Raw genomic sequence first — 72,089 nt, 5'->3', positions numbered from 1 at the left:
TCACAGAGTGTTTGTGTTCATTGGCTGGTAGGATGATTTCTGGGGATTTGGATGCCGGGATTGATTAAGTCAGTGCCAAAGCTTTAGTCATAGACAATCTGGACTGGGACTACTGTTTCCCCAAGGGCTGCTCCTCAGCGTTAGATATGTGAATTCAAAGGAAAACAACAGTTCCTGTTGATCAATAGACAATAGATAGAATCAAATACAGCTGAATGGCAGCCTCTGGGACCAATCACGGTGAAATTTTGCTTAGATAACTCTAACTAGCTCCCTCTTCTCTACAAACTCCGCTTGCCAAAATCTCTGACCTGGATACAAATCTCCTTGAAGCTCAGAATCAAGGAAGGGAGATTAAAAGACCAATGTTATAGGCTGTGTTTCTTAAAGTTCAGTCTGTTGACCACCTGCTTTAGATTCACTGAGGCATATTTATTAAATATTCAGATTCCTGGGCCTTACTTAAAACCAATTAAACTCTCTGAAGCAGGCACCAAAAACACATTTTAACAAGTTCCTCCCAGTCTAAAATCCTCACCTAGACAATTTTAGTTTTAATTCAGTAGTCTTAATAATTCTTCATTATTTCTCAATAGGAGAAGTTCTGTTAAATGGTTCAAAAGTCATTGATTGTTTACTATAAATGCAATATGAGTCCTCACATTACAGAAATCCTTCCTGAATAAAAATCTGCTGTTGGATCCTTGGCCCATTGTGCAGTGATCTATTTCTATGTATTAAAGAACAATGAATAATTACATAGGATAAAAATATGGATTTCTGATATCAATCTGATATCTTTGTGTGAATGATCAAATGTTTTAATATATGAGAATTCAGAAACTTTTTAACAAATCTCCTAGGGTGATCCTTTGGTTGAGCTGCCTATTAGTTCAGGAAGAATTTTGGTCAGAGTACACTATTGCATTGTAAGTCTTAGTTATTTAGGAGTTAGTTGTTCAGCTTTGGAGGGCCACTACATGAGACTAGCAGGATCCTGAGAGAATAATTGAAAGAGAGAAAAATAGACCAATCTTCTTGTTCAAGGCATGTTTTAGCTCTTTGAGCTAAACTGAACAAACCCAGGTGTTCTACTTGCATTATTATTTAACAAAAATATGCACTACTACAAAGAAAAATAAATTAAAATAGACAAAGTAAAAAGAAAATGAGTTAAAACAAAATTTAAGCAATATAAAAAGTTAATTCACTGAGATAACTTCATAATGCTAAGAGAAAGATAATACAATATAAAAAAATCAAAAACAGAAATGACTAAAATAGAGGAATAAGATAAAGAAGATAAAACCATTTACAAATACCTAAAATAAATTGAAATGGAGCTTTTAAAAAGGACCAGAAATTTAAAGGATAAAATAACAAAATATACAGGAACACAAGAACTACTTATAAGAATATGGACTAAAAGAAAAATCTCAACAGTGTATACGGAAAGTCTAAAGGTTAATATCCATGAGGAGAACTAAAAATAGTTTTCTAGGATGAAGTGGTTGCAAATATCCAGAAATTCTTCTCTTTTGTTGGCCTTCCTTGGTTTAGAGCTCCCCAGGAATATTCCCCTGAGCTTCAGACTTGAATGGAAGAGAAAGAATCCTTGGAAACTCCCTCTAAATTTTATCTCATGTTGGGGGACAAAAGGGATAGTGTTCCCCATCCTCTGAACACGGCAACATAAGTCTTTTCCACCTGCTCTGCCCCCAGGATCCTTATATTCGTGCAAACGTCTTTTACTTCATTAAGCAGCCTATTTCCAACAATAGACCCAAAATGAAAACTGTTGAAGAATTTTTTGCAGTATTAGTATAGTAGCTATTTCTCAGAATTATTTGAAATAGTCTTTGATTTTATTGCTTATTGAACTACAACTACATATGAGGCAACTATATAACCAAGATTTTTTTGGCACAGCCACTATTTCAAGTATTGTACCATTTGTCAGATATGAGTCAGATGCTGTTCCCCGATTCGGGGTTATAAAACATGAATACCATAACCACATACTAAAAAATAAAAAAATTCAGCACTAATGTGCCATTTATTTTATTTAAATACACTAAGATTAGACCTCAAAACAACTCTACGAGATACATATTATTATTTCCCTTGGATATATGAAGATATAAAGAGGCTAATTAACATGTCTAAGATAACACACCTAGAAAACACTGGTGAGCAAATTTGCCTTTATGTCTCTAGGACCCCAAACCCATGCTCTTTCCTCAATGACACATGCTTGCACATGCTTCCTAGGCTTGTAAATGAGGGCACCCCTGCCACTAAGCATTTACAATTTCCTTCTCCATAGAGCATTTCCTAAATTCCCTTCCTTCTTAGCTACATAAGGCATGTAATCTGATACAATTGAGAATAATGAATATAGGAGTATGAATGAAATGTAATTATATTAAAAAAATCAACTCCTGTTAGGGTATTTTCAAATTTTCCTACTGTACAAAACTGAAGTTACCTTATATGACAAATCTAAATGTCATACTTTGCTCAAATTGGATTTTAGAGCATGTAGAAAAGAACCTTGGGTTTTAAACTAAGTAAATTTTGTTTTATTTTATCAAAACTATGTGAATATAGACAGATAATCGTTAAATAATAAAGAAATCTCCATTGTCCATTTTATACTAAGCCTTACACATATGTGGGAGTTGTTTTATGTTCTGCAGTATTACATGGTTGGTTTATTAAAACATATTGCTCAAATACCACAATTATTGATGTCATTCTAGCCAATTTAAAATAGTCTACTTTTGATAGACTTCATTCACATTGGGAAAATATAAAATTATTGCCACATTTTCAGATAAAGTCTCAGGCATTATTTCAGGTAGTTCATTAGTGCTCAATACACAAAGCGATATTTGTTTTCCTCCTAAGAGAGGTTCATATTGCCTTGCCTCTTTCTGTACTTGCACTTTTTGTTGTATATTTTAAGAACTAGTAGTAAGCTGTATGGCAAGTTAATTAATCAAGTCTTGTACAGTAAAATATAAGGTCATATTTTTGGATGTTTACTAGTTACTGAAATGTGTTAGTGGTACATAATTGCATTTCACCTTATGGCAGACTTCAGGCTCTTAAATGAGGAAATATCACCCTCCTAAAGACATAAGGGCCATTTCTTCTTAAAGGGAAGTTTGATGCACAAGTTTTTCTTCCAAAAAAATTTCACCAGAAAATATAGTATACTGAGATGGGCAAAATACAGCTTTTTTGCTCCCTCTATATGCATCATTAATGTCAGCTGTTTAAAAATGGATGTCTCTGAGCCAGTTTGCAGCGTGTTTTATGGCTGCAAAAGTGTTTAGTGTGGGTATAAGTCAGAATATGATTTGCTCCTGACACCAGGTGCTGCCTGTGACGTTTTGTGGGAAGAGAATAATGAAGGGAAGCTGCTGCATAGATTCTGTTCATTAGGCTTTTCATTTTAATCAGCTCACAGTTTTAGGGACGTTTTGACAGGGCAGTGCCACTCCTGTACTGATCCAAAGTTTATCGTGTTTGATGGACAGTGAGTATTCCACCTCAGCATCCTTTGGGCTGATGTGTTCAGTTTACAGTTTGCTAATGCAGCATGTGTCTTTATATTAGAATATGAGAAGGGTGGAAGTGTTCGCTGAGCAATTTGCTTTTGGAGATTAATTCAATACGAGGAGAACACTCAAAGTTTTCCTGTCACTTGTCAATCCATCTATTAACAAGAAGAGAGAATTAATATATTTCAAAGTGAACACGTTCAACGTTAAGTTTGAAGACTTCTATTTAAATAACTGCTAAAAGAGCAGGAGATTTCTGATTTGAAAGCCAGTGTAACATGATCAAAAGGGAAGAGTTGAGATCAACTACAAAACCTGGTGGGGATTAAGGATAACAATAGTTTATAGCTAGAAATTTGTATACAGCTAAGAAGGAGTTACTTCTTTTGAACACATTGCCGTCAAATTCAAACCTTCCACTCAACACCTTAAGACTCACCTGCTTTATGAGGGCGGCCACTCCTGATTACAGCTTCACTCTGCCTGAACAGGAAAATCCACCTATCCTAATCAGTTTGAGACTCATTTTCTCCACTCAGTTACAAGATTACATTGTCATCTTTCATTGGCTCTATCTAAATACCTCACCAAAATGTATTTGTTATATGTGCATGTCGATGTTTCCTCTATTTTTTTCCTGTTTATTTCTGCTATTGTTTTCTGTTAGATTATTTAATGTTATCACAAATCTATTCTCTACTTTCTTAGACCTGCAATTGGTGAACTTGATTCAAAATGGTACTAGCCACAAAAATTATGTCAAATTAATAGTGGATATAAATATTATAGCTAAAATTATAAAATGCTTAGAAGAAAATCTAGGAGTAAATCTTTGTTACTTTGTGTTAGGCAATCGTTTCTTAGATATGATACCAAAAGCACAAATGAAAGAAGGAAAAAATGGATAAATTGGATTTTATCAAAATTAAAGACTTTGATGCTGCAATTGATGCCAATAAAAAAGTACAAAGGCAACCCAAGGAATGGGAGAAAATATTTGTAAATCATATATATGATGAGAGATTTGTACTCAGAATATGTAAATAACTCTTATAATTCAGTAATAATAAGACAGATGATCCATTTAATAAATGGGCTATGCATCTGAGTAGCCATTTCTCCAAGGATATACAAATGGCCAGGGAGTACATGAAAACATGTTTAGCATATTTAATCATTAGAAAAATGCAAATCAAAACCACAATGGTATACAGTTCTACATCCACTAGGATGGCTATAATCAAAGAGACAGACAATAATAAGATTTTGGCAAAAATGTGGAGAAACTGAAACCCTCATACGTTATTGATGAGAATGTAAAAGGTGCAGCCACTTTGGAAAACAGTCTGACAGTTGCTCAAAATGTTAAACAGAATTACTATATGACCCAGTGATTCCAATCCTAGGTAGATACCCAAGAGAAATAACATATGTTCACACACACACAAAAAACATGTACATGATTGCTCATAGCCACATTATTCCTAATAGCCCCAAACTGAAAACAACCCAATTGTCTATCAACTGATGAATGCATAAACAAAATGTGATATATCTATACAATGAAATATTACTCAGGAATTAAAAAGAATGAAGCATGGATACATGCAAAGACATGGTTAAAACTTGAAAACACTATTCTACATGAAAAAAGCCAGTTACAAAAGACCGTACGTTGTTTAATTCCATTTATACGTAATGTCCAAAAGAGACCAAATGATAGAGGCAGAAACCAAATTAGTGCTTACCCAGGCTTGATGCGAGGAAAAGAGATTAGATGGGGAGTGAGTGTTAATGGGTACAGGATTCCTTTTGGGAATGATGAAAATGTTATAAAATTAAATTGTGGTGATGGTTGCACAACTTAGAGAATATACTAAAAATCACTGAATTATACACTTTAAATGAGTGAGTTTTGTGGCATGTGAATTATATTCCAAAAATACTGTTTAAAAAAGAGTGCTAGCAACAAAGGAGAATATTTGCTTTGCTGCTTAAAAATAGCTAGAAGTTCATGAATCAATCTACATCATTTGCTTGCAATCCATTGTTCAGTCACAGCATCAATTTAGTTGGTTAAGTCTGCCAGCATCTTTTTAAACTGAAAGAATAGAATAAATTAGAATGGAATGGAATAGAGTAGAGCAGAGCAGAATAGAATAGAATAAGAAAGGGAAAGAAAGTAGAGGGAAAGGAAGAAGAAGAATGAAATGGAAAGGAAACAAATATTAGAATAGATTAGTGGGCTTATGTACAATAAATTATATTTTTCTGTGGCTGGGGACCAGAAAAGTGTGAAAAATGCTGATCTTTATATTCAGTATTAATCTTCTGCCAGTTGCCCTCCCAGTCTAGGCAGGTAGATGAGAATATTGGGCAAGTAGGTGAAACTATTTCATCTTCACAGAAAATAACAGACTGAGTTTAAATGACCATTTATCCTTTCCATTTGCTCTTTGTCATCAGTGAATAGGATTCCAAATTTCTAAAACACTAGAGGAGTTTGGGAGAGAAAGCATTATACAGCACTATTGTTTACAGAAAAAAAAAAGGTGGATTTTAATCAATGTTTACATGAATGACAGCAGTGGCTTAGACTATACCTCTTTGGCAGGAGAATTAATTGTACTTGTTTTTGTTTGTCTGCTGTTTTTTTTGGTTTTGGTGTTCCTTAAGGTGTGATACCTTTTTAACCAAAATGATGCAGCTTCATATGTGGCTGTGCCATTATTGCTTACCACTTAGCACGTGTGCAATTGTTTCAACAGCAGTCTACTATATCCAAGGGATATTTTATTCTAATACAGAAGTATCTTCAATCAAAAGAAGCAGAATAGGGGCCAGCCCAGTGGCGTAACGGTTAAGTGTACATGCTCTGCTGCGGCAGCCTGGGATTTAGATCCCGGGCACGCACCAACGCACTGCTTTTCAAGCCATGCTGTGGCAGCGTCCATATAAAGTAGAGGAAGATGGGCAGAGATATTAGCCCAGGGCCAGTCTTCTTCAGCAAAAAGAGGAAGATTGGTGACAGATGTTAGCTCAGGGCTAATCTTCCTCACAAAAAAAAGAAAAAAAAGAAGAAGCAAACTAAAATGATCATCTTTGCCCCCGTATTCCAGGGAGCACGCAGCCAGCAAAAGACACAAAAATAAATCAATGAAGGTACTCAAGTTAGATACAGAGGTACCCAGAATTGCAACCCTACACACCTATTCTCATTAATTCATAAAGCAGGCAGGGTTTGATAGAGTATATTTGAAGGAAAAGAAACATGTTCCCCATAGATCTGTTAATGACAAGGTTTTACATAAGATTAGACTTTGCACAAGGGCATCAGCAAAGCCTCCAGCCTCCCTGGGACTGGTTGTGAAGCTCTCAAGCACAACCTGGACACTTCATTAGCTGCAGATGGTGTAAGGAGGAGTCAGCCTGGAGACACATACAAGGAACCTGAGATCCACGAGAGGAAACTAAGGCAGGCAAGACACTCACAGACTGTGTCTCACCTCCATCACCCCAGACCATCATTCTTTCATAAGAAAAATTGAGTAGACCAATGTCATAATCCAAAGCAGATCTGTGGTTCCTTTTGTGTTCATTTCAGCTTATTAGCTTTATTTTAAAAATAATAATCAAATTTAGACTAACAAAAGCTCAGTTACTCTCAAGACTATTTTTTTCCCTCTGCATTAGAATGTCCGAAACTGGAAAACAAAAATTCCACTCTGGTCATGTTATATACGGATCCCTGGGTCACATGATTCTTCAGACCGTCACTATGAATATCAAATCAAGAGTCAAGTAATTTATCTATCTTTTAAAAGGCTGTCTTCCTGAGGCTTACTTTTCCTTCGATGGTCTACTAAAAATTGCTCAGTCCCTTGAGATAAAGAGCATTCTCCAGGCTTTCCAGGTACCAGTCCATATTGCGTTATTCCTCCCAAGGTCAGAACAGAGCAACCCCTACCATAAACAAAAATCTTAGTTGTGACACAGTAAAATGAAATCTTTTCACTCAACAGCTTGATGCTTTCTATTAGCCCGTCTCTATTGTTTTATGCAGGCTGTGAAGTGGTGGGTGAAGGTATGGGATCATGGATCTGAGTTCAAATCCTCTCGGGCAAATCACTTAAATTCTCTGTCTCCTCTTCAGCATAATGAGAATAATACCACCTGGTAGGCTTTGTCGAATCAACACGGAGTGTTAAAATATGATAATTTAGGTAAATCTCAATATTTAATGAATTTCAATTGAATTTATTACTTGGGAGTTACAGTAGGTTTAATTGTCTCTATCATTGTATCTTGCTGATTTTCCCTTTCAGATCTTATTGTGATCTTTCAACCACTGACAGAAAAGTAGTCTGGTTTTTCTGTCTAACATAACAGAGAATATACAGAAATTGAATTTAAACCAAACACAAAATAAGTTCTTGGTAGTAAAATATACAGAAAGAGAAGAAAAAATAAGTATATTGCTGCTCCAAAACTCTGGCTCTTGTATAAGTCTAGGCTAGAGTTTCTGAAATTTAGCATACTATTGACATTTCAGGCTAGATGATTTGTTACTGTGGGGGACTGTCCCGCATATTATAGAATGTTTAGCAGCATTCTTGGCCTCTATCAGTAAATGTAAGTAGCACCTCCTCTCTCCCTCCATATGGCAACCAGCTTACTCATTGCCCCAACTTCAGCCGTGAGAGAGTCTCCAGACTGCAGGACAAGGAGGGGATTCCAGGCAGAGCCCAGTGGAATTCATGAGTTGAGGAGATGGAGGTGAGATTCCGAGGAGACTAAAGTATTTAGAGTTTTCATAATAGAATACCTGAGAAGAGAGACCTGCAAGAAACAGGAGAATACACAGAAATCTGTGAGTTAATCAAGTCAGTGAACTCAATAGATTAGAGTTCTGAGCAAAAGCCATGGAGTAAAGCAAGCAGATAGAGGAAGACAGTGAGCAAAGTGAGAACACAGTCACTTGAAAGCAAATCAGAGATGTAGATCAAAAACCCGTTAAAGAAAGGTCCAGAATTTTATAAAACTGTGAAAGTAGGGTAAGGCAAGAAAGCCAGCATCTAGGCAAGTAGCTGGAGCAGCAGCCTTGAGACACGAGCTTCAGGGTACTATGAAAATTAGACCACCATTTGAAACTCATAAGCAGTCAGATGGTCTTCCCGTTATTCTAGAAGTGAATTTGAGAGCCTGAAGTGGGAGCAAATGAATAAGCTGATGGGACGGTAAGCATCTGAAGAATATGGTAGATCTCCACAGTTGGCCAATCACAGTATACAGAATTGTTGGTGATCAAGATACATGGTATTTCTATATCACACATAATGGAGTGATAATATTAAAGGAGTCAAGCCAGCTCTTAGATCCTTCTCTCATTAACATGCTTGAAACTCAATTTTTTCTCTGAATCTCTGGAATGTTTTCTTTTTGTAGACCTTGAGCTTTACCTTAGTGCTTTGTAAGTGTTCCTGTCAATATGTCTTGCTTCCTTAACTAAACTCTATGTCCCTTAAGGTCAGGAATTTCATCTTCTTTGCATTTCCCATGCTGCCTTGAAAAATGCTAAATATTTAGAAGATGCTTTGCTAACCTATCTAGAATGAATAATGAATATTACTACTCCTCAAGTGTGACCATCTGTTTTAGAAAATGACATGAGAGAATTGAGGAGTTTAGGAACACATCTGATGGCATTGTGGGTGTGGGGGTCATTGTTATGGCACTAGAAATGATATTAGGTTGGTCACCTGGGTCTAATTTATTATGTAAATCTTAATGAATATAAAATGATATTAAATTAAACAATGAATTTCAATGAGGAGATTTAATGAGAAGTTTCCATCTGCACATTTCATCTGGGCCACTGTTTCCCAAACTCTGTATTAGGATACTCAAATGTGTGGAGAAGATAGATGAACTATAACATTCTGGACTTCCCCAAGCAACTTAGCTTTTGTAAGATGACAGAAAAGAACAAATGAGAGTCAGTCACACACACACATAAAAAAGGTGGAAGATGTTGAGGAAGGAGAAGTAAGGAGTGTGTGCTTGCAGGTGTGTGTGCACCCATGTGAAGTCCTGTATGATTTCTCATATATTTAGGAACTAAATCTATTTCTCTAGTAATTTACCAAGAGGTTTCCAAGAATAACGCATATATGTTCTCTCAGGCAAACACAAAAACCTGTGCTCAAGCCTACCTTATATAACGTATCTTATAGTTGGACAGGGTATATGTTGAAAATGGTTGGGGGAAAAAACTGACTTTAGGCTAGGAATTTTAAGCTTTCATGGGAATAGAGAGTGAAATTGATAGGAAGGTCGAACAGTCATTCTCACTAGATCAAAGTTTCAGTGTTAGTCATTGCTCTCTGAGAAACCAGAGGAAACCAATTATAACCACAATGTTGGTCCAAAAATTGGATTAAAGATGTTTCATTGAGTAAAACTGTTTTTAAACAACAAAAAATCCCAGAACTTTGCTGATGACTTAGCTCTTTTTTCTCCTCTAACAATGTTGCTTCTCTTATTAAATATGTGTTAAAAAGGAATTTAAAATATGTGAAAAATGTACAGAATTGTGAAACGTTTTATAATGTAGTGGAAAATGTTGAATTGTCAAATGGTACATAGGATTATAATGATATGAAATTTTATAGGCAAATGAACAAAATATTGACAAGAAAACTTTAAAATAGTTATGTTAGCTTGGTAGAGTTTATAGGTGACTTAAAATGTGCTAATAGGGGCCGGTCCCGTGGCGTAGTGGTTAAGTGCACTCACTCCACTGCTGGCGGCCCAGGGTCGGATCCCAAGTGCACACCAATGCACCGCTTGTTGGGCCATGCTGTGGCGGTGTCCCACGTAAAGTGCAGGAAGATGGGCACGGATGTTAGCTCAGGGCCAGTCATCCTCAGCAAAAAGAGGAGGATTGGCATGGATGTTATCTCAGGGCTGATCTTTCTCAACAAAAAAGAAAAAAAGAAAAAGGTGCTAATAGGGGCCAACCCGGTGGTATACTGGTTAAGTTTGTGCATTCTGCTTTGGCAGCCCAGGGTTCACAGGTGGTTCAGATCCTGGGTGCAGACCTACACATCAGTGCTCATCAAGCCATGCTGTGGCGGCATCCTATATACAAAATAGAGGAAGATTGGCACAGATGTTAGCTCAGGGCCAATCTTCCTCACCAAAAAAAAAAAAAAATGTGCTAACAATGTTAAGTTACAGTTTTCCTTTTTTAAAAGTACAAGTAAATGTTAAAAAAAAAAAATTACATCAACACCTTTTCTAAACAGAGACCATTACAGTTTTAATAGAATTCCAAAGACAAGCACATTAATCAAAGAAAATGCTCATCACACATCTTTGGTGCCATTGCTTTATCTTTTTATTTGCTTATATAAAAGGTAAAAGATCTGTTTAAAATTGTGCCATGCCCTTTGATAAATACATTTATATGGGAACATTTAACTCTTGATTTTTTTCACCAAAAGAAGTAGCTGATAAAAAATGATCCATTTTTCACAGTGCAAGCTCTATCACTTTGAGCTTGTTGATGCGTTTAAGTGCAATGACATTAATTACACTGGCAAAACCTCCAAAAGAGCACTTTCTTTTATAGCAAAATGCCTTTTAAATGAAACATTTTTAAACCTGGCAAAAAAAGTGAGTAGGGGATAAGCCTCATTATTACTTATGAGTATTATAAATATTAAACCCTTTTATGTCATAAATTGTAGATCCTTAAAAATGAATTACCAGCTTCAAGCTAAATACTAAAATAATTTTACTTCATAGAAATATAGCTCAAAGCAATGTGTGCGTAATTATAACTTCTGGTATATCATTAGAGTTAAATTTTGATTTGAGGAATTTCCAAAAAATATCTTTATATATTTTGTCAATTTAGTTTAAGATTCTTCCATTTTCTTAAAAAAACTGATTGCATATTCCATCATAGTAGCCGTGATTCGGGAGGCAATAATTCCTGGTCTTTAGTAAAGAGAGTCTTGTCAAAGGATGAGTAGAAACCTGTCACAAACTATAAACTTATGAAAATGCTAACTGATATAATGAGGACAATTTTATTTCAGAGAGTAAATAGGCCTAACATGTTTATACCCTTCTTCTTCCCACTACACCAACTCTATAAAGGGGAAGGTCAATTAAGCTTCTATCTGCTTTCAAAATGAGAAGAAAAAAAGTGTTCACAAAAATATTGTTGGGTGTATGAGAGTTAAAGATTGGAATTTACCTACAGGAATACATATCCTCCCCCTCCCAATACAATAAAGCATGTCTCTCTACTCTACTTCCCAAACTGGTTAAGGAATTACCATGCACTAAGGGCCCAAGCTACCTCTGTAGCAGAGAGGTTTTGACATCAGCTCTGCAGAGAGATAAACCGCAGTCCTTTTTGGAGGTTTGGCATTTACAAGCAACGTGTACTGGAACAATTTGCTTAAACTCTCTTAGATTCAGGATCTTCCTTTGTAAAATGAGGATAATAATATCTATTGCTTAAAGTTGTTCTAAGGATTAAGAAATAATCCTTAAGTAGGTAATCAATCACATTTATCTGAACTCTGATTTATCCTGTCTCTTCATCCCTAATATCCAAGCAGCAAACAAATCATGCGTGTTCTAACTTAAAGAAATGTGTCTCATACTTAAAACTTCCTTTTATTGCCAACTGTCTCATCATCTCCCATCTCTTCCTCATTCTATTCATCCTCTGCAATATTGTTAGTGTTCTTTCTGTCTCAAAATCTATCTGGTCATGTCACTCCTATGCTTAATGATATTCTGTTAATTCCATGTTGTTTATATTCTAAAAGTCAAACTTTGCAGGCCATTCAGAGCTAATCCCTGTCTGGTCTCATCCTATATCTTGGGTCTTATTTTAGCCACACCATGGTCAGTGTTCAACAGACACTCACGTATTTCCTCTACACAAATTCTTTTACCTAAAATACCATTCGCCAATGTCTCATTCTTTATGTCCCAGACCAAAGTCATCACTGTTAAAGCCTTCCTCATTTGTGCTTCTATAGTACGCGTTTCTAGCATGAACTTTTTCACGATATATTGTGAATGTATAAAACATTTCCACAAAATTATGAACTACTTGAAGTCCAACACTCCCTCACTCTGCATAGTAAATAGAAAATATTGGCACATAGAAGTTTTTAGCTAAATAAATAAAAATAGCTGTAGAAATACTTGATAAAAGAAGAGAAATGTTTTGGGCATTTGATTGCACTTAAATATTTGTAGGTTACATAATATTTTCAAGGAACTACCATATACAAAATATAACTAAAATGTAAAATTTCACAAGGTCATATATTAGCATTATTTAAGAAAACATATCCTTTGTAGAGCTGTATAGCCATCTGCTGTCCAACTTTTACTCTAGGAATAAATTCAATGTCTTGATGTTTTCAAATCACCATTCAGACTCACTACTGGAAGATCTACTAGGAAAGACTCTTTCACCTTGAACAACTTGGACATAAAAAAGGGATGCTTTAAATTTCAATATGCAGTGGATCTTTCAATTGAATTTATAAGCTGCACAAATATTTATTTTCTTGGTTTAATTTATAGAAGGAAACGTCAATTAAGTCCAAGAATTTTGGAAATTAATTATGAACTAAAAATATTGGAAAAATAAAAATATAAACGACATGAAGAATAAAATCAAATATCAATTCTCACAATAATTGTGAATGGGTTAATATGACTCTTAAAAGTCAAAGACAAAAAAGATAAAGTCCAGTTGCATTTACGTACAGGATGAGCATCAAAGAAGTATCAATGTATCAAGTAAATACACATAAAGCAGAAATTTAGAACAAAACTATCAGATTGACAAAAATTATTTCTTGATCATGAAGCAACAAACAATTAAAATCAAATATAATTATATACCAAGCAGTAAAATGCATAAGACAAAATTCTTAGAAATACAAAGAAATTTTGAGAAAGCCACAATCAATCATAGTGAGGGGTATTAACATATTTCTCTGGAATTTGAGAGATCAAGAAGATATAAAGTGAGTTAGTATAAAAACAATATGAACGACATAACATATTCTATAATTTTTTTTTTTTTGGTGAGGAAGATTGGCCCTGAGCTAACATCTGTTGCCAATCTTCCTCTTTTTGCTTGAGGAAGATTGTCCCTAAGCTAACATCTGTGCCTATTCCTCTATTTTTTTGTATGTGGGATGCCACCACAGCATGGCTTAATGAGCAGTGTGTAGGTCGGTGGCCAAGATCCAAACTCGCAAACCCCAGGCCACCAGGGCAGAGTGCACAAACTTAACCACTATGCCGCTGGGCTGGTCCATTTACATTTTTTTTATTTGCAATAAATTTTTAAAAATAATTTTATGCTTGCGCATGAAGAGAATGTAAATAATTTCTAAATAGTAAAGGTGCTTTTGGCTGCATTCTCTGGCCAAATGTAATAATTTAAAAATTAACAATAAAAAGATAAATTACAACAAAGAGACATAAAAATAAAATTTTAAACATTTTTTTAAATACTTAAAATACATGTTAAAATTGATATTAGACAAAAATCTAAACTGAAATTACAAGTAATTAAGAAAATAATGGAAATTATTAAACTCAAAGATATAGGAATTTTATTGTAGTTAACCATTATGTTTTTTAATACAACTTTCTGTTGTTTGTCATCTAAGATTCCAAAGCAGAAGTTCTTAACTGAGTCCCAGACATCTCTCTTAACAACATCCAGGTTGTTCAAGGAACACACATTGAGAAAGATCTTTCATTGACAATCAGCTAGTCTATACACAGAGGAAAATTGATAGTTTTTATTTTTTTAAACAAATTTTGACAAAAAATAAATTATGCACTCAGGTTAATGCGTTTGATAAAAGACACACAAAATGAAATTGAAAAGAACATAATAGAAAAAAGTAAGGATCAAAGCAAAAGTTAAAAGAACAGAAAATAAAAAGCATCAAAATTAATAAATAAAATAAACTCCAATGCTTCTAAAGGATTAATAAAACACACATAGCTGACAAATTTGTCTAAGAAAAAAAGAAAATGAATATATGATGGCATTCAGAGTAAAGGACAATGAATGAGTTTAAGTAATGATAAAAAGGATATTTGAGGGCCAGCCCCGGTGGCCTAGTGGTTAAGTTCAGCACGCTCCACTTCGGCAGCCCAGATTTAGCTCCTGGGCACAGACCTACACCACTCGTCTGTCAGTGGCCATGCTGCGGTGGCAGCGCACACACAAAAAGAGGAAGATTGGCAATAGATGTTAGCTCAGGGCAAATCTTCCTCAGCAAAAAAAAAAAAAAAAAAAGATATTCGATACAATTTCATAACGATTAATTTGAAAACTTAGTTAAATTTTAAAATACATATTATTAAAATACATGTTTGAAACACATGTATTATTAAAATACATAATCTACTCAAGAAGCTAAACTGACAACCACAGAATGTACAGAAAATCCCATCACAAATCAATCAACATATTAGGAGTCAAATAGTCTTATAGGCAATTCTTCCTTTACTTTCTAAGTTATATAACCATTCAGGAACCCTAAAAAAATATGAAAAGTTTCCCAATTCATTTAATAAATACTAAGGATAGTTAAAATAATTTGTTATAATATCTTATTAATTTCATTTATATTAAAAATTATAAACTAATACATTATTTAATATCTATAGAGTGCTGTCTACATACTCTGCTCTTTATTTGGATTATTGGATTTAATTCTCATTAAAAAACTTGTAGGTAGCATTTTTATGCCCATATTAGAAACAGGAAGGCTGAAATTGAAACAGGTTAAATGTCTTGCTCAGAATATATATAAGAGGAAAGGTAGAAGTAAGTATATGGGGGGCCAGCCCTGTGGCTTAGAGGTTAAGTGCCCACGCTCCGCTACTGGCAGCCCGGGTTCAGATCCCAGGCGCACACTGACGCACCGCTTGTCCAGCCATGCTGAGGCGGTGTCCCACATACAGCAACTAGAAGAATGTGCAACTATGACATACAACTATCTACTGGGGCTTTGGGGGAAAAAGGGAAAAAAAGGAGGAGGAATGGCATGGATGTTAGCTCAGGGCTGATCTTCCTCACAAAAAAAAAAAAAGAAGAAGTAAGTATATGCAGCCTGGTTACAGAACCTATATTACTAATCTTTATGCTATGTAGCTTTTAAGTGAAAAGGCATGACAGCGTACTCCAAGAAGAAGAAAGAAGAGAAAGAAGGAATGAGAGAAGAGAGGGGAAGGGAGAAAGGGAAGAGAGGAAGAAGAAAGAGAAAAGACACTTTGTCTCACTTAAAAATATACTTTATGTCTCAGAGGAAAGGAAAAACATTATTATTTTACTTCAAATTGCCTTCCCATGAAGAAATCTTTTGATAGCTCATAAATTTCTTTCTGCATACTGTTTTGGAGAAAGAAAAGAAAGGTAAATTTGAGTGGAATCAGATTGTCAGAATTATTTTGACCACTTATAAGATTCCCTGAATCCCCAGCAGCCCAAGAAGAAGCAGTGAGACACAAAGGACAACTATCCTGGTGATGGTCTCTTCCCAGAAGACAGTGAGATGCTTTCAACACTGGAATTCAGGGGTGAAATCTGTTTGGAGAAGAGGAAAATAGTTCCTTGTGAGAAAAAGCTAGACCACTACCATATGCTGAAAATGTCTCATTCTTCTTAGGGTTAAATTTTATACAGTAAGATGGGTCTCAAGAGACAGAATTGAACCCGACATATGAACCTGATCATGTCCGGTGTTACCTCAGTGCTCAGGTGTTGAAAATCTACATGCAGAAGGAAATTGACCCAAGGGTAATAAATAGATCAAAACTTTCCAGCAACATCAGATCACTATCAAGAGCTGCTTCAGAATGATCACACTCCTGGCTCAGCGTTGCCTCCTATTTCAGGACTCATTTTCTGACTGTGTACAATCCCTCTTCTGCTTTGCGAGTACATCGTGAGCTCAAGATGGGCCTTGAAACTCAGTTTACCGGCTTCAAAATTGCCTTTCTTTATGACCTACTGTTGGAGTCCAGTCTCATTACTGCCTGTGTTCACACTTGTCAGAATCAGATTACTAAAGCAAAAATGATTTTATAAAGAAGGATGAGCAGGCAGGGTGGAGGATCAGGACAAGAAGGTTAGCCTCTTCAAGAGAGCTCATTTGAGAAAGAAGTATCACCAAAGCTGTGTCAAAGTGAACAGAGCTTGCCTCTGCAACACAATCTCAAAGAAATTCACTTGGGATTTTTCTTTTTAATAGTCCAAGCACAAAGCTAATTTTTCTAGGATGTTTATCTTATTTTCTTTCTTTAAGTTGCATGTTTGTAACACAGCTGCAGACTTTGTACAATTTTAAGAAAATCACGTTCTGTCAAAATTCATCCATGAGTCTATTTTCTTTTATAACTGCTGTGGTTAAATATATATATATTTTAAATATATTTATATTATATTTATTATTAGTATCATATATTTATTAATGAATATATTATATATATTATATAAATGTAAATTTATGTAAATATGTTATACATATAATATACAAATATATTTATATGTACACGATTCTCAGAATTTGCAACTATTTCACTTAAATTGCAGATTTACACAAATTTTGCTATTACTGTGAAAAAATTTTCTGTTTTACAGGTACTTGGTGAAAGAAAACATCTCTTTTAAATTGTAGTCAAATATAGAATCTAAATTTGTATCAGGTGTTTCTGTACTTCCATTAGAAATGCAAAAATGTGACCAAAAACATTTAATTCCAGCAATTCAAGGGTGAGTTAATATGAGAACACAAATAAACATTTATCATCATAAGAATACTCAACAGAAAAAGGATAGTATCTTTAATAAACAGTGTTGGGAAAACTGTGTATCCACATGCAGAAAAATGAAATTGGACCCCCATTTCACTACACTCACAAAAATGAACTCGAAATGGACTAGACACTTAAACTTAAGACCTAAAATTACAAAACTCCTAGAAGAAAACATAGGGTAAAGCCTCCTTGACATGGATCTTGGCAGCAGTTTCCCGGATGTGACACCAAGAGCACAAGCAAAAATACATAAGTGGGACTACATCAAACTAAAAAGTTTCTGAACAGCAAAAGAAACAATTAACAAAACACACAGGCAACCTCTGGAATGGGATAAAATATTTGCAAATCATATATTTGATAAGAGGTTAATATCCAAAATATATAAAAGACTCATACAACTCAATAGCCAAAAAACCCAAACAACTTAATTTAAAAATGGGCAGAGGAATTGAATAGACAGTTTTCCAAAGAAGACACAAGTGGCCAACAGGTGCATGAATAGATGCTCATTAATGAATAGATGCTTGACATCACTAATCATCAGGGAAATGCAAATCAAAACCACAGTGAGATATCACCTCACACTTGTTAGAACAGCTGTCATCAAAAAGACGAGAGATAAAAAGTTTTGGTGAGGGTGTGGAGAAAAGGAACCCTTGTGCACTGCTGCTGGGAATGTAAATTGGTACAGCCACTATGGAAAACAGTATGGAGGTTTCTCAAAAAATTAAAAATAGAACTACTATATGATCCAGCAATCCCATGTCTGGGTATTTATCCAAAAGAAATGAAATCAGCATCTCAAAGAGATATCTGTACCTCAATGTTCATAGCAACATTATTGACAATAGTCAAGATATGGAAAAGCCTAAGGATCCATCAACGGATGATTGGATAAAGAAAATGTGGTATGTTTATACAATAAAATATTATTCAAACTTAGAGAAAAGGAAATCCTTCCATTTGTGACAACATGGATGGACCTTGAGGGCATTTTGCTAAGTGAAAAAAGTAGACAGAAAAAGATAAATACTGTATGATCTCACTTATAGGTGGAATCTAATAAAGCTAAACTCAGAGAAACAGAGAGTCGCATGATGGTTACCAGGGGCTGGAGGGTGGAAGAAATGGGGAGATATTGGTCAAAGGGTACAAACTTCCACTTATAAGATTAACAAGTTCTGGGAGTATAAAGTAAAGCAGGGTGATTATAGCCAATAATACGGTAGTATATATTTGAAAGTTGCTAAGAGAGTCAATCTTAAATGTTCTTACCACAAAAAAGAAATGGTAATTATGTGGCATGATGGAGGTGTTATCTAATGCTATGGTGATAATCATTTTGGAATATATAAATGTATCAAATCAACAGTTTGTATACCATAAACTTACACAATTTTACATGTCAATTATACCTCAATATAGCTGGAAAAAAAGAAAAGAAACAAAATATTCATCATCATGTTAGCAAATAAAAGGAAGAAACTATGAGTATATAATAGACATTAAAAAAAGCATTTGACCAAATACAGCCAATATTTTTGATAAAATTACAAAAAATATTGGAATAAATAGAAATTTTTAATTTTTTGTTTATTGCAGTAACATTGGTTTATAACATTGTATAAATTTCAGGTGTACATCATTATACTTCTATTTCTGCATAGATTACATCATGTTCACCACCCAAATACTAATTACAACCCATCACCACACACGTGTCAAATTATCCCTTTCCCCCTCCTCCCTTCCCCCTTCCCCTCTGGTAACCACTAATCCAATTTCTGTCTCTATGTGTTTGTTTATTGTTGTTATTATCTACTACTTAATGAAGGAAATCACACGGTATTTGACCTTCTCCTTCTGACTTATTTCACTTTGAATAATACCCTCAATGTCCATCCATGTTGTCACAAATGGCTGGATTTCACCGTTTCTTATGGCTGAGTAGTATTCCATTGTGTATATATACCACAGCTTCTTTATCCATTCGTCCCTTGATGGGCACTTAGGTTGCTTCCAAGTCTTGGCTATTGTGAATAACACTGCAGTGAACACAGGGGTGCATGTATCTTTATGCATTGGTGTTTTCAAGTTCTTTGGATAAATACCCAGCAGTGGAATAGCTGGATCATATGGTAGGTCTATCCTTGATTTTCTGAGGAATCTCCATACTGTTTTCCATAGTGGCTGCACCAGTTTACACTCCCACCAGCAGTGTATGAGAGTTCCCTTCTCTCCACATCCTCTCCAACACATGTTGTTTCCTGTCTTGTTAATTATAGCCATTCTGACGGGCATGAGGTGATATCTCATTGTAGTTTTGACTTGCATTTCCCTGATAGTTAATGATTTTGAACATCTTTTCATGTGTCTGTTGGCCATCTGTATATCTTCTTTGGAGAAATGTCTGTTCTGGTCTTTTGCCCGTTTTTTAATTGGGTTGTTAGTTTTTTTTGTTGTTGAGATGCATGAATTCTTTATATATTTTGGAGATTAACCCCTTATCAGATGTATGGTTTGCTAATATCTTCTCTCAATTGTGAGGTTGTCTTTTCGTTTTGTTGATGGTTTCCTTTGCTGTGCAGAAGCTTTTTAGTTTGATGTAGTCCCGTTTGTTTATTTTTTCTATTGTTTCTCTTGCTCGGTCAGACATGGTGCTTGAAAATATGTTGCTAAGACCGATGTCGAAGAGCGTACTGCCTATGTTTTCTTCTAGAAGTTTCATAGTTTCAGGTCTTACATTCAAGTCATTAATCCATTTGGAGTTAATTTTTGTGTGTGGTGTAAGGTAAGGGTCTACTTTCATTTTTTTGCATGCGGCTATCCAGTTTTCCCAACACCATTTGTTCAAGAGACTTTCTTTTCTCCATTGTATGTTCTTGGCTCCTTTGTCAAAGATTAGCTGTCCATAGATGTGTGGGTTTTTTCCTAGGCTTTCGATTCTATTCCATTGATCTGTGTGTCTGTTTTTGTGCCAGTACCATGCTGTTTTGGTTACTATAGCTTTGTAGTACATTTTGAAATGAGGGAGTGTGATACCTCCAGCTTTGTTCTTTTTTCTCAGGATTCCTTTAGCTATTCGGGGTCTTTTGTTGTTCCATATAAATTGTAGGATTCTTTGTTCTATTTCTGTGAAAAATGGTGTTGGAACTTTGACAGGGATTGCATTGAATCTATAGATTGCTTTAGGAAGTATGGACATCTTAACTATGTTAATTCTTCCAATCCAAGAGCACGGAATATTTTTCTATTTCTTTGTGTCTTCTTCAATTTCTTTCAGCAATGTTTTGTAGTTTTCGGTGTACAGATCTTTCACCTCTTTGGTTAAGTTTATTCCTAGGTATTTTATTCTTTTTGTTGCAATTGTAAATGGGATTGTATTCTTAATTTCTCTTTCTGCTACTTCGTCGTTGGTGTATAGAAATGCAACTGATTTTTGTATGTTGATTTTGTATCCTGCAACTTTACCATATTCGTTTATTACTTCTAAAAGTTTTCTGGTGGATTCTTTAGGGTTTTCTATATATAAAATCATGTCATCTGCAAAAAATCATTCACTTCTTCCTTTCCAATTTGGATCCCTTTTATTTCTTTTTCTTGCCTGACTGCTCTGGCTAGGACTTCCAGTACTATGTTAAATAGGAGTGGTGACAGTGGGCATCCTTGTCTGGTTCCTGTTCTTAGAGGGATAGCTTTCAGTTTTTCACCATTGAGGATGATATTAGCTGTGGGTTTGTCATATATGGCCTTTATTATGTTGAGGTACTTTCCTTCTATACCCATTTTATTCAGAGTTTTTATCATAAATGGATGCTGTATCTTGTCAAATGCTTTCTCTGCATCTATTGAGATGATCATGTGATTCTTTTTCTTTATTTTATTAATGTGGTGTATTACGTTGATTGATTTGCGAATGTTGAACCATCCCTGCATACCTGGAATAAATCCCACTTCATCATGCTATATAATCTTTTTAATGTATTGTTGTATGCGATTTGCTAGTATTTTGTTGGGGATTTTTGCATCGATGTTCATCAGTGATATTGGCCTGTAATTTTCTTTTTTTTCTGTTGTCCTTGTCTGGTTTTGGTATCAGGGTAATGTCGCCTTCATAAAATGAGTTAGGGAGCTTCCCCCACTCCTCAATTTTTTGGAAGAGTTTGAGAAGGATAGGTATTAAGTCTTCTTTGAATGTTTGGTAGAATTCACCAGGGAAGCCATCTGGTCCCAGACTTTTATTTTTGGGGAGGTTTTTGATTACTGTTTCGATCTCCTTACTGGTGATTGGTCTATTCAAATTCTCTACTTCTTCTTGATCCAGTTTTGGAAGGTTGTATGATTCTAAGAATTTATCCATTTCTTCCAGATTGTCGAATTGGTTGGCATATAGTTTTTCATAGTATTCTCTTATAATCTTTTGTATTTCTGAGGTGTCTGTTGTAATTTCTCCTCTTTCATTTCTGATTTTACTTATTTGTGCCTTCTCTCTTTTTTTCTTGGTGAGTCTAGCTAAAGGTTTGTCAATTTTGTTGATCATTTCAAAGAACCAGCTCTTGGTTTTATTAATTTTTTCTATTGTTTTTTTGGTCTCTATTTCATTTATTTCTGCTCTGATTTTTATTATTTCCCTTCTTCTACTGATTTTGGGCTTTGTTTGTTCTTCTTTTTCCAGTTCCTTTAGGTGCATTGTTAAATTGTTTATTTGAGATTTTTCTTGTTTGTTGAGATAGGCCTGTATTGCTATAAACTTCATTCTTAGAACCGCTTTTGCTGTATCCCATAAATTCTGGCATGTCGTATTTTCATTTTCATTTGTCTCCAGGTATTTTTTGATTTCTTGTTTGATTTCTTCATTGATCCAGTCGTTGTTCAGTAGAATTTTGTTTAATCTCCACATATTTGTGGCTTTTCTGATTTTATTCCTATCGTTGATTTCCAGTTTCATACCGTTGTGGTCAGAAAAGATGCTTGGTATTATTTCAATCTTCTTAAATTTATGGAGACTCGTTTTGTGGCCTAATATGTGATCAATCCTGGAGAATGTTCCATGTGCATTTGAAAGGAACGTGTATTCTTCAGTTTTTCGATAGAATGCTCTGTATATATCTACTAGGTCCATCTGTTCTAGTGTGTCGTTTAAGGCCAATGTTTCCTTATTGATCTTCTGGTTGGATGATCTATCCGTTGGTGTAAGTGGAGTGTTAAAGTCCCCTACTATTATTGTGTTATTGTCTATTTCTCTTTTTATGTCTGTTGATAACTGCTTTATATATTTAGGTGCACCTACATTGGGTGCGTAGATATTTACAAGTGTTATATTACCTTGTTGGATTGTCCCCTTGATCAGTTTGTAAGGCCCTTCTTTGTCTCTTTTTACAGTTTTTGTTTTAAAGTCTATTTTGTCTGATATGAGTATTGCTACCTTAACTTTCTTTTCATTGCCATTCGCGTGGAGTATCTTTTTCCATCCCTTCACTTTCAGTTTGTGAGTGTCTTTAGGTCTGAAGTATGTCTCTTGTATGCAGCATATATATGGATCTTGGTGTTTTATCCAATCAGCCACTCTATGCCTTTTAATTGGGGCGTTTTGTCCATTGACGTTTAAAGTAGCTATTGATAAGCATGTACTTACTGCCATTTTTTAACTTTTTTTCTCAGTGTTTTAGTAGTCCTTCTCTGTTCCTTTCTTCTTCTATACAGAATTGATGGTCTCTTTAGTTTGACCTCTGTCTGAAAGCTCTACTCTTTAACTCCCCTCCTCCCTCATTTTATGTTTTTGATATCATATCTAACCTCTTTTTTGTGCATTTGTATCCATTACCCTCTTATCATGGAAATAGATAATTTTTCCTATTTTTGGTCTTCTCTTTTCCCCTTAAATCAGTCCCTTTAACATTTCTTGTAGGAGTGGTTTCTTGGTGACAAACTCCTTTAATTTTTGCTTGTCTGGGAAATTTTTGATCTCTCCTTCCATTTTGAATGATAATCTTGCTGGGTAGAGTATTCTTGGCTGTAAGTTTTTTCCTTTTAACCCTTTAAATATATCGTGCCACTCTCTTCTAGCCTGTAAGGTTTCTGCTGAGAAGTCAGTTGATAGCCTTATGGGGTTTCCTTTGTATGTAACTTGTCTTTCTCTGGCAGCTTTTAGGATTTTCTCTTTATCTTTAATTCTGGACATTTTGATTATGATGTGTCTTGGTGTGGGCCTCTTTGGGTTTATCTTGTTTGGGGCTCTCTGTGCTTCCTGTACCTGGATGTCTGCTTCCTTCCTTATGTTAGGGAAGTTTTTATATATTATTTCTTGAAATAGATTCTCTGCCCCTTTGTCTTGCTCTTCTCCTTCTGGGACACATATAACACAGATGTTAGTGCGCTTGATGTTGTCCCAGAGGTCCCTTAGACTGTCCTCACTCTTTTTAATTCTTTTCTCTTTTACCTTTTCAGCTTGGGTAATTTCTTCTAGTCTTTCATCCAGCTCGCAGATCCATTCTTCTGTATCCTCTACTCTGCTTTTGAGTCCCTCTAGCGAATTTTTCCTTTCCAGTATTGTATTCTTCATTTCTGATTGGTTCCTTTTTATATCTTCCTTTTCTTTGTTGACATTCTCACTGAGTTCATGTAGTCTTCTCCCCAGATCAGTGAGCATCCTTAACACTCTTAGTTTGAACTCTCTGTTGGGTAGGTTGCTCATTTCTGTTTCACTTAGTTCCTTTTCTGGAGTTTTGTCCTGTTCCCTTACTTGGAATGTATTCCTTTGCCTCCTCATTTTGCCTCTTCCCCTGTGCTTCTGACTACGTATTAGGTAGGTCAGCTACGTCTCCTGCTCTTGGATAGTTGACCTTATACAAGTGATGCCTTAGGAGTCCTGCAGTGTGCTTCTCTCAGTTCTCAATGTTCCAGGGGTGACCCCTATGTGGGCTGTGTGTGTCCTTCTGTTGTGGCCTGTTTGCTCTCCTTGTATGTGCCCAGGTAGGCCGAGTTATGCTCCTGGTCAGCTGTTGTAATGCTCAGCTGTTTGTAGTTGTTGTGGGCCCTTCAGTCTCTTTATAATGTGTGGGGAGCCCCAGCACAGTTGGCTGCAAGTTCTAATACCACATTTGTGTTGCAGTATTTCTTTTAAGTGAGTAGGCCCATTGTGGCAGGTTGTTAGGCTCAGGGGCTTACAATTGCTATAAGCCTCCAGCCTTTAGGTCTCTTGTCAGCCCTCTGAGGATTGCAGCTGGGTGGGGCTGGCCTCAGGCGTGGAAGCACCCAAGTGTTTCAGACTTTGGAAGGTGGGGAAAACCCCCTATGTGGGTCTTTGAGAAGCACAAGTCTTCTGCAGCTGACATGCCCTGCCGCCCACAGGTCCACACACATAGTCAACACAGTCCTACCCCATGTGTGTGCCCCGACCTCCCGATGTGGACCCAGTCTCTCCATGGCGAGAGCCCCACACACTCCACCACTGCCCCACACTCTCCACCCGCTCCTTGTGCAAACTCTGCCCCACTGAAGTCAGCTCAGTTGCCAGGCTGCAGAGAATCCAGTCACCAATCTATGCAGGCCCACAAGTTGCCTGAGGGCTTGTTGTTGGGCGGGGCCAGTCTCTAGGGTGGGCTGCTCGCCCTGGCTGAGCTGGATTAAATGGGTGCTTTAGTGGGTGGGGCAGATCTGGGCTAGCAGGCCCCAGGGAGAACTCCAATGGCGTCTGTGTCAGCATGCCCACACCAGGCCACAACAGTCCCCACCACCAATGTCCCAGTCCCTGGAGAGGTCTCACCTCTCACTGAGATGCACTCAGGGCCTATCAGGTGAGCCTCTTTTCACCAAAGCACTATGCACCTTTCTTTCTGGTGATTTTAGGATGCTTTCTGAAATGGGTGAGTTTGCACGCGGGCCCTTTAAGAGCCGGTTTTAATTTCTCTGTGAACCAGGTTTTCTGGGGGTGCTCCCCAATGTTTTAGTAGCAGGCAAAGTCAGATATTCTGCCACTCGTCTTGATTGTGCTGGGTCCACAAAATGCCCACAGTGGGGGGCACTCCCGGCTCAGGGCCCCGCTCCTCCAGGGAGGGCTACATACCTGTGGGCTGCTCCCGGCGGCCGTGAGGCACTGCGGCTTGTGAAGGTGGCGTTTTTCCTCTCCAGAAGGGAGTCTCTGCCTCTTCCACCTCAGTTAGGATTGTCCGTTGTTGCAGGAGTTCCTCTTATCCAGTTTTCAGTTCTGTCTCAGGGGTAATTTTTCCACCAGTAGTTGTAAATTGGCTGTGTCCGCGGAAGGAGGTGAGTTCAGAATCTGCCTATGCCGCCATCTTGACTTCTCCTCACTCTCGAAAATTATTGAACGTTATGAAACATACTTGCCAGAAATCAATACCAAATATCATTTTGTTATCCAAACATAAAGATATTTCCATTAAGTCAAGAACAAGACAGTGATGTCCACTTCAACAATATTAGAGATTCTACCAGGTCTAGTCAAATAGACAAATAAAAACAGAACCACGTATATCTAATAATTTAACGTATGATAAAGGTGACTCAATAATCAGCCACGGATAGGTTTTTCAATAAAGATTGTTGATACAACTGATTATTTGTTAATTGGTTATATGTTAATGTGTGTTGTGTATGTGCATAGTTAGAGCTTCTTCCTAGTCCCATACTTGAACATGAATTCCAAATGGATTTAATATGTAAATATTAAAAAATAAAAAAGACATTAATCAGAAAAAATGCATGGCTTTAAAATATCCTTACAATGAGGACAACAAACCTGAGTAAGACCCCAAGTCAAGGAGATTTTTAAAAAATGACTGCATGTTTTTAATAATCCATTTGACAAAAGTTATCTACACACAAAATTTACAAACTATAGACAGGGATAAAATATTTGAAACACATATGACCGAAAATCTCCTTGATCCTTAACTATGTAAGGCCCTGATATATCAATAAGGAAATGGCAAGCATCACTTAGAAAAGTTAGCAAAGGCTACGGATGTAAATTTCATAGGCAAAAATTTTCAAATGACCATTAACAACATGAAACTCTCCGGTTGTTAAACAAATATAAATTAAACATTTTGGGGACACAATTTTTTTACTGCTCAGGTTTGCAAAAAGGATAAAAAAGAAAAGATGAGGCCTAGTGTATACACCATCTGGAAAATGGTCTCACTCTTTTACAATATTACACAGACTGTAAATTGATGTAAAGTTTTTGGAGGTTCACCTGGCAGTGTCCTCAAAATGTGCACACACTCTCTGCCCATAATCCAAAATAAAGGAGGTATAAACGTGGAGTTCAAATAGTACTGCAGAAATAAGTAGACTTGTCCATCGGGGGAAGAGAAGCTTGTGTCAAAAACAGAACCACAAATACAAGGAATCTGAAAACACACATAGATCAATTTAACACCAACAGAAAAATGAAACCATTGATCCTTTATATATTTTGGTTCAAGAACACATAGTAAGGTTTTCACATCTTTGATGGGAAAAAAAAATTATCGTTAGCTTTATCACCAGTGAAGGACTACACAGGAGCCAAGCAAGGGAACCTAGAACACCAAATTACAAGGATGTGATAATATAAAGAGGATATAATATTATGTTTACAAATGGAAGTGGCAACAATGTGGGACTACCCAAAGGGTAGATACTGATTAGAAATAAGGCTAGAATCAGAAAAGGCAACAATGACAACAACAGTTACAACAACAACAGCGAAAACAGAGGTTCTTAGTTTGATATAAACCCTCACATGTGTGCTTAAGAACATCTGGATTATTACAGACCAATAACCCACCCCCAAATCTCATGACTGTTCAACATGCATTAATCCATGATAGTAGATTTCCATTGCTTTGCTTGTTCTAACTACAGGTATCATTGCCAGCCGTTGTTGGAGGTCTGGGAGACAGGAGAGGTTTCTCCAGTCACAAGGCTTGGGAGATGCACTGAGATAACTTAACTGCCTACCAAGAATGGCAATATGTCCCAAGAGTTGACAGCCAAGTCTTCAGACAGTGAGGTAGCTGGAGACATGTACAGCAGAGTCATGAAGGAAAATATTTACACTTTATCATACAGAATTTATTTTAAAGGAAGAGTTTTTTGGTTAATTTTTGCTTTCTTATTTTGGACTTTCAGATTTTAAAAGATCAGCTAGGATATGCTAGGGATCAGAAAAAAAATATCTGCTGTATTTTTACAGTAAAATATAAGACATCAGATGCACTTAATGCTTTTGACGTGATCTTCAAGCCACACCCCCAGACCCACTGGGAGCAAGCTGTACCCCTATAACTTTCTACTCCTAGGAGTATTTTGGTGGACAGAAGTAAAAACATCAACTCAGGTGGCTGCTTACGATGTGAGAAACATTGCAGCGTTTTACATATATTGATCATTACCTTCTCAATTAGAGAATTCTGAAGTCTGCCACAGATTCCATTTCACCCCTACACACTTTCTCTATTCATCTTTCTTGAAACATCACATTTGTCAGCATTTACCTTTTCCTTCCAGAATACACAGTGACTTTACCTTCACTTATGTTAATTCTAAAGATCTCTGATCCCCTACCCAATGTAAATTGCCTTTCCACTGCTCTCCAGCACGAGCTATTTATTTCCTTCAGACCCATCTCCTCATGCAAACATTTAACTAATTCTTGGTGCTACAGCTTTCTTGCTATACTGATCTGCTGCTCAACTCTATTCTCTTCCCACATAACCCAATGAGTCTGATCTGTCCTTTAAGATCCAATTCAAATCACCTCTCTCCTTAATCATCTCTTTCCTCTCTCATCAACCACATCAGCTCACAAAAATTAGCACAAATTTAATCTCCAATTATTTATTTTCACTTATATTATAATTCTTGCACTGACTAAATTGACTAAGATACAGATACAGACCATAGTTAAACTTCTTTGTAATATACATCAGTCACTCCATGTTACGCTCAATTACCCTTCAATATTCCCCACGTAATGCTTACCAAATCTTTATTATTGAATAGTTGGTCTTCTAGCCAAATGTGCACTTTAAAAGCAACAATGTTTACAGTGGGAATTTCACTCTGTTAGAGATGTTTTATAATGTTTCTCTGTATCGATCATCACCTTCCATTTTTCACACTAATCAACGACAAAAGTGCATTGCTTAAGAGAAAACAACAACTACAAACTTCAAAAAACAGATGTTAACCATGCACAGGTGGCTGAATAGCCCATGGGATGGCTGATTGGATTTGAGACTTTCCACCTCATTGTAATCAGTCTGGATTTGGCCCATGGTTGACAGGTCACCCTACAGCTGTTAGACTGATGCCAGGTGTGATAAGCGCTCGTTACCAGCATTGTGGGCAGGTGTTTACATCACAGTGAGCACCCTTGTGGCCACTTTCAGGGGCAGCAGAGGGCCTCGTTCCTGGAAGGTACCACTACCTGTCACAAGTAATGTGGGCTGCTATGCATAATGGCTGCAGCATTCCCAAATTGTACCAGAAATGCTATAAAGTGGGCAATGGCACCTCACTGTGACTTACTAAGATGTGATAAATGGCACATTTGGAAATAATCTGGTGCATTTTGAAATACCAAAATCAACTCCAATTTAAGCCTATTATTCTATCTAAATAAAATGGCTTTTTGAGGAGTCTAATTTTGAATTTACATGTGCCATTTACTTAATAATATTTAAGATGTGCTGTTTAATTTTCCTGGCTATATCTGCTTTGCACATGAGGGGCTCTGTTTTATGGAGTGTCATTTGGGAACATCCTGTAAACTTGAAACCACAAAGCAGGCAGAGCAAATGTGGTAAACTCCTTCATTAACCACTAAGATTTCCGGGTAAAGCCTCTTAAATTTTAGTCTCTTGCCAATAGGAGCCATCCAATAAATGTTTGAGTGTGGAGTAGAAAGCCAATAATGAGGGAAAAAGAAAAAAAAGAAAAGGAAAAAAATCTTAGAATTTTGTATAGATCCATTAGAACCTCACTCCTCAAAATATGGCATATGGACTTTTCTGCCACTGTCTCCTTTACAGTCCTCTAAATTCCCTGTGCCACAATGTAAAGTTCATGAGTGTGGCTCCTTCTGTTATAATTCTCTCCTTAACTAATGAAACTTAAATGAAGGTGGGGACTACCCATAGAGCAAGTGATAGTATAAATTGGGTATGTTGATAGCAGATTAGGAAAGAAGACAATAGGTGTATAACAGGATATTCCCAGTTGCCTGGCAATTAACGTCTATGCATCAAATATAAGGTCAAAGAAGCATTCTCCATAGAGAGCTTGTAAGAACTTGCTGAGGAGTCCCTCAATGCTCATTAAGAAGCTGCCTAATGAGTTTATCTTCAACCATCATTCCCATCCTCTTGCCCCACACCAGTATATACAATTTAACTGGGCATAGAGAGGAGAATCAAGAAGAAATCATTGACTTTGTATACCCTCAACCTCTTAAGGGATCATCAGATACTCAGAGATGAGAAGACCAGGTATCTCACACTATGGCTGGATATTGCCAAGCTGTGGAAAGTCTCAGATTCTCCAAGTTCCTAATGCCAAAACAGTACACAGTGAAAGAATCATTGTGTGAGCCTAATATGTGTCTCCTGGAGTTGGGTTCACATACATAGAGTCTTATGTCTGCTTCCCTCTTAGAGAGTACTGAGGAAGTGTGGGAGATCAAAACTGGCCACCTCAAAATATATATCTTTACCTTGATTATTTTCTCTGATGGACATTTGACCTCCCCCACTAACTGCCTAAATGAATGTAACTCTGGGTATGGATAATTTACATTTGTAATGGAAATCTCCATTTGTAAATGTATCTCCTTCTCTGTACTGGGAAGAGGGGGGATGACCTTATCTCTAGAAACTTATCAATGTGGAAGGAGAGGACTTAAGTCTGCATATTCTTGATTACTGTGCTTTCTGTCTCCCTCCCCACCCCCAACACCCTCCTTTGTCTACCTGACCTGAATATGCTATTTAAGACAAAAAAAACCTCCGCCATTTGTCAAGAAACTCAGTTTCCCTGGTTTCTCCCGTGTATACATGTTATTAAATTTTGTTTGATTTTTTCCTGCTATTCGGTCTCATGTCAATTTAACTTGTAACAGAGCCAGAAAGGACCCAGAGTGGGTAGTGGATACTCTTCCTCCCCCTTCAGAAGCTTGTTGGAAAAGGCTCAGAAGTTCATTGACTCTACTCTCAGAAATGTACTCAACAGAGACACAGGAGACTAGGGATTCCTTCACATTACTGAAAGGTAACTCATTCTCAGAGGCCATTTTGCCTATTTTCTCGTCCTAGTCTCCAATGCCAGAGGAGCTGGAAGTAGAAGATGGGAAGTACAATCAAATTAATTCTTCTATCCATTGGACTGCGGCTACAGGTGAAGTATGAGCTGGGTGGAGAAGAAGAGATGATAATGAAATTTTAAGTAGTTCTGACTTGGTCATTTTAATAGCTGAAAATGACCAGAAAGCTCCAGTATCTATCCATAAAGTCATTATGGATCCAGGAAAGAGAGATTCCAAAGAGCTTCTTTGAAGGCAGCAGTTATTGAAAAGATAAAATGGTTTAATATTTGCAGTCTGCTGAATTCCAGTTGTTCAATAAACCAGATGCATATGTTTGAGTGTGGAGTAGAAAGCCAATAATGAGGGAAAAAGAAAAAAAAGAAAAGGAAAAAAATCTTAGAATTTTGTATAGATCCATTAGAACCTCACTCCTCAAAATATGGCATATGGACCAGAAGCATCAGCATCACCCAGGAATGAATCTTGGGCTCCTACACACACCTAAGCAGAGCTTTTCAAAATTTAGCGTGCATAAGAATGATGCCGAGATTTGATAAAACAGATTCCTAGGTCCATCCCACAGCTTTTGCATTAGTAGGGCTGGGGTGGACCCAGGGATTCTGTATTTCTAATAAGTTCCCAGGTCAATGCTGCTGCTATTCATCTATGGGCCATGCTTTGAGTTAGTAAGGCAGGAAGAAGCTAAGAATGGGACTTAATCTACTTGTCTGATTTTCCCAATAATTAAAAATTATCTTAACGAGAGGTAGAGATATATTCTCTGTATCTCCTTCCAACCATCATAGCCAAGTAAGCATGCAACAAAAAGCTGCTTTCCTCCCCTTATTTTACAGAAATGTTAAAGAGTTGGGGAACGGATACCTAGCTAAATGCAAAAACAAACAAAATATAATCAAAATACAAGGATAACAACAAAAGGCACATCTATTCTTTCATTCCTCTCTTCTCTTATTAGGCCTTTTTGTGTGCGTGTAGTGCATTTTCCCCAGCATTTCTTGTTGCAAGCTTTCATTATTTTACTGACTTAATAAGGTTATGAGTGTATCCTCTTAACACCTCTCTTTTCTCCTTCGGGGAATCTAAAGGAAAAAATATGAGAAATATCTAAGAGAACTGAAAAAATTACATAAAGTCTGTTACATAATTTGCAAAAGTCCAGGTTCTATTTGTTTTATGAAAATGTAAAACTTGGAAATTTTTTCATCAGGTTAGAAAATAAAAACCCATGACAAATGATCAAATCATGCTTATGTCATGAAAATCTAGTGCTCACAAAGAAAGTAATTTCCATTTTTTGTGTGTGTAAGGAAATATTCAGAGACCGTTTGATGAGAAGTTGGATGAGGCATCTGAGAGAAAAGATAGGATAGAAGACTTTGCACAGCCTACCCTCACCCCCAAGGTCTTATCTGAGATTCTCCCTGGGGATCAGCTCATCCTTTCTCTGCGCTCAGCGGGGAAACGGCAGGAGAAGCCTGGAGCTGGCAGGCATTGTAAAAGCTCCTCTCAGCAGCCTCTTTTCCCCAGAGCAATCATAACCATTAACAACAGCTGTGAGTTTCACCACTCTGCAGTTCAAACTCTTTGAAATCAAGTTCACAGATAAACATCATAATGTATTGCATAAACCAATAATTAGATGATTCCAAATAGCATACGCTTACCGCACATTGGATGGAAATCAGAAGAACCAAACTAAGGGGAAAAGATTAGTCCCTCAACACTTATTTTTTTTATATGGTGCTAAATGACCACCTGCATTTTTGACATGGGAGAATCCCTGCTTTTTTTTTTCTTAACTTAAAAATTAAGACCTTTCTCTCTTACAGCGAATATTTGTATTGCCCACTGATACTGTTCTTGTGCTTAGAACCAGGGGAGTATTCCATAAGTGATTGCTGAGCCAACTTGACATCGCTCCTCTTTTGCCTTCTTCACTTACAAAAATCATTTATTCCCAAAGAAGAAAATGTCTAGGCAGATCTCCATCCTAGCAGTTTCTTCCCCATTTAGGTACCAAACTAAATGCTAAGCTAAAACCCAAGATTCAGACCTCTCGGGGTCAAGCTTCAATGAGACTCTCAATGAAGAGTGGTTGAAAAACTAAAGCATCCATGTGGAAACCTTACAACACAAGGGGATAGCTTTTCCTTGTCTCACTAGACCAAAGCTCTGTGCTAGAACAATCTTCATATGTGTCTCATTATATGAATGGTTTTTGTTTTTAGTGCTGGCTCCTAGTGACCCTGTGTACAGCAGAACAGAACCCTGCTCAGTCTCTTTGCACCATCCTCTCACCTTCAGGTGCTATATCAGAAAATGCTCCTCTACTACTCATAGGATTTTCACGGCCAATATTTTCAGAAGTGAGTGGCCAGGTCCTTCTTCCTGGTCTGTCTTAACCTGGAAGCTCTGCTGAAACCTGTCCACCATGGGTGACACTGCTGGTGTTTGAAATACCAGTGGCATAGCTTTTAGCATCACGGCAACATGCAGCCACCACAGTAGAACAACCAACAGACAGGTGGCATGGTCCCCTGCCAGGAAATGAACCCAGGCTGGGGCCGTAAGAGCGCTGAATCTTAACCACTGGACTACAGGGGCTGGCTCTATGAATGATAAAGCAACTTTTTTTTCTATTGGTTGCATATTGCTATCGTGCACCCAGAGGCCTGGTGTTTTTAAAACAGGGCATACATTGACTTGACTCTTCTTTGATGTCACAAACAAATTAAAAAAGCAGGCCTTTTAAACATACTAAGGGTTTGGGAGGGGGGAAAACCATAGCTTACTTCTCCTACCATGCTCGCTTTGGCCAAAGCCACTATTATTTTTTGTTTAGTCAACTGTAATGGCTTCCTAAGGAAAATAATCTCCTTATTCCATACTGCTCCTGTACACTCCATTCTTCACACAGCAGCCAGAATAATAGGTTAAAAATATAAATAATGTCACATCACTCTCATGTTTTCCATGTTCCAATGACTTCATATTAACACATATTAGAACCTAAACATCTTATCATGGCCAATACAATCTAGCTCTTGCCCCCTTCTGTGGTCTCTACCAGCGTGCCCTTTATTTACTCTGCCTCAATCCCACTAGGCTTCCAGTTATGTTTTGAACACGCCAATCACAATCCCTCCGACCTTAATACTCATTTTTCCACGTGCCTGGAATGTTCTTTTCTGGTTATTTGCATTTCTTATTTTTTTTTTCCAGCCAGACCTTTGTTTAAATATCATCTCCTCAGAGAGACTTTCTTTGACTACTTTAACGAAAATAGCACCCCATCACTTTTCAGCCCCTTACTCTGCTTTACTCTTTTTAGTGGGTACTTGATCTAACAAATAATTATTGGTTTAATTTCTTTTTTGACTGTCTCTCTCACTATAATGTATACTCTAGTGCATCTATAATAGTAACCAGTATACAGTTGGCACATAATAAGTGTTAGTGAAATGAATGAATGGGAGGAAGCAAAAAAAGCATGAATATGTTCAGCAATGCCTAGGAAGTATTCTCAGGGCTCAAAAACTGAATAAAGTTAGTAAACTTATTGATGGCATTGGTCTGCTCGTAGACATCTATATTTTTACCTGTGAACTAATTTATCACAATCTAATAAACTGACTTCCTAACCTCATTTGAGAAATGGTACTGAATCACTAATATTTATTTCTAAAGATCCCTCATAGCCAAAATGTCTAGATAGAATTTGAGAGAGGTTCCACAAGAATTTGAGAGAGGTTCCACATTGTGCTACATATCAAGAATGTTACATATTTGAAAAAGTTAAAACAAATAGAGTACAAGATATATCCATACATTGGACTGTCTGATGCAGTTCAACTAACCAAAAAAAAAAAAAAGTCTGTTCCCCTTCCAGTAAGGAATAGCTTGCTTAGCTCATATCATACTAACCTTCCTGCTAAAAACAATTGTAAACTCAGGAAAATATATGTAAAACAAGAGTTATAAGGCACTGAACAGAAATCAAAATAGGCAAAATTAGGTAAAACTGCAGACACTATGACCTTTGAACAAGAAAACCATACTAGCTGAGATGACCTAAGGAAAATAGGCATGTAGGGAATAGAGATCAAAGCTGCAGGCCTATTGGAATAGGTAGTCAGATGTTGAAGTTTAGGACAACCTTAGCAGCTGGAATTTGAGGAAAGAGATCCTAGGAAAAGAGGAATCCACGTAGTCGTTAAACTCTCACAAAATCTCACACATAAATTTGTGACTGACATCTGAATTTTTCACACAAAAGATGAAACCCCATACAGTCCATGAGAAACAGTGGCTCTAAAGGAAGAAAGATAGACCAGAGATTTCAATTATTACTGGTTGCTGGAGAGACAGAGTTTTATGTTCAGTTCATGCCAAACTAGAGGGCCTTGGTCATCATCTCAAACTTTCCACTGAATTCCCAGAAGGCCCATGTCTTATAATTAAAACCGATATCCCAGAACTAAGGGATTCTCTCTAGCATTAACAGGAAAAAAAAAAAAAAAAAATAGATTGACCTACATAAAGTATAACTTAGTATAACTTAAAGTATAACTTAGTATAACAAATTAAAGCCCCAGAAAAACCAAGATAAATCACTAGTAACAGCCTACTAAAACAGAACTCAATACAATTTAGAGGAAAATAACAAAATTCGGTCTCTTCAACACATTACTTAAAATATCCACTATAGGATAAATGACTATTAGACAAGAAAATATACAGGAAAATGTAATAACACATACTCTAGAGGAAAATAGTCAATAGACACAGAGAAATGACTCAGATTTTAGAATTAGCAAATGAGATAATTATATTAATTCTGTTCCTGACCATGGTAAAGTAATTGGAGTAGTCTTGCCCTTTTGTTTGAACATCTAAAAAATACTAGACAAAATATTCAGACAACTGTTTTCAAATATTGGAAACCAGCCATTACAAAACTGTGATTCCTGAGAGAAAGGGGGAAATGAGGCAAGATCTACAGTTACCCTACTTTCTGTCTTAAAGCATGTTTCAGAGAACAATACAGGGTAATACAAATAAATATGGAAACCTGACTGAGGTTAGGAGTAAGAGATCAGAGTTCAGGCAGGATACTGTGGTTGGAATTTCAGAGTAATGAAGATGAGGAAGCTAACGAGAGAAAGAGGTCTAGAAAACTGGTCAAGATTCCCTTTGTGTTGATTGCTAAATTCTATGCCATGCACGTGTAGGTGAAATTCCATGAGGCCAAGAAAGGAATGATTATGAAGCAATAAGCTAAACAATTTCCACAGGACTGTGAGAAACTGAGTTCTAACCCATCAGAGTGGATATTCCTTGTTTAATTGTGAAGGACATTCAGCAAAGAACCCAGAAAAATCATGCCTAGGTAATAGTGCTGAACTAGCCCTATATTAAAAGCTAGGCCACCATAACTAAATCAAAAAGAAAACTTGAAAGGATAAAGCTGATTGGTATATAACTTAATTCCTGTCAGAACAAAGTTTAATATTTTTTAAAAGATAACAAAATTCATAACTCAACAATGTCATATTCACACTATGCAATGTTAAATCAAAAATTCCTAGTAACGATGAGGAAAATGTGACCCATAACCAGGGAACAAGTCAGTCAACAGAAACAGGGTAGACATGACAGAGGTATAAAATTAGCACTTTTAAAAGAGCTACTAAAAATATGTTCAAGGACTAAGGAATGAGAAGAGAAATGGAAGCTAAAAAAATAAGCATAAATAACATAATATAAAAATACAGGAGGTAAAATGAAAAATTAATTAGATTGGTTAATAGAAACTTTCAAAGAAAAATCAACAAATTTAAAAAGATATTAATAGAAATTATAGAAACTAAAACACATAGAGTAAAAAAAGAGGAGCATAAAGTGAACAGAGACTTAATGACCCATGTGGTAACATGAAGAGGTCCAACATGTGTATAATTAGAATCCCAAAAAGAGAGGAGCAAGGATGGAAAATAATATTAAAAGAAATAATACCAAAAATTTTCCAAATTTGATCAAAGGTATAAACTTCTTAATTCAAAAATCTCAATGAATTCTAGGTAGAACAAACACAAAGAAAACTACATAAAGTTATATCATAATCAAATTTCTGAAAACCAATAATAAAAGGAAAGTTTTAAAAGCATCTTGTAATACATTATACAGAAAACTGTTAGAATTCTACATTCAGAAAAATAAATAAATAAAATTGAAAGGAAAATAAGATTCTTTCAGAGAAACAAACGCTGAGAGAATTCACCCTAAACTGACCTACATCAAATGATTTAAAAAATAAAATTCTAAGACTTAAGGAAAACTATGGCAAATAAAAATTTGAATTTACACAAAGGAATGAAGAAGAACAGACAGGGTAAATACATGTGAAATATAAAATATTTTCTTCATTTAAAAATATTGTTTAAAAAATAATTGAGAACTTCTGGTTGCAGCTCTGACAAGTAAATATCTTGGAAGTTGTCACTACTGACCTTACAACCAGAAAAAGTTGGGGAAATTGAAAACCAAAGTTTTTTCATGTACTCATCAGAAGATTGAAGTCACAAGGAAAATATTCCCATTAAATCTAGACAGACAGATCATTTAGAGGGACATAGCAAGCAAAATTTCCTTACCTAGAGCAGAAGTTGCAGACACCTAAAGTGGGAAGAACATTTAGATAGTATTTTTGACAAATTGCTGGAGTCTGAGTGTAGATTACTGTATGAGTAAGAAACTCCTGAGAGTTGCAATGTTAGGGAGGGTATACACTTTTCTAGGCTTTTTCTCCAGGAACCCCACAAGGTTCTCACAGTGAGGATCTGGAAAAGTTTCCACGTGGCCTGACAAGAGGAAGTAAACAGTAAACATTGTGAAGCCTGACAGCAATAACACAAGTGTGAAATTGCAGAAACTCTGGAAACTTCAACTCCCCTCTGCCAGTAACTGATAAATCAAACCAGCAGAAAATCAGTAACCTAAACAGCACTAATTGATCTAACTGACATTCATAGACTACTCTAGGTAGCAATATTGATGAAAGAAAATGCACCCACTCACAAATTACCAGTATCAGAAATGAAAGATATATTTTAAAGAGCATTAAAGATCATGTAAACATTAAAGAGGATAAAAAAATTATAAAACACTTTATGACAATAAATTCAGTGATTTAGATGGAATAGAAATATCCTTGAACAATACAATTTGACAAAAAAAAAAACCCACAAAAAATAGAGAATTTGAATAGTTTTATATCTATTTAAAAAAATTGAATGCACAATTAAAACTTTTCAAAAATAAAATTCTAGCTCCAACCCAGACGTTTTCATTGGTGAAATCTATGCCACATTTAAGAAAAAAATAATACCAAACTTATACAAATTATTGCAAAAACATAGGAGGAGAGAACTATTCCCAACATGTTTTATGAGGTCATATGACACTAATACCAAACCTGACAAACATATCTTAAGAAAGAAAATTACAGACCAATATTCCTTATGGATATAGAACAAAAAAATTCTCAAAAAAAAATTAATTTATTGAATCCAGCAATATATAAAAAGAATAATATACTGGGAGCAAGTGTGGTTTATCACAAAAATGAAAAATTGACTCTATTCAAAATCACATTATGTAATTTATCATATTAGTAGATTAAAGAACATACTTATGGTAATCTCAATAAATATAGACAAAGAGGCAACAGTTATTCCTCTTAAAAACACTCCTAAAGCTAACTAGGAGTAAAAGAGAACTTAATCTGTTAAAGGGCATCTAAAAAAAGAAAAACAAGTATAATTAAAATGTTACTTAATAGTGTAATACTGAAGGCTTTCCAAGATTGGGAACAAAGCAAGGATATCTCTTCTCACTTTTTCTTTTCAACCATGTACTGGAGGCACTAGCCAATGAAATAAGAAAAGAAAAATTAAAAAAAATTCAAGTTTAGAAAGAATGAATAAAACATTCTTATTCTTATTTATAAATGATGAGATGTTACATAAAAAATTCTGAAGAATCTTATAAAAAATAGGAGAGTATCTTCACCTCCTTAGAGTAGAAAAGCTTCCCTTAGATAAGATTAAAAAAAATCAATATCTATAAAAGAAAAACTTGATAAATTGGACTTCTATGTAATTAAAATTTTATGCTCAACAAAAAATGCTGCTAAAAAATAAGTTTATAAAATACACGATCTGTATTTAAAAATTTAAGGACAGATAAAAATAGATTCATTGAACCAAATTGAGACTCCAAAAATAGGACCACACAAATATAGTAAATTGATTTTCAATGAAAGTGCTAAGGTAATTCAATGAGGAAAGCAGTGTTTTCAACAAAGGGTAGTGGAACAACTGAATATCTTTATGAAAAATAATAAGCTTCAAACCCCACATCAAACCATGTAAAAATTTAACTTGGTGGATCATACATCTAAACATATAAGCTGATACTATGAAGCTTCAAGACAAAAAAAATCATAGGAAATATATTTTTATCCTGAGGTAACAAAGACTTCTTAGAACACAAACAGCACTAACCATAAAACCTAAAGATTAATTTAACTTCATCAATATTACATTTTTTGCTCATCAAAATACATCATTAAGAAAATGAAAAGAGGGGGACGGGCCCAGCGACATAGTGATTAAGTGTGCACAGTGCACACTCCGCTTCGGCGGCCTGGGGTTCTCGGGTTTGGATCGCGGGTGCGCACTGACGCACTGCTTGTCAAGCCACTCTGTGGCAGCATCTCACATATAAAATGAAGGAAGATTGGCACGGATGTTAGCCTAGGCTCAATCTTCCTCAGCAAAAAGAGTAGGATTGACATCGGATGTTAGCTCAGGGACAATCTTCCTCACCAAAAAAAATAAAATAAAATGAAAAGACAAGCTACAAATCAGAGAAAATATTTGTAACACATATATCATTAAAAAAATTAGCGTCTGGAACACATAAAGAACTCTTTCAACTCAGTAATAAAAAGGCAAACAACATAATGAAAATAATAGTTAAAACATCAGACACTTTACAAAAGAAAATTTGTGAATTTTCACAAAATAATGAGAAGATATTCTAACAATCATTAGGAAAATTCAAATTGCAAATTAAAAATCACAGTGAGATACAACTACATACCCAAAAGACTGGCTAAAATTACACAGAGTGACAATTTCAAATTTTGGTGAGATGGTATTCACCTAGCATACATTACTGATGGTAGTATTTGTTTACTGTTGCTTCTCTTAAAAAATACCACTTGGCATAAAACAATGCACATTTATTCTCTTAACAGGTCTGGTGTTCAGGAGTCTGAAATCAAGGGGTTGTCAGGGCGGTTTTCCTTCTGGATGTCTCAGAAGAGAATCTGTGTCTTTGCCTTTCCCAGTTTCCAAAAGCAAGCTGCATTCTTTGCCTCGCGATCTTTTCCTCCCTCCACCTTCAAAGTGCATTTCTCTAAGCTCTTCTCTCATCATCATATCCCCTTTCTCTGATTTTGACCTTTTTGCTTTCTTTTATAAGAAATTGCTTGTAATTACCTTAGGCCCACCAGGAAAATCCAAGACAATCTCCCTGTCTCAAGATCCTTAACCTGATTACATCTGTAAAATGCCCTGCATATAAATAGTAGCATATTTACAAGTTCTGGGTATTAGGATATAGACATCTTTGGGGGACCATTATTCTATCTAACACAGAGTGTAAAATGTAAATTTATTTTAATGTTTCTCATTAAGTTAATCATATACCTATTCTACGACTCAGCAATCCTACTCCTAAATATTTGCTCAAGAGAAATAAAAGCATATTTTTATGAAGAGTTTTGTTCAAAAATGTTCACAAAATCTTTATGAATTTGTGATAGGCCCAAACTGGAAACAGCCCAATTGTCCATTCATAGGTGAGTGCAAAATAAATTGTGCTAAATTCATGATAGAACACACTACTCAGATATAAAGCAGAATGAACTATTGATACATAAACAACCTGGATGGATCTTTAAAAACAAAAACAAAAAATATTATGCTGAGTGAAAGAAGTCTTACATGAAACAGCACATTGTGGATGATTTCATTTACGTGAGTTTCTAGAAGTAGCAAACTAATGCGTTGTGATAGAAATCAGGGCAGTGGTTGCCTGGGAATGAGAGAAAGGCAGAGAGAGGAGGAAGTCGAATCAACAGGGTCCTGAGGGATCTTTCTGGGGTTATGAGCTGTTCTATATCTTGTTTAGCATGGTGGTTATGTTGGGGTTTACATTTGTCAAAACTCATCGAACTGCGCACTTAAAATTGTTGCAATTCACTGTATGAAAATTAAAATGAAATAAACTGTCCATTTCCCACTCAGATACTTAGAGTCCTCGAGAGAAAATATTTTTCAATGGTATTTGAGGAAAGAGGAAAAAATCCATTTATAAAAATTCTGAACCATTCTACACTTACTTTTTTGTTGCCAAAGCAGATCATAAAGGAATGTGATTATGGTACAAAAGGACCAAATAAAGGGACCAAGGATATTGCAGAGGTACTAAAAGTTTATTTTATATCCACTTTTATGTGCCTGCCTATTAATTTTAAACTTTTCTGGAGATTTTTGGGCATTAGGAAGGAAGGATACTGTACCTCTCAGCCAGCTGCCTGAGGAGAATGCCTGGGGTGGTGTGTCTCTTGTCCATGTGAGAAGAGAAAAGAGCTTTTCTGGCTCTGAGACTGAGACAGCCTGCTCAGCCAGGCCCTCAGCTAGTTCTACTCGGCATCCCCAGACTGCTTTTAGGTGCCATTGTGATGCTCTCATATGTCTGGATAGATGCTTACAGGTGGTCAAGAAACTGAATTCCCCTCTGACCACAAACTCCTACTTTCTACCCCTCCATTGTAGAAAACTGTTTTTCACTAAACCAAATTTTGCCTCATTATATCTTTTTAATTTTATAATCTTGCTCTATTTTCCCATGTTATGAGTTTCTGTACATTGCCTGAACCCCATATTTAGATAATTTAATGATGCACTCACTGGCATCTTAGAAATTATTTTCTGAATATTCTACCCACGGACGCTGGTAATCTGCCTACTCAGAGTAGCCCCCATGGTATGTTTTTTCTGCTGTCAAGCTAAAACCTTAATTGATCGTCTTCTGATTTAGATCTGATGCATCACTCTTTCCACCTTCCAACTGCATCCTCCCCGATAAAGAAGAGAAATATTTTTATTCTTTTTTTTCACTTTCTATTTGTAGATATTCCTTCAAATACTCACTTCATTTAACCTTAATACCTATTGATAAGCTAATGACCTTACTTTTCAATTTATTTATATCAAGATAATTTGACATGGATTTCTTCAATTGTTTGTTGTTCTGAAAACAAAAAGAAAAAAAAAGTGTTTGCTTAATCTCTCCTTTGTTTCAATGTTGCTTCTTGCATTGTTAGCTATTGATTAAGTGTGTTTTTAAAAAGTTGCAGAATATTTTTCATTATTAAATTATAAAAATAATACATTTTTATTATAGAAAATTTATAAATTCAGATATTCAAAGTGATTCACTTTTATGTGACATATATTATTGAGTGGCTACTATGTGCCAAGTATTTTTCTACATGGTGAGGTATAGCCCTTGACCACACATGTAAGGGGCTAACTCTCATGGGATTTACCTTTTGTTTCCTTTATCTTACTAGCAATTTGTGTCTTCTCTTTTTTTTCTTGGTTAGCCTGACTAGAGGTTTATCAATTCTATTTATCTTTCAAAGAACCACCTTTTGGTTTAACTGATCTTCTCTGTTAATTTCTGTTTTCAGTTTCATTGATTTCTGCTCTAATTTTTATTATTTCTTTTCTTTAGCTTGCTTTGGATTTAATTTGCTCCTCTTTTTCTGGTTTCCTGGGGTGGAAATTTAGATTATTGATTTTAGATCTTTCTAAACTTCTAATCTATGCGTTTAATATAAATGCATTCACCATAAATTACCCTCTAAGCACTGCTTTTGCTGCATCCCACAAATTTAGATAAGTTGTATTTTCATTTTCATTTAATTCAAAATATTTTAAAATTTCTCTGAGGACTTTTTCTTTGACACATGTGGTATATGGAAGTGTGTCATTTAATCTCAAAAAATGTGGAGATTTCCAGCTATCTTTCTGTTATTGATTTCTAGTTTAATTCCATTGTGGTCCAAAAACATACTTTTTATGATTTCTATTCCTTGAAATTTATTAAGGTAATTTTTATGGGCCAGAATGTGGTCTATCTTGATAAATGTTCCATACGAACTGGAGAAGAATATATATTTTGCTGATATTTTATGAAATATTTTATAGATGTCATTATATCCAATTGATTGATGGTGCTGTTCAATTCAACCATATCCTTACAATTTTCTGCCTGCTGGATTTGTCAGTTACTGATAGCGGAGTTTTGAAATTTCCAACCATCATAGTGGATTGTTATGTCTTCTTGGAAGATTAACCCCTTCATCTTTATGAAGTGTTCCCTTCTATGGAACTTACCTTCTGTTGGGAGGAATAGACAATAGTCAAGGTAAATAAATATCAAGTTAATTTCAGATAAAGACTGTCGACACAATAACCCAGGATAATATGGAAACGGGCAGGGAGTTGCAGAAGAGATGGAGGATAATTAGAAAGGATTCTAAGGAAAGGCCTCCGGAGGGATGATAGGTGAATGTGAAGGAGGGTCTTTATGAAGACGTGGAGAAAATTACCCCTGGCACAGTGAACAGAAAGAGCAAAGACCTTGAGGGAGAAATGAACTTGTTGACTTCAAAGAACAGAAAGAAATTCCATGTACATGGACTTTCATAAGCAGAGAAGATTGTGATGGAAGTATAAAATACTTAACATAGTCCCACCATCCAGGGACATTACTGTTAATAACACTCAAACATTTGTACGTGCAATTTCTGTTACTTTCACGTCGCGGAAACACACCCTGGCTAAACTAATAGGAAATATATTTATCGTGTATTTGTGGGCAGCTCTGAAAAAGTGAAAGGATAAGTAAAGAATCAGAGAGAGAAAAGAAGGAAACCTGGCAATTCAGGGTGTCAGTGTAATAGGAATACACCTCTTCTCAATTAGGCCCTAATAGCATAAACTATCCACTGCATGTAATAAATTAACTTGTCTCCTCTGTATCTAGAATGGTATTAGCTATGTACCATCCTTAGAAGAAATGAGAATGTACTCACTTAAATCAGTTTATATAAGCTAATTCTATTGCAGAAATTTGGTTGAGAAAAGACGGCAGGTGTGACACAAAATAATTCTTTTTAGCCACACAGCTCAAGATTATCTTTCCCAAGATTTGGCTCAGAGAGAGCAGAATACCCATATCATCCTACCACGACAAGAAAGATTATAGAAAAGTAGTTATCTTAAGAAAATTAGGCTACTCTAGAAAAAAAAGGAAAATAGCTTCAGGGCAGCAAAATTGACATATATTCATATTTATATATGCACAGTTTTCCCACATTTAGACACAGGTGGAAATTCACTAATTGAATATTTAACACAAATAAAGTCTTTATTAATGGATATTAATATGTGTTCCAATATTTTGAAATCACACAAAACATGTCAATCAATATATGTGTATCTAAGTCTGCAAATGCAGCCTTGATTATTTCCCTAAGGAATGATTGATATTGGATTTGTACATTTTGAGTGCTGGTTTGTCCTCCTGAATTCAGTCTTACCAGACGAGGAAGAGACTACTTGTTTCCCCACAATTTCATCATTTATCTACGTATATTTGATAGGAATCCATTGCCTTATTTAGAGTAAAGCAAATTTAATTTTCATTTCTGTGATTAGAACTAAAATTAAACATTTTATTCACACATAATTTGCCTTTTTCTTAGAATAAATTTTCTGTTCATGTCTGTTATCAGTTTTTCAATTAAGATCTTCATCTTTTTATTGCCTTTTAAAGATAGACTTTTTTTTTAGAATAGTTTTAGATTTGCAGCAAAATTGGAAAGATAGTACAGAGTTCCAACCTACACTCAATTTCCTCTATTACTAACATTTTACGTTACTATGGTACATTTGTTACAATTATTGAAGAAATAAAGATATGTAATTATTATTAACTGAAGTCCATAGTTCATTGAAATTTTTTAAGTTTTTACTTCATCGCCTTTTTATGTTCGAGGATCCCATCCAAGATACCACACCACATTTAGTTGTTATGTCGCCTTAGGCTCTTCTTTCCTGTGGCACATTCTCAAACTTTCCTTGTTTTTGATAACCTTGAGAGTTTTGAGAAGTCCCGGTCAGGTGTTTTGTGGGGTTCCCCTCTATTGCAATTTGATGTTTTCTCATAATCAGACACTGGCAGTGTTTGTAAGGTGTCTCCTCTATTAAGTTATTCTCTCATCCACATTTTAATTTATTTTTTTATGAAGAAGATTGGCCCTGAGCTAACATCTGTTGCCAATCTTCCTCTTATTGCTTGAGGAAGATTATTGCTGAGCTAACATCTGTGCCAATCTTTCTCTATTTTGTATATGAGACACCACCACAGCACGGCTTTATGTGTGGTGTGTAAGTCCGCACCTGGGATCCAAACTCATGAACCCCAGGCTGCCAAAGTGCAGCGTGCAAACTTAACCACTACACCACCAGGCCAGCCCCCTTATTTTAATTTTTTTAAAGAAATATTTAAAATTTTATATATATATATATATATACACACACACACACACATATATGCCATTTGCTTTTTGTCTGTCCTATAATTTGCAAAAATTGCTTCAGTTTGCTGTTTTCATTTAAATTTTAATGTTAATATTTTTACTGAATAGAACTTTTAAACATTTGGATAATTCCTCCACTTGATATTCTTTAAAGGTGAGACTTCTAACATGTAAAATTTTGTATTCACTTATATTTTCTTTTAGTGATTTTAGGCTTTTATCTATCAATCTATCTAATCTATTGATTTAAATTATATTTGAAATGTATACACTTTCTGAATACGTTTAGTACCCTCTTCCTTCCCGGATGCCCTTAACTTTCACCTCTATCTGCTGATGTCATGAGTTTCCAAAACCCAACTCCAACTAGACAACTTATGAGTTTTTCTAAGTTAGCGCCATTAAATTTTAGGTACCCTGCCCCTGTATTCTGATTGGTACCTACAATTTGTGCTACTTATCAAATCAATATTGTGTTTAAAAGTTATTTATAATTATGTCATTCTTTCCCTCTAAACTACGAACCCTGGAAAGCAAAGTGCATGTCTTACTCATTTCGCACACTGCATGGTGCATAAAATAGTGTAGAAGTTTCATAAATACTTATTGAATTGGATCATGTCCTTGTTTTTCACTCTTTTTCCCCCTCCTTTTTAAGAAAATGGCTCTCCATTGCCAACAGAATATATTAAAATGCGTCAGCCAAACTTTACTTAACTGATCCAAATACAACTTTCCTGCTATTATTTTTCCTGCTATTTTCCATTATGTGCATAATCCGCAATGGGCTATTTGCAGGTCCCAAAACTCATAGAATTTTCCTCTCAGTTATTACCTGGTAAGTGTGAATATTATTATAAATTTCTCAGAAAACAATTTGACAAGTTTCAAGAGTCTGTAAAGTTTCATTCTTTTGGGCCCAGAATTCTTTCGTTTAGAATCTGGCAAAGAAAAATAACCCTCATTATGGTAGGGGGAAAGTAGAATCTTTAGGCTAAGTAAAAAAAAAATGATTTATACATTCAATAAATTTTCATTGCAACTTTATTTATAAGGAAATTCACAAAAACTGAGAAAAATCAATATAAAGCTTAAATACTTACTGTTATGCAATTTAGATAGGCTTTAAATTTGGCAAAACTTTATTTGCAACATTCTAATTTTCTTCTCCAAAAAAGAACATCAACTAAAGTCATTCTGTTTTCCCCTTTGTTCTGGAACTTTGAGCACAGCATGAGATCCTTTAAATTGGTACTTACAACTACCTTATTTACCATGACTCTCTTTTCTATGCAGAACCTAAATTACACTGTCTTGAGCTCATTCTCTCTCTGTCTTCTGCTCTCTCATATTAAAGCATTAGATGTAAATTATTTTTTAAACATCAAAAATCTCTACAAGGATTTTTGCAGAAAACGGCTATCCTTCCTCTCTTTCCTACTTCATCCCACTCTCTAGATGCAACCACATTCAATTCTTTTAGTATTTTTTTCAGATATCCACATCCATATTTCTAAATAATAAATGTATACTGTTATGAGATTGTCAAAACAGAATCATGATATATTTGATTAAGAAATGCTAACAGAGTTAGAAGATAGTAAGTTTTTTAATGAGAATTTATGAAGTTGGTCTCACCAAGCAAGAGACACAGCAGGATGCTCCCAGATGGCGGCCGGACTTTGCAGTCTTTAAGACATAGAGCTGCCCATGATACTACCCTTGGCAAGTGAAGAGTCCAGCAAGAGGCACAGGGACACTTTTATCTCCTTCTGGAAGTAGGCTGCCATTAATATGCGAGGATAGAGTCACTATAAAAAGCTGGGATTGAAATCACTGTGTGATCAGGTGGTGCTACTCAGGGGCAGGAGGGATTCATTACAGAGCAATCTGATGGCCAGCTGCTTTTTGATCAACAGCCTTCAAGTGTCAGTGTCAGTAAATCTTAGGAAAAGGACCTCCCATCCTCCTTCTTGATATTTATCAAACTTGCTGTTGTTTTTCTGGCGTTGCATAGAGAAAAGGTGCTAGGAGACTTTGCTAATCAGAAGGCAGCATTTTACTCAGAGTTTCAGTTTCCAAGAGGAGCCCTCAATTTTTCCTCCTCTAATGCCTAATATTCCAGCCAGAAGTCCCTCTGATTCCGTTTCATAAAGGACAATAAAATCAAGTCTAGAAGGATAGGGAACAAAGACTGGGAGCCCAACCACTCCTTTATGCAACTGTTCAAACTATTGCTTAGTTTTCAGTCCTGTCTCATTCCTACCCTCTGCAGTACCAGCAATTCCTGAATTGTTAATACCTAACCCTTAAATAGATTCCAGAGTAGAAATCAATGATCTCCTCATCAGTGCCTCCCTTGCGAGCACTTGGGTTAGTTGCTCTGCTAAATCAATTACCACTCTTCCACTTGCTTTCTAAGTGTAGCACAAATTACAGAGGGCTCCTTGTTTTCATCAAAGGTGAAACTTCTGTTTCTTATTTTTGTGTAATGTATAAGGGAGTGATTCTGGAGAGGAGAGGTGTGGCATAGTGTGACAATGTGATTTATAACAAGAAATATATATTTGGTCTTCGTCCCCTTTCCTGTTCCAGGTACAGAGCTCCTAAAACCCTTGTAATTTTCTAAGCCAAAAGAGTATAAAGATGTCTTTTGTTACATGAATGAGGTGACTTTTGGAAAGCACTTAAAGATGGGGGCTGGTTGCCAGGAGAAACAACCATGTGATTAAAGGGTTGGAATTTTCAGTCCTGCTCCCTGATCTCTGTGGAAAGGGTAAAGTCTGGAGGTTGAATCAGTCACCAGTTCGGCCAATGATTTAATCAATTGTGCCTATGTAATGAAGCCTCCATAAAAACCCAAAAGGAGAGAGTTGGAGAGCTTCTGGGTCGGTGAACACATGGAGATTTGGGAGAGTGACACCTGGAGGAGGGCATGGAAGCTCTGCACATTTTCCCCATAACTCAACCTATGCATTTCTTCCATCTGACTGTCCCTGAGTTATATTCTTTTATAATAAACCAATGATCTAGTAAGTAAAATGTTTCTCTGAGTCCTATGAGTTGCTCTAGCAAATTGATCAAACCCAAGCAGGGATCAATGGAACCTCCAATCTACAGCTGATTGGTGAGAAGTCCAGGTGACAACCTGGACTTGTGATTGGTATCTGAAGTGGTGGGAGCAGGGGGAGTCTTGTAGGAATTAACCTGTGGTTATCTCCAGGTGGATAGTGTCAGAATTGAGTTAAATTGTAGAACATCCAGCTGGTGTCCAAGAATTGCTTGGTTGACCCCGCCAACTCCCTCACTCACATTGGAATTGAGGACCAGAATCCTTTACATAGCCTTTACATTGCCATCTTGAATCCAGAAGTTGGCATAGTCATATTTAGACATGAAGATGCTGACTCTGAGAGTCCCATCTAGACATAGTAGACACAATACCTCAGTATACTGGGCATCTGGTTATTAGAAGCCCTGAAATGCATCCAAAATTTTCATGGCCATGAGACTGCAATAAGAGCACCAGATGAAAAATCCAAAAAAAATTAAAAGCTCCTTCTCTTCTGCCTCTCTCTTAATGGTCCTTGCTAAATAATGTGGGATGTAGATTTTTATAATGGGATCGAATTGATAAAAGTGAAAAAAATAAAATCTTGATTGAAACTCAGATGATATATTATTAGAAAAAACATTTTATTCCATTTAGCCGGGGGCTGGAAATCACATTGTCTGTTCCCATCATGCCAGTAGGCATTATGAGTACAATAAAACTTCCTTAGGTTCTTCAAGACTAATTGGTCTCTATCTTCTCTTTATTACCCTGGGACCCCCAGGGAGACCTCATCCCGCTAATGAAGGAGAGACTCCAAGGACAATTAACAATGCTTTTATAAGAAATCATGTTTATTAAGGCTATGGAAAAAGGTGGAAAGACGATTAAAGAAGAATGACAAAGAGAGAAATCAGAATAAAATACATATAAAATAAACAAAATTTTAAAAATAAAATATTTTATTTTATTATGTGTAAAAAACTTGAAGAAAACATATCAACATCTTAGGCGGTAATTATATTTTGGTGACTCTAAATAATTTTTCATATCCTATTTTTCTGTACTTTTGAAATCAAATTTAATGAATATATATGACTTTTAACTTTTAACATTTCTGTAAAGGGTTTAATTTTACAATGCATTTTGAGGACTGACTCAAATGCAACTTCCCCTCTGCTTTTTCTCCTAATGTCCTCAGTTGAAATAATGTTTTTCTCTTTTTAAAATCTGCAAAATTTGTTTTGGTACAGCTTCTATGTCACTTATAACATGTAGCCTTGTATTTTAATTAGCTGAGCTCTTTGTTGTTTTTTTTTTATTTTTCCACTTAAAGAGCCATCACTTAGTAGCATGTGTCTTAGCTACATTCCCCACAGTGCCAAGCAATGTTTAGCATATAGTGGTTGCTCAGACCTGCGTATAGATGGGTGAATGAATTGACTTTCCAGGCTCCGCAGTCATTCTGGTAAATTGCTGGACACGATGAGCTCATTGCCTAATACTGATTTTCCTTCCAAAATATCATGCTGTGAAAGCTTCCCATTACAAAACTCACCGTATTTATTACACCCTGAAGGTAGGGATTTTTTGCCACTTGCTTTTATCAAATGTTTATCCTTTTTTATCCATGTCTGTTGCCATAGTAGCAGCTGTAAGACAGAGCTGAGCAAATCGTAAGAATTCTTGAACACATAGACTGAGTACTACAGTGGTGGCAGCTTGCTATGGCACCGAAGGAGTGTTTTTACTTATCCTGGACTATCCCTGTCTTCAAGGCCACATGCCTCACTGCCTTCACGAAGGTGCTTGTCTTTTAAGGCTGTAAATGTACATTTAAGTAGAATGATGCGTGTAGCATCTGCTAAATTCCTGAGTGCATTTATTTCGATCTCTTTAGGCACCATAATAATTATAGTTTTTGATTTTTCATTAACTGCACAAGTTCTTTCCTTTATTTAAACCCTGTGCTTGTGAAAGGTAGCTGCTTCTACATTTCCTAGGAGCAAATGGTCACGTAGTAACATAACACTCAGAGTCCTCCGGTCTGACCTCTCATGCCTCCCCAAAGGACCGTGCTCTTCACAACTAGATATACACCCATCGTTTCCCTTCAGTATTCCTGGGAAGCAGTGCTGCAGCCTTCCCCATGTGTTATCCCTGTGATATTTTCCTAATGTCTTCCACTTTGTATTTTTCTTCTTTCTTGTTCAAGCCTATTGAAAATGGGAGAGTTAAGACTCAAGGATCATAGAATGTTCTGTGATGGAAAGGACTTCAGAGAATATCTATTGCAACATTTTCATTTTATTTTTGTGGAAATTGTGGCATAGAGAGAAAGTTAACTTTCAAAGGCCACAGAGTGAGTTAAAGGTATATTGGGTTATAACCAGAATGATCTGATTTCTAATCCAGTGTTTATTCTGTTCACTCCTTATGACCTGACATCAACATGAGTTTCAAGCGAAGAAATTGGATCTACTTTAAATAAAAACAACAGCAACAACAAAACCTTCAGTGTTAAGGAAATCTGGGAGTTTGTCATGAGAAATATAGGGTGTGTTGGGGCTTAAGGAGAATTATGTCAAATTCCTCACAGTTCCAAAAGATGCCATATTCTCTTGTGTCTTTCTGTCATCTCTTGGGACATCTTTCTTTGTACTCCTATTCACTGTCCCTTGTCGTTTAAGCAACAACTCAAAGTCTGATATTTCCTTGTCAAATGCTTTTGTTGAACCCCTACATACCCATCTGGGTTCTTTTTCCTATAATCTTCTCTTTTGTAACACTTAACCATCACACCGTCTTATTCATTCATGTTTTCATACAATGAATATCAGTGAATGATATTTCATACAATGAATATCAAATATTTATTGAGAAGCTACTGTGTCCTCTAGAGAGTTGTAGGTGCTATGGATAGCACGGTAAAGAAAAAAGAAAAAAAAAATCATTGTAGTCAAAGAAACTTCTGTTTACTTAAAAAGTTCATAGTACATTTTTATTAGTTTCTGACATTAGACTGTGAGATTTTTGAGGACACCATTTGAGCTTTATGTATTATTATATTTCCAAAGTGTAGCGTAGTGCTTAGAATTTAATAGATATTTACTGAAAGAATCAATGAATGAATAAATCAGGTGTAGACTGTAAGTACTACAAAATGAGGAGAAAGAAAATGTCGATACAGGCTAAAGTATTTTTAGATAAATTCATTGGCCATTTGAGACTATAATTTGGTATTAAAAGCACAGAGAGTTTTGGAAAGGATATAAAGAGGGAAGTAAGAATTCAAGGTAGAGGAAAAAGCATAAACAAGGCCAGAAAATGGAAGTTTAGATTCAAGTGACATCACGGATACAGATGACAGCAGTCATTGTTGCTAGAGAGACAACAATACAGAAACACATAAGAACAATTTGAGAAGAATTTGTAATATTTATTTTAGTAATACTTTTATGAACATTGTTTTATTTGCCATAGCAAAGTGCCTGGCTTGTTTAGGGACTGCTGGGTAAAAATAAAAGATAAATTTACTAAGAGTATTTTAAGACGTGTCTTGTGAAGGGACGATATGTTTGGCATTTTGATTCACACATTTAAACTGGCAGACAATTTATTCCTATTTGTCTGCAAAGATCAACCTACTGACAGATACTTTGTTCAATGGGTGGGTCTTGTATGTGAATTGTTCTTCCAGGATTTTGGACATTTTGGTGCTGATCATCCATTTACTCCTGTTCCAAATTTGTTTTTACCAATAGTTCACATTTGGGAGGGAATTATAGACATAGTCCCTGACCTGTAAAAGAACATGAAATCAAATCAACTGACCACCGAGTGAAAGAAACTAGACTAGATATTTGATGGGTGAATAGATATAAGAAAAATAATATAAAATCATAAAGAATTAAGAAAAAATCAACAGTCTTGTGTTTGGCAGAGGGATGCTTAGTTTTATATTTTCCTATTCATCTTTTTTCTTTCTAATTTACAAAATGAATATAGAACAGGAATCGTGCTAGGACATAAAATTTCTTAGATCCTCATAGAGCCAAGGACCATAAATATAGCCAAGATCTGGTTGTAACATTGCCTCATTGTGTGTCCATTTTCTCTTTTCCTTAGACAAGGTCTAGGAATTTACGTCAGTGATTGAATATTCGAAACAAGAGAGGATTATGTTATTTTACAGTATATTCACAGAATCCTTGTAATATGACTAAATTACTTCCAGAACTTAAGTTTAAAAAATTACACACACACACACAGACACACACACACTTACATCAAAAGCACCCACCATTAGCAACTCAAATGAAAAACGTAAGGTGATGATTTTATACCTCATCATGTAACATTTAAAAGCAATTAAATTATAATTATTTTATGTATGTTTCCAGGGAGAAGTATCTTTAAGATAGCACACTGGAGCAGTACATAATGTATAAATAATTGAACTGGACCCCAAACACTCATTTTTGAGAAAAAAATGCTTCAAATGCCTAAGAGAAGAAATTAACTTATCTGAATTGTATATCTGTATTAAAACTCCTCAAACTTCAAAGCAAATACCTGAGAGTGAAAAAGGAGGATAATTTTCCCTCTAAAAAAGGTAAGTTTAAACAAAATTATTCACATAAGACTAATAGTTTTAGGGGAAAATCCTCACTTAATGTAGCTTCAATTATGGGAAAGACTCCAAATGGCTTTGCCCAAGGTTTTACACTTTAAATTTATCTTTTCAAGAGCAAAACGGATTGAAGCAGATTCTTAGCCCTAGAGAGGATCAATCTCAATAAACTGGACTTAACAATGAATTTAACATGTTGTTTTAATTCTTAAGTAATTCTTTCTTTAATGAATGCTACTTGGAAATAAATTAGTGATACACAAATGGAATAAAATCTTGGTTATTCAGACCAAGACTCCTACTTGATGACTTCGTGGAAAATTTTTAATCCCATAATAATTTTCCCTAGTGCCCCAAATCTTATGAGCCACCCTGTCTTTTGGTGGTGATGGGTTTGAAAATGAAAACTAATTTTAGTCTAAGATCAATACAATTTGAAAAATAATATGAATCTAAAGAAATCATATTATATTTTTTAAATAACGCACACACACAAAAGATCCCCATATTATAGACACAAAAAAGAATAGAAATAGTTTCCTCTTCCAAAGCTTTCTCCCAACACTGACTGTGCCCCTGTAAACCATGTTGATTTAGACCACAATAGGAAAAGATTCAGAGGTGGTGAATTTTGGGGGAAAATGCTAAGGTAAAGAGACTAGGAAAAATGAAAGGTTAAGAGAAAGATAAGATAGAAGATGGAGAAAAGTAGAATATAAAAGCTGGGGATAAATAAATACTGCTGCTCTGTCAATTCTGCCCTCATGAAATTAAAGAGTGGAATGACAGCTTTGAGACAGAAAACCACAGCACGATCTTCTTTTCATCTTCCTTTTTAAAATCTACTACCCCACTCTCTTAATTCACTCTCTTTTCTACCAAAATCACAGATAATTTGGAATTTACTTTACCTCCTTTTATGGCACAGAAATGAATTTTTAAAACATGGGTACTGTAGGTGACATATCACAAATGAATAGGCTGTCTCCTAGTTCATGGGCAACTTCAGTCTTCAGGATACAGGACAGTGTTAGTAAAGGTCAAGGTTATAGCTACCACCCACCGATGGGGAAACAGGCAGCAGGGATTCATTCATTTATTAAAATCACCTGTTTTGTTCCAGACACATCCTGGACGCTGGAGTAAAGTAAAACGAGAAATAAAAAGAAAGCCCAGGAAAGCCTGGGAGAAGATAAACTTGATAATTTCAAGTTAACTTTTTGTTGCTTCAGCCTAGGGGTGACATCTGACACTCGCTCACGCTTCGTTGACTAGAACCGATCACTTGGCCACAGGAAACTGCAAGAGGTCTGAGAGGGCGTATGAATCATAAAACAGTTGTTTCACACTGCCAGTGGACCCAAAATGTCATCTGTGTATTCCAAGGGCAGAATTCAGATCAACATTAAAAAAATGCACTGATTAAAATCAACAACAACCAACACAAACAAATTAAAAACGTAAGATTATATCCTAACAGTTGATGATTTGCTATTTGCTTGGAGGAAGAGGAAGAAGATGACCTTTTCAGTTCTGTCACACTAAACGTTACTGATGTGTTTCATTTGTAATACACATTCCTCGAGACTAGTCATTAAGAGTGTGAATAGAAATAACCCACAGGACCCAAGCAGCAGAGCATGAGGGGGATCATAAAAAACATATTTGCATTCTGGTGAGAGGAAGACACTGACAATACAATGGGAATCTTATTTGACAGGCAAATATTCCTTACGCCACTGACAAATTGCTCATTAATGCAACAGTTTGTGTCATTGCATCGGAATGTTTAGTAAGTCATAGCTCTCTTAAAAGGATGCTGAAATGAAGTACATTATATCACAGAAATGTTCTAAGACCTCTCATTTTCTTGTCTGTGGCTTCTTTGTGAAAGAGGGGATGTGAACAGTGCTGTGCTGTCAGAGCGATTGGTCTAAGTATCATAACAATAATTCTGAAGAAGGTTCTCCATGAAACTTATAGGGGAACCTACCTCAGGTTCTTGATATATTATTGGCTGTCTGGTGTGCTCTAGTGGAAATAATAAGACAAACTTGGGTTTAAACCACAGCTTTTTTAGCAAGGTACTTAACCTCTCTGAACCTTACTTTTCCCACTTGTAAAATAAGGATAATTATAACTACCTTTAAAAAATGTAACGCGTTAAACTATAAAATGTATTTAAAGTACTTAGCTAAATGCCTGACATGCTACAGATCCACAATCTCTTATAATGCAATTCTGAAATTCAAAAAGCTCTGAAAAACAGAAGTTTTTGTTATGTTTTGTTTTTAATTGCTCATTTAGTGGCAAAATCTGACTTGACCTGAACTCCTTTGGCAGCAAAACTTGACCTCAGTTGATGTGAGGCTATTTATATTCTATCTATCCCACTTAGTGTGAATGTTCATGTTTTTACAGATATTGTGTTTGATTTTAGGCTGCTGTCTACATCCCACTGGCAGTGTCAAGTAAAATCCAGTTTCTGCATGTATTACCATTCTGAAATCCAGGGGATTCTGAGAAGGATTACAGACCTTTGTAAGGTAGCCCTGACAATTGTGGAACCAGCAAGCAGACAACTAGGATGTCATCAATCCTCATTTCTGAGTTCCTGTTTCATGAGTCCTGTAGAGGCAGTGACCTGACTAGAATGATAAGAGCAGGTAGGAAGAGGTAGTTTAACTAAACTGTTCTGTTCTTGGTAAATTTGAGTAAGACCAGGAAGCACAGAGCCTACAGCAAGAGCAGAGCAAAGAGAGGCCCCTGGCCTGCTAGGAGAATAGAATAGTGTATATTTTATTTAACGTGTTGGTAGCTTAATTCATTGTTTTAAATATTTAGATAGAATGGAAGATGAGCTCTGTGTGTCCCCGTGGTCCAGACTCTGCAAGTATTAAGAATGAGTCTGAGCAGTGACAAACTTAAATATATTACCTTGTATCAGTTATATGGTATGTTAGTGCTGAAAAAGAGAATGTGAGCGTGATATCAATGCTCTGACATTCTAATTAAGTTTGTTTCTCTTAATGCTGATCCCTGATGCCTATCAACCTTAGATTAGAGATATTTATGTATTTAGAGAGCATATAATAAAATATATTCTTCATATATAAATGAATTTCATGCGGAAAATAATCGTAAACCTTTTTCTTCTTTTGGAAATGATGCCTGGAGCTGTTGCAGCCATTTTGACTTTAAGCACACAAGAACAAGAGTGAAATCAAACATTCTGAGAATGGTAGAGTAAAACATGAAAAAACCTAGGTCTTTAATGAAATTAATCAACTCAAACTGTCTACCACATAATCTTATTGAAGCCATTGTTAGTGGTTACTAGCAGCTGCACTCATCCTAATTGATTAAAACAGGAAGGCCATTTTTGACTTAATATAAAGAACATCCCAGAGTACTAAGCTTTTTCCTTTGAAATGTTCAAGCAAGGACTGGTGAGTCATATCTTTAGGATGTCTTAGAAGGGATTCATGCATTAGGAAGGATACTGACAAGAGCAACTCTAAGATTCATGGACTCGAAGAGAAGCAGGTTGCTGTTGTTATTGTTTTATTTAGATTTGTTTGTTCTAAGATGATGGATATAGATATAATCTACATTAGGGTAAGGAATCTATACTTAATTCTTCAGTGTGGCATTTTGAAAACTGTCACTGATGGTGTAGAAAAAGAATTGTTTCATTTTTTAAATGAGATTGTGCTATTTAATCAAATTAAAATGACCACTTCTTTAAAGTCATTGGCCAATAGGAATGAAGTTCACTCTAATCAAGCAGAATAGATGAGTCTGTTCTAATTCATTAATTTTAAAATCTCAGCACCTATCCCAGGTCTGGGTACACAGTAGACAGTCAATACGTGTTTATTGAAGTGATTTTCATTTCTATTGTAATTCTCCTTCAAGTACTCTGACAAGTAATCAATTATTTTTGCTTCTTACTTTCAAATACCCAATTTTGCTTACACTGATTCTCATATCAACATAATGTGATATAAATATAATCAAATTTTGATATTTCCTTTTAACTTTGTCAAAGGTCATAACAGAAACTGCCATATGAAATCGATTACTACATTTATAAAGATGTTGTTGAAGATATTGCTGATTGCATTTCTTTCGTGTCCTCCATGTAATAACTTCTGTGATAAATTACTTTTAGAATTCAACGTTAGGAAAAGCCTTGCTCATGGAGAATTGTTGTGCTTCCTACCTTTCAATATTGCACATAGTAGGTACTTTTTAAACATTTCTTACATGAATGAATAAAAGAACTATATAACTGATCACTGCACTTTGAAGAGATATCCCTGTCAACTCAGAGAGAAAATTAGAACAATTGTAAAAACTATAGTATTCTTTATTGCTATTGTATTTTTGTTTCTCTTGTTTTGAATATTTACCTGCATTTATGTTTTGCTAAATATTTGCATGTGCTTTTTGTTTCAAATTGCCTGATACGTTTTGTAGGGAGGAAGTAGGCAGAAACTTGAAATATACAAGTAAGCATGAATAAAAGCAATTTTTTGGTAATTTGTGATAATGGAGTTGTAGGTAATCTGAAACACAAAAAATGATGCACACAATAATTTATGTTGAATTTAGGATTCAGCATATGTCTTTTTTATTACATATTTATTATTGTATTGTTCCTTTTGCTAAGGAAATTAGCTTATAATTCTCGGAATTCAGGAAAAAAGGTGAGAAAAATGGTCCCAAAACAAGCAGAGAAAATATATTTTCTGTGATTAATTCTTGAATAACAATAATTAACAAATTCTGAGTTCTATTATGCTCCAGTCGCCAATCTAAATTCTTTTTGTATATTATTTTATTTATGAGGTAAAAAATATTATTATTTTCATTTTCAGATGAGAAAAGTTAGGCCAAAAAAAGTTAAGTAGATTTCCTGAGATCACAAAGCTAGAAAGTGTTGACATGGGAATTCAAAATCAGGCAGTTTAACACCAGAATTTATAATTGTAAACATATGGCCTTATACTGCCTCAAACAAGATACTTTTATTCACTCAAAAATAATCTGTCATTCACCTACTATGTTCCAGGTGTAAAAACAGGCAGTAGCAACATATTATTGAACAATAATCCAGAAGTGAAAAATTAAGAAATTTTATACTTTATAAATTCAGTATCACTCTTGGTCTCTTGCTATGTCTATCCAAGTTCAGGCTAAAAGTGACGAACAACAAAATAATGTCTGTTAGATATTCAATTGAGATTTTCAGATTTTAGCTATGTGTTTGATTACAGAACAGACATAGGCACGCATCACATACAAGTTTAAAGAAGTCTGTTGGTCAATTCGTTTCACAAATAAAACTTCTTTTTTGGTAAAGTGATAAACATCAGATTGGATTTTCCTTCTGTCAGCCTGCTTCGTTGGTCTTATATAAGTGCACTTGCTTTGATTGTTTACTTTTTCTCCCTTATGTAATATATTTTTCTGCACTACTCTCCCCATTTTTACATGAAAATCTACCAGAGGCCCGGGCCCTTAATTTGAGGCAAGCTCAGGCCAGGCCGAGTGGATGCTTGGGGAATAAGTTTGAATGTGACGTGTGTTAACTGCAAAAGTTGAAAATGAAAAGCTTTTTTTCAGACGGATGGCAACTGAATGGTCATACAGATTTAACAGTTAATATAAAAAGAACTAGTTTCCTCTGTGAAGAAACAGGGAGTGACTCAGAGCCACAGGGACAGCTTTGAAACATCAGCTACTTGAGGTAAATGCTCAAAAGAAATAATTGCTTATTTGAAAGGAACTCAGTGAGGGGTGGGTTTGTTTCTCTTCCTGTCACATAGTCACATCATTTGAAAACCATTAATAAGCAAATGGAGCACTAACAGTAATTTTCAAAATACTTAGCAAAACTAGCCAAAAGTCCCTTTCGCTCATCGAAACATTATATAGGGATTTTTTTCCTATCAAGGTGTTTGTAGGGATATTTAACTCACTAAATTTTATATTCTTAGCTGCTAATAATTTATTGAATCTGATGTTGGCAAGACAAGAATGAGGCTGAGAGCAGATCCTCTCACATCGATTTGAATAAGCTCAATGGCTGTCTTAGTATATCAATCAATAGTCCTAATGACATCCACAGGCTGGTGGATGGCATTCCCACCTCATCGGGTGTTATATTTAGTAAAGACACCATTGATTGAGCCCATTGAGATAGAAATAGAAAGATATATACAACAACATCATATTTGCTTTCCATGATTTTTCTGTATAAAATAAACTCTTACTGATCTATTAAAAAACCCTCATTCTAATATTCTAAAGACGATACTAGGGCTTGTGATCATCAAACCATTAGCACATGCTTTCTGCTGTGTCACATATAAGTGCACACCAGATGGTTGGTTCCACAGCACTCAAGGGGTCTCTCACAAGTTTTGTCTTCAGAAGCTGCCAACTCTCTCTTAAAAAAAACTCTGATATACTCATCTATTTTGGAAAAAGTCCATAATTTACAGTCAGGTTGAAGAAATGTTGTTCAGTTCCCTCTTTCTGACATTCTTTCGTACTAATTGCACTCCCTGAATATTAAATAGAGATTTCCTCCATACGAGAGCAATTACAGAACTTGTTAAAAACACGCAAGTGACTTGTAAAAGCAATGCACACATTAAAGACAACTTCCTAAAAGGACTTTTGGAAAGGTCTTCTTAAAACATCAGGAGATGAACAGGTAATAAAAATGCATCGGATCTTTGATGATAGCACTGCTTGCTAGGGAATGGTATGAAATAGAAGGCAGAACAATGTCAGAGAGAACATTAGTTACCGAAGTCTGAAAACAGCTTCTCTGTGACTATGAGAAAGTTACTCTTTCGTGTCCCATAACACAATATGATTAGAGGACCTTAGGGTATTGAAAGAATAAGAAATGAAGCAGAGTAATTAACAAGTCTGCTTACCTGATGGGAAATTTTGTATTACTGTTGTAAAAATTAAATTCATATCTATGTATTTACTTATCTTCATATCTACATGTCTAAAGTATGTTTTAGCAAAAGGCAGAATTAAATACTTCATTCATTTCTTCTTCTTTTTTTTTTAATTTATTTTTTGTGAGGAAGATCAGCCCTGAGCTAACATCCATGCCAATCCTCCTCTTTTTACTGAGGAAGACTGGTCCTGAGCTAACATCTATTGCCAATCCTCCTCCTTTTTTTTCCTTTTTCTCCCCAAAGCCTCAGTAGATAGTTGTATGTCACAGTTGCACATCCTTCTAGTTGCTGTATGTGGGACGCCACCTCAGCATGGCTGGACAAGTGGCACGTGGGTGCACACCAGGGATCCGAACCCGGGCGGCCAGTAGCGGAGCGCGTGCACCTAAGCGCTAAGCCACAGGGCCGGCCCCTCATTCATTTCTTTATTCAACAAATATTGCCTACCCTGTGATCATTTTATTCTATACATTGGGAATACATTAATTGTTTAAAAAAGAAATAAATGTGCTTTGAATTCAGACAGATCCGGGCTCCTGTCCTAGCTCTGCCACTTACTAACAGCTGATCTCGGGCATATGAAGATTGAATTATTGGCCCCAATACTTCATCTGTCTCTGTATCCACAGCCTGTGCCAAGTTATACTTTCTCCCACTAGAGGTAGAATCTATCACTCTGTCCCACTGCTGCCAGAATATGGCATGTGTCTGGCTTTCACCAATGAGATATTAGCAGCTGTGATATTGGCAGAGGTTTGCTGTGTGTTTGCATGGTTGGGCTTGCCCGCTTGTACTTCTGTCATCGCCACAAGAAGAATACGCTTCTGCTAGTCCACTGGCCAAAGGCAGATGCTATGGAACAGAGCTGGATTCAGCCTGCAGCTTGGGCAAGCTCAGCCTAGACCAATTGACTCTCAGTTAATCCCCAGGTGATTTGCATATGCATGGGAGAAAATAAATAATTGTTTTAAGCCATTGAAAACTTGAAGTTGTTGTTATGTAGCAGTAGTAACTAATGCAGCATGTAAATCAATCATTCCTTCACTCAGTTTCCACATCTGTAAAATGGGACAATCAAATACGTAATATATAGGATTGCTAAGAGAATTGTTGATGTTTTAAACATCTAAATGTAAACATTAAAAAATCAATTGCATTTCTATATACTAACAATAGTACATGGACACTGAAATTAAAAATAAAATGCCATTTACAATTACTAAAAAAAAAACATGAAACGCTTGGGTGTAAACTTACCAAACATGTATAGGAATTGTATGCTGAAAATTATGCAATACTGACGACAGAAATCAAGATCTAAATAAATGGAGAGACATATTGTTTTCATGGATTGGAAGATTAAACATCATAAAGATGTCAATTCTTCCCAAATTGATATACAAGTTTAACACAATTCTTATCAAATTTCCAGCAACATTTTGTATACATATAGACAAGATTATTCTAAAATTTATATGGAAAATAAAGAAATAGAAAAGTTAAAAAAAGTTGAAAAAGAAGAATAAAATAAGAGAAATCAGTCAAGCTGATTTTAAGACATATTATATAGCCATAGCATTAAGACCGTGAGGTATTTGTGGAGAGATAGACACACAGATGAATTGAACAGAACAGAGAATCTAGAAATAGACCAACACAAGTGTGCCCAATGCAAATACAACAAAAGGGCAAAAACAATTCAATGGAAGAAAGACAGGCTTTTCAACAAACTGTGCTGCAGCAATTGAACATCTATAGGCAAAAAAAAAGCGAACCTCGACTCCAGTCTCACACTTTATACAAAAATTAACTGAAAATGAACCACAGACTTAGCTATAAGATATAAAACTATAAAATTTTCAAAAAAATAGGAGAAAATTTTCAGAATCTAAGACTAGGAAAAGAATTCTTGGACTTGACACCAAAAGTACAATCATATAATAAAAAATTGATAAATTGGACTTTACCAAATAAAAAATATTCCTATTAAAAGGATGAAAAGACAAGCTATAGAGTAGGAGAAAACATTTGCAAACTACGTGTCTATTAAAACTACAATGAAACGTCTCTATACACATATCAGCAACAGCCAAAATGTAAAATAGCGGCAACTTCAAATGCTAGCAAGGATGCAGAGAAACTGGATCACTCACACACTGCTGTTAGAAATGAAAAATGGTACAATCACTCTGGAAAATAGTTTGGAAGTTTCTTTAAAAAACTAAACATGCACTTAACATATTTAATAATTATACTCTTGGTCAATAGTTGTGCTCTTGGTCATTTATTCCAGAGAAAAAAAGACCTGTGTTCACACAAAAATCTGTACACAAATATTTATAGCAACTTTATTCATAATAGGCAAAAACTGGAAAGAATCCAGGTGTCCTTTCACAGGTGAATGAGTAAACAAACTGTAGTACATCCATACCCTCCACAATACTATTACAGTAGAATAAGAAGGAAAGAACTACTGATACATGCAACAACCAGGATGAATCTCCTGAGAACTGCACTGAGTGAAAAAAGCCAATCCCAAAATGTCACATACTGTATGATTCTATTTACATAATATTCTTGAAATAACAAAATCTCATGAATGGAGACTAGGTTAGTGATCAGGGGTAGGAATGGTCAGGGAAGGAAGTTTCAGTGGTGATAAAAGAACAACCTGAGGGATCACTGTGGTGATGGCAATGTTCTGTACCTTGACTGCATCAATGACAATATTCTGGTTGTGATATTCTAAGACAGTTTTGTAATATGTGCCATTGGGAGAAACTGAGTAAAGTGTGCACAGGATCTCTCTGCATTATTTCTCATAACTTCATGGGAGTCTACAATTATCTCAGAATGAAAAGTTTAATTAAACTACTTACTTAAAATATGAGAATAAAGAGTATCTAAATTTAAAGTTTTCTAAAAACCTTAGTAAATGTAACAACGATTTTTCCTCTAAAATATTTTTTATTCTTCAATTTTAAATAGTTTGTTCAGGTGCTGAAAAATCTGATTTTTTTTTTTTTTCTATTTTAGCCAAAGAGGGATGCATCAGCTCCTTAGGCAGCCATTAGACTAGTGGACTCACTGCACTGAAATCTACATGGACAGTCAGCTGCAAATCCAGGGTTCTAAGGCTCTAACATGCCACCTGCATTTCCTGGGCTCACTCACTGTAGGCACATTGCTTCTTTGGGCTCACTTCCAATCCAGAGGGTCACAGGCCTTCATATGTTCCAATGTTGCATCAAAGACTCTAAAACATTTAGAGTTTGTTGAAGAGGAAATTGTCATTTAAGACAAATAAGGGATTTTTTTCTACTCCTGAAACAATTGGAATTTAGATATGGAAAGAAACTTTTTTGTGTGAGGTATATTAAAGGATGGGAATCTCTGCTTAGCATATAGTAAGCACTCAAGAGTTGCTAGGTTTCTTTCCCCTAATGAACGGGATATCTTCTGCAATCCCTTAAAAAAGAACACATTTCCCCTGAGATGATTTATTACATAAGATTCATCATAGAATGAAGTGACAATATCCCTCCTTGCATTCTCAGATTAAGGTAAAAATTAACAACTTCATTTTAGACTCATACCTTTTCACTGCCCTTAAAAGAGTCTTGAGCCAGGAATTTATATAACTGATCACATAGTTACTAAGAAGTCCATAGTCCTGTTCCCCCTTCCTTTTTTAAAGTATAATTTTTTCATCATTTCTCTTTAGGATACGAATTCCAGGGGTTTTCATTTACTATAATCTGATCTGGTTGGTCTGTGACTGCCTGTTGAAAAATACAAGTGCAAGGTCCTCTAAAGCCCCAGTATCAGAAGATAGAGCTCAAAAGTTAGTTTCTGTTGAGTCCATACTAAAACAATATGTAAGAGGAACAGGAATGAAAAGGCTCAGGATGAGATTTTGGAGAAAGGCTACTCACCAGTAGGATGGCAAAAATACCCATCACTGGTGGCATCATAATTACTAAGGCTTTCACCTGAGTTCAATTGGGATAAAGTACATATGGAGGGTGTGGTATGGGGATGTTCAGTGGATGGGGCATGTGCACTCTATTGGAGAAATGGTAAGTTTAAGAATTTAAGTTTAGAGTAGGCTTTTTTAACTTTTGTTTTTGTTAACTACCTTGAAAGCTCCAGTTAAAAAAAATCTCCAGAAGTTTTCTGCCAACTAAAGGCAAACTATGGAAGACAGAAGGTCTTTGACAGCAATTCACAAAATGAACTTGTTCTTCTTAAAATCCTCAAATGCCACCCTTCTGGCCTTCAGACTGGAATTCTAAGTCAGGTCTCAGCAACGCCCAGGTAAGCAAGTAAAATTGTTGCTAACAAAACTCACACACTGAGGGAATTAGAGACACTGCCTCTATGTACTGCTAGGGACCAAGACGCAGATGTAAGAGCGGATCTTGTGGGTTAGGAAATAGGGCTAGACTATACATAGGCTACGGAATAATTTATTTACATGAGTCACTCAACTATGACGTGGGCTTCAATGATCCGCCAAGGACATATTAAGTTTTTTTGCAATGGCTTCTTGAAGCACAGTTCTGAAGATGGCCAATAGTGATAAAAGACTTCCTGAAAATAATACTGAGAAAGCAGTCAATTGGGTCACGGAAGGTGGTAATGTTACAATGAATTTACTAGATTAGACTTTAAAACCTACCACCTGGCCACGTTCCCTAGTAGGTCCAGGGATACTCTCTTTACTAACACAATAGGGGAAATTTTAGCGTCTCTGAAAAATCTCGATAGTGTCTGACGTTTGCAGCACAAAAACGAGAGATGCTGCCATGGAATTGGGCTTCCTAATAATAATGAGGGTAATAGATTCTGGAATGATGGAGATCTGGTGGCTGTATTTAACCTTCAGAGGTAAGGTGAACACAATTACCATAATGGGCAGCAAAGCTGAGTGGCAATGAGGGCTCCTTGACCCACAGGGATCTGTGGCAATGAATAATAGATCATGTTATTCCTAACAGTGAGAGAAGTTGACAGTCAACCCAGGTGTTGCAATACTTGTGCAATAATAATAGTCTTAAAAAATCAAATACTGATAAGCAGAAGGCTGGTGTCAGCTGCCAGAATGGAAATTGAAGTATTTCATCCAGATTCTGATCTATCCAGATTCTAGATCCAAGTTTTCCAGACACAGAGTCCACTGATCTAAGGTATTCTAGGTTATTCCCTTTAGTAGAAAGAATAAGTCATTGCTTCTCACACCACCTATCACTAAGAAAGAGGTCTACTTGATGGGTCTTTCTGGATTTTGGAAGTAGCATGTACAGTTCTTGGGAATATAGCTCTGATCCATTTATAGGGTCACATGGGAGAGTTCCAGATTTGAGTAGGGCTCAGAGAAAATGAGAGCTCTGTAGCATTTTCAGTCTGTATTATAAGCTTCTGCCACTCAGGTCAGGCATTTCTGCCAAGTTAATGTTGCTAGAGGTGGTCTCTGTCAAGTGCTAGCAGGAGTGTCATAGTGAAGACCTCTAAGGTTCTGGAGCAAGGCTGTGTAATCTGGAGCAGGAAACTACTCTATATTTTAAAAAAACTCCTGGTATGCTATTGGGCCCTGGGTGAAACTGATCACCTGACCTTGGGACATCAAGTGACAGTACAACTGGGGCTGCTCATCTTTGGCTGGGTATTATCAGTTCCATCCTGTCATAAGGTAAGGCAGTGTCTTAGTTGGAGCGCTATGACAAAATACCATAGACTGGGTGGCTTAAACAACAGACGTTTATTTCTCACAGTTGAAGAGGCTAGGAAGTCCAAGATCAAGGTTTTGGCAGATTCACTTCCTAGTGAGAGCTTCCTTCTTGATTTGTAGATGGCCACCTTATTTCTGTGTGCTCACATGACTTTTCCTCAGTACATATGCTTGGAAAGAGAGAGAGAGAGAGCTCTCAAGTCTCTTCCTCTTCTTATAAGGGCACTAATCCCATTTTGAAGGCTCCATTCCCATGACCTCATCTAAACCTAATTACCTCCCAAAGGTCCAACCTCCAAATACCAACACAGCAGGGGTTAGGGTTTCAACATATGAATTTGGGAAATACACAAACATTCAGTCTATAATAGTGGGGCTGAGCCATCGTCCATAGCACGGAGGAAATGGTATACTTGCGATTAGATCCATGCAGTTCCAAAAACAGGAGTAAATTACATGAAGCGATTCAGAAGCCCATGTTGCTTACCACTACTGCATGATTGCCTCTCTTCAATTTATTGTTATAAATTTGGGGGGGATTAACAAGAACTAGCTGTTAGAGGAGGAAAGAACTCAGCCTGGTCATTGATGTTGGAACAGCCCCAAATGGATTCCTAGAATATTTGAGTCCCTCTCATGGGTGACCATAAAGGTGTGTAGTGAAGAGAAATCCTTTCAGTGGACAGAGCTGTGAGGAATGCACTTAGTCATCTGTTTTATATAGAGAGAAAAGTGGTCTAAATTGCATATACTCGTGAGCTCTTGGGAAGCAGCAAATAGTGGCTGGTTACTCAGGGGTCTGGAAGGAATAATATTCAGAGACCAGAGACAAGGAGGCCTGTTAAAGAGGTATGAAGACTGACCTATGGTAGTGAAGTTGAAGTGTAGATTTTTGTATCTCAAGGTAATGCCCTTAAGAGAATGCCTAGTGTAGAGGAGTCTCCTGACAACAATAAGATAGGGTGATTCACATTGTGGAAGTCAGGAAGTCTTTCTGCTTGGCCATCTCATAGGTAACTCAATGGTCCCATGAATAGAGTGACCACTGTGGCCTGATTAGAGGCTATACCAAGGCCCAATAGCATGGTCTTTCTCTCACCAAGACTGATGTAGCTCATGCCATAGCCGAATATCTAACCTTTCAGCAGCAAAGACCAACACTGAGCTCTCTGTGTGTCACCATTCTTCAAGGAGACCAGCTAGCCACTTGGTATTATGTTGAATGTATTGGACCCCTACCACTCCGAAAAATATATATACATTGCAGCTATTTTCCATACCAAAACTGACATCTACTCTGATTATGGTATTTTTTTTCCATGCCAGGAGTGCTGGCACAAGAACAAACTTCAGACCACTTACAGAATTTCAGAGCTGTTGGCATAGTAGCATATGTACAATTGATTCAGACCAACAGACACATTTTACAACAGAGGTGTGACAGAAGGTGTATGACCAAAGGATCCGCTGGTCTTGCCATGTGGATCCCACATCACTATAGTCCATAAAAAGCTGTCTTGTTCAAAATGTGGAATGGCCTGTTAAAGGCTTGGCTGTGGTGCCATTTCAGGGACAACAGCCTGCAGCATTGGGATGCTGCCCTAAGGATGTACTGAACATAGTACTGATATAGGGTGCTGGAATTAATGGACCCATAAACCCAGAGTGGAAATAAAATTCAACCCTCTCAACATTATAACCAATGATCCAGTTTTGCTTTTTGGCTCTGAAACCTTAGGCTCTGGCAGGTTAAACTTTTATTTTCTATGTTTGGGGATATACCTTCACTATTCTAGTGAGCATCTTTAAGTTGAACTTTAAGTTGTAACTCGTTCCTAGTGTCTTTGGGTTCCTCATTTGAGTAGAGCAACAAAGAAAAGAGTGACTGAACTGTCAGAGGTAATTGGCCTTGACCACCATGAGGAGCTAGGGTTGCTGCTGTACAATGTGGCAGGGAGGATTAAGAATACAACCCAGGGGGCCGGCTTGTGGTATAGTGGTTAAGTTCACACACTCCGCTTCGGTGGCCTGGGGTTCGTGGGTTTGGATCCCGGGTGCCGACCCACACACAGTTCATCAAGCCTTTCTGTGGGTCATCCCACATACAAAATAAAGGAAGATTGGCACAGATGTGAGCTTAGGGACAATCTTCCTCAAGCAAAAAGAGGAGGATTGGTAATAGATGTTACCTCAGGGCCAATCTTCCTCACCAAAAATAACAAAAAAAAAATAGAATCCAGGGAATTACTACGAATCACCAGTCCTTCCTTCAGTAAGGGAGGAATGATAACAGCACATAGGCAATTGCAGCAACCATGGCCCAATGAAGACAAAGCAACTAAGGGCTCAGATCCCTTGGGGAGGAAACTCTGGATCATCCCACTTGGACCAGATGATTGAGAGTAGGAAAACCTAGACTGGATGTTGCTGTGGGATATTATAAATATCATTATGCCTTGTGATCAGTTACAGCAGAGTGGGGTATAGCTTGTTTCCCTAACCCCTTAAGTCTTTTTAGAGATTACATTGAAGAGCTCTCTAGCTGATTGTACTTGGATCTCTCCTTTCAGGGAATAAGCGATGACATCTTATTCTCATATAAATGGAAGTCTTATGTTGAGGTATGGAGGATAGATGTAAATGAAGACGTGAGCATATACAAATGGTAGAAAAGTGGTCTGTACAGAATACTGTTGAACATTGTTTCAGATTCTCTCACCCTCATCTGTCTTGGCTTTGTAGGTTACTGAGTTCTGTATCAACTCTAATTGACTTCATGCAAGCCTGTCTGTTAGATTCTCACCTCTACGTACAATCTTCCCTGTTGCCTCCAAGATATGATGTCCAGGAACCCCCATTCATCATTCACACATGACAACAAGGGAACGCAAGGGAGTTAGCATCTTTCGGAGTAAACCATAGAGCAATGGGGCATAGAGAGGATCCTGAGAATGAATTTTCCCCCTTTCCTCCCTCCAAGCAGATGGTTCTGAGGTTCAGTTTTATCACTTCTTGGAGATTGGCCTTAGAGAATTGAGCAGTTGGTTGTGTAATGCACTCTGTTATCAGCTTTCCCCTCATGTCTGCCTCACTCCCTCTGCCCTTCACTCTTGCTCTCTAGGAGTGCACTCTCTAAAAAGTGCTCACAAAGGGTCTACTTTCTAGGACACCGAGGACAAGACAATGGATCAGGTCAGTGGTCTTCAAACTTTTGTTCCATACATCCTAAAAGAAGGTGAAAATTATTTCTCCTTTGCGTACTTTTAAATTGACATCTAAATACTTTCATCGTAATAGTTGAAAAGATGTAATTTCTGGTAGATTGCTAAATAAATTTTGCTGTAACATAAGCAAAATACCTTTATCCTTTGGAGTCATTTATTGATTACTCTATTACATTAGGTATGTTCGTATACACATATATGGATGGGTGTGTATGTGTGTGCGCGCATATGGATTCACATATACACACACACATTGAAATTTTAAATTTTGTTTCATTTCCTGTGCCCAAAGGGTCTGAGTGCTAACTTTTTCTAATTTATCATTACATTTATTAGTTTATGATTAATAAAAATAACTCAATTATAAATTATGGTAAATCATAAGAAATAACAGTAACATTTTTTTAAGACTGCATATTCTAATGACATAAATTATAATCAAGCATTTCTTTTACACTTAAGATAAATATATATACTGCTAAAATCTATCATGAGAGCTAGCATTTTTAATAGGAGTTTAAATATATTAATCATTTTAAACAATGAAATAAAATGAGTATTGCACTAATTGGAAAAGATTTAATAAAATAAATTTTAACTATTTTATTGAATAAAACACAAAACAATAAAACAAACATCTGAAAAAAAATCAAAGGAATGTTTCCTCCATAGGTTTTTGTTCAGTATATCTTGAAGTGTTGGTAGTCCTAGAAAATATTCCAATAATATTTAAAAGATTCTGTGTTGTTGACCCATTCAGTGCCCCAAATGTGCTTTTCTTTTCAATTACTGTCCCTTTCTAATGATTCTTATTAAGGATAGTTGAAAATAAATTGCTTATATTTATATGTGAAAAAAAATTTAACAGCCATTATTTCCTATCAATATTTCTTTGCTTTGTTTTCACAAAGCTGTCCCTCAAAAGCAGTTCATTCTTTAACAAAGGTCAAGAGATGGAATAGATAAAGTTTTTAAAAGAAATTATCATTTCTATCCAGTATTAGTTTTCTATTACTGCTGTAACAAATAGCACAAACTTAGTGGCTTAAAACAATACCCATTTACTATTTCACAGTTGCTGTATGTTGGATATCCAGCAGGCTCTGCTGGGTCTCTGCTTGAAATCTCACAAGTCCAAAATCGAGGTTTTAGCGGAGCTGAGTTCTTTTCTGGAGACTCTAGGGAAACATACACTTCCTTCCTCATTCAGGTTTTTGGCAGAATTTATTTTCATGTGGTTGTAGGACTGAGGTCTCGTTTCTTTGTTGGCTGTCAGCTGAGGGTTGTTCTGAGCTTCTAGAGGCCATTGCATTCACTGGTTTATGGCTTCCTTTATATTAGAACCAGTAACAGCAGGTTGAATCTCTCTCAGTCTTTGAAACTCTCCTACCTTTTCTTCAGTGGTTGCATCTCTCTGACTGACTCTTCATACTTCCTCTTCCACTTTCAAGGGCCCTTGAGGTTACATTGGGCCCACTTGGATAATCCAGGATAATCTTCCAATCTTGAAGTCTTTAACCATAACTCCATCTGCAAAGTCCCTTTTGCCACGTAATATACATGTGTTTAACAGCAGGAGACAGAGATTATGCAGGCTAAAATTTTGTCTACCGCATACACCAATGCCATCCAAATTCTAGTACCTTGTTTCTTTCCTAAAAGAAATATATACTCCAAAACAGGAAAATAGAAGTCCTATGAGATTTTAGAATCTTGATTACTCATGAAAGGAAGATTTGCCTCTGTTTAGTGCCCTGGAGATTTTATGCACTAAAGCAATGCACCATAGTAAGATTAACAATCAGTGCAAAATATCTTTCTTTTGAAAAGAAAAAGAGGTCATAAAAAAATCAAACAATTTACCAGATAAATTTATATTGAATTGGATTTATCTATTATTGAGAATTGCAAAATTAAGTTTCTTAAAACTGTGCCCTGGAAAATCTCTGACTGTCTTCCAGTATTTGAGTAATCCCCACGGACCCCTGTCCCCTATTTGAAGACCATTGAATGATGACATTTTTAGGAACCATTCCACTTCAAAATAGTCTAGGATTTTGCAAATCTGTCCCTGAATAAATGAAGCATTATTAGTTTTCAAGGCAGTTGTTCAAACCAGAGGGGAAATAATCTGTCAAGCCAAATATTTTAAAGTGGGTAAATCTAAAGCCCTCATTATATGGGAATCTTGCAACTATAAACCATAACTGAAAGGGCTATCAGATAAAAACTGGTTGAATTCTCTGGTTAGGTAATGAAATAACTAATGCAACTGAAAGTTTTATCACTGAATAGATGGCTTAATTGAGCTGATTAGAGTTGAATTGGATTAAATTAATCCACTGGTGGGTTTTACATTTGATGTTATAACTGTACATTGTATTACAAGTCAGCAAAGCCCATTTAGGCTTTCAAGATATAGAATATTTTTCAAGTTAGCTAAAATAATTAGCTCCGGAGGCATTGTTCTTTCCTGTTCTTTCTAACCTAACCACATGGTCAAGCAAATAGAAAATTCATAATATTGAGCATTATAGGGCTAGAAATATATTTATTTATTGAGCTCATTTTAAAATAAGGATGTGACATTAACTCTCTAGTTTCCCAAATCATGATGGTTAAATGGTCTGTTTATTTCTTACTAGAATAGATACAGCCAGCACTGGGAGTTCTCCTTAGACCATAATTGGCATCCTTTCTCCAGTTGCTTGTTCAGTGGAGGAAGCTGTGACATCTAGATCTGCACTGTCCAGTAGGGGAGCCACTAGACATGTGCTGTTGAGCACTTGAATTATGGTTATGATTATAGGAACCAAGATGTGCTGTAAATTTAAAATGCACACTAGATTTCAAAAACTTATCTCAAATAAAATAATTGAAAATATTTCATTAAAAATTTTTTACACTGATTATATGTTGGAT

The 72,089-nt window shown here is 36.1% G+C and overlaps 1 long non-coding RNA gene across 1 annotated transcript; it reads left to right on the top strand.

The window, feature by feature from the left end:
* The first annotated feature begins 30,785 nt into the window (after window positions 1-30,785).
* Window positions 30,786-54,397, top strand: LOC131410496 (uncharacterized). Its single transcript, XR_009221266.1, has 3 exons — window positions 30,786-30,863; window positions 52,994-53,205; window positions 54,347-54,397. It is a non-coding gene; the product is annotated as an uncharacterized LOC131410496 (long non-coding RNA).
* Window positions 54,398-72,089: the final 17,692 nt, after the last annotated feature.

The sequence above is a fragment of the Diceros bicornis genome, chromosome 10, assembly GCF_020826845.1.
Source record: "Diceros bicornis minor isolate mBicDic1 chromosome 10, mDicBic1.mat.cur, whole genome shotgun sequence".
Lineage (NCBI taxonomy): Eukaryota > Metazoa > Chordata > Mammalia > Perissodactyla > Rhinocerotidae > Diceros > Diceros bicornis.
The sequence above is the reverse complement of the archived record's forward strand: the minus strand, read 5'-3'. Positions and strand labels throughout refer to the sequence as shown.